At 43.6% G+C, this 72089-nt stretch overlaps 1 protein-coding gene and 4 pseudogenes across 3 annotated transcripts; 2 read left to right on the top strand and 3 right to left on the bottom strand.

Moving 5' to 3' along the window:
* LOC144503966 (gamma-crystallin S-1 pseudogene) overlaps window positions 1–2276 on the bottom strand; it is an 11164-nt pseudogene extending 8888 nt beyond the window's left edge.
* A 2365-nt stretch (window positions 2277–4641) lies between these two features.
* LOC144503965 (gamma-crystallin S-1 pseudogene) lies at window positions 4642–7189 on the bottom strand (annotated as a pseudogene).
* A 13260-nt stretch (window positions 7190–20449) lies between these two features.
* On the top strand, window positions 20450–23007 carry LOC144503964 (gamma-crystallin S-1 pseudogene; annotated as a pseudogene).
* Window positions 23008–33002: 9995 nt separating this feature from the next.
* Window positions 33003–35874, top strand: LOC144503412 (gamma-crystallin S-1 pseudogene; annotated as a pseudogene).
* Window positions 35875–52952: 17078 nt separating this feature from the next.
* On the bottom strand, window positions 52953–56044 carry LOC144504076 (gamma-crystallin S-1-like). Of its 3 annotated transcripts, none has more exons than XM_078229240.1 (3): window positions 56024–56044; window positions 55698–55940; window positions 52953–53228 (listed from the first exon to the last, which is right to left on the bottom strand). In XM_078229240.1, exons 1-3 carry the CDS (start codon window positions 56042–56044, stop codon window positions 52953–52955), a joined length of 540 nt encoding a protein of 179 aa, XP_078085366.1. The 3 variants fall into 3 exon arrangements, with proteins under 3 accessions (XP_078085366.1, XP_078085368.1, XP_078085367.1); XM_078229242.1 differs by having other exon boundaries at window positions 52953–53221; window positions 55694–55940; window positions 56036–56044; XM_078229241.1 differs by having other exon boundaries at window positions 56036–56044.
* Between the last annotated feature and the right edge of the window lie 16045 nt (window positions 56045–72089).

Here is a 72089-nt window from a genome sequence, read left to right as displayed (position 1 = left end):
GCTTCAAGTGCAGCCCTGCCTCTGAAAATCTCTAACACTTGATTCAAGTTGCTGAGGTGTCCCCCTCAGTTTTCCCTGTGATCAGAATGTTTTCCAAGTAAACTGCTACATGATGGATCCTCTACAACAGATTGTCCATCGTCCTCTGGAAAATCACTGGACAGGAGGACATCTGCAATTCCATTTTACTAGAAGAATTGAGTGTTGCAAACTTTCCACATATTCACACCAGTCCCCATTCTATTCACAAACTCTCTGATAGTCCCGAACATAGTTATGGTGTTGCTAACTTGTCTTTCATCATTAAACTCACAAAACAACTGATCAGAGCCCTTGCCTGCTGCTCACATTGCAAACCAGCGACTCTGTGCAAATCATTGCAGTATCATGCTGAAGCTCAAATTTTCTATTCCATTTGTTTTGCTGTTTTCTCTTTGTCACCAGATGTGGTAACCTGGCCACAAAAAAATCATTTGAACTCAATCTTCTTTACTTTTTAAAATATTGAAATACACTACAGCATTGACTCAGAATGAGTGGTATATATTTACAAGGGTTGTAGGTCGCTTTAAGAACATGACGTGATTTGATGGTGATGTCACTGAGGTGTTTTGCACAGGCTGCTGTTTTGCTTTCAGTTTGAACTCTGTATGAGCAAGACCTCTGAGAATAAATCTGTTGTTGTTAGTTTGAATCGACATGTGCAAACCATATTCTTTTCTTTATTATAAAAGAAACCACCCCTAATACAGGTAAGATGTTACAGAAAGAAAATTGGTGACGTGTCGGGATTTTGTTTCATCGAGAACATTGAGAGTAGATCCTAAGTCGAAGAAAATAAATTCTGCGTCCTCACACTGCGAATATTAGAATGATGGGAAAAGGCAACAACAGGATTAAAGATGAAAGTGTCCGAAGGAAGATCAAGTCAGAAAAACACTCTCTGTGTGGTTTTAAAAGAGGGAGTTTTTCTAATCAGGGAAAGGTGAGATTCCAGGCAGTATCTGGCATGTTTGGAAAGAATGGATGTTTACCGCTGGGGTCATTTGAAAAAAAATCAAGCCAAAAGTTTCCATGGGAAAAAGGGGGAGTACTGGGAAGACAATCAAATAAACATACTGAGCAGCCTCGAGTCACTAGTACCGGCAAGAGAAATTGTGGGTCTATTAGGGTCCATGTTTCCTTTCAGTGAAGAAAATGAATCATAGACTTTAAAGTAGAATGTTTTCAGCACTTTGGACAGTGAATAAAATTGAAAACAGACTGCTCATAGCAGCTTTTCTCAGTACAACAGGAAATTAAACCTTCATAAGAACTAGGAGCAGGAGTAGGCCATCTGGCCCCTCGACCCTGCTCCGTCATTCAATAAGATCATGGCTGATCTTTTCGTGGACTCAGCTCCCCTTACCCGCTCGCTCACCATAACCCTTAATTCCTTTACTGTTCAAAAATCTATTTATCTTTGCCTTAAATACATTCAATGAGGTAGCCTCAACTGCTTCACTGGGCAGGGAATTCTACAGATTCACAACCCTTTTGGTGAAGAATTTCTTCCTCAACTCAGTCCTAAATCTGCTCCCCCTTATTTTGAGGTTATGCCCCCTTTTTCTAGTTTCACCCACCATTAGAAACTACAGCTGCACCATAACCTCCCTTTTTTAAACTCCATCCCTCTAGCAATGAAGAACAAAATTCCATTTGCCTTCTTAATTACCTGCTGCATTTGTAAACCAACATTTTGTGATTCATGCACAAGGACACCCAGGTCCCTCTGCACAGCAGCATGCTGCAATTTTTACCATTTAAATTATTGCTCATTTTGCTATTATTCCTACCAAAATGGATGACTTCACATTAACTAACATTGTACTCCATCTGCCAGATCCTTGCCCACTCACTTAAACTATTGATATTCCTTTGCAGACTTTCAGTGTCCTTTGCATGCTTTGCTCTGCCCCTCACCTTAGTGTCATCTGTGAACTTTGACACACTACACTTGGTTCCCAACTTCAAATCATCTATGTGAATTGTAAACAATTGCAGTCCCAACACTGATCCCTGAGGCACACCACTAGCCACCAATCACCAACCAGAAAAACACCCATTTATCCCCACTCTTTGCTTTCTGTTAGTAACTGATCCTCTATCCATGCTAACACATTACCCATAACACCGTGCACATTTATCTGATGCAGCAGTCTTTTGTATGGCACCTTGTTGAATGCCTTCTCGAAATTAAGATACACCACACCTACCAGTTTCCCATTGTCCACCATGCTTGTAATGTACTCAAAGAATTCCACCAAATTAGTTAAACATGACCTACCTTTCATGAACCCATGCTGCGTCTTACCAATGAGACAATTTACATCCAGATGTCTCGCTATTTCTTCCTTGATGATAGATTCAAACATTTTCCCTACTACAGAAGCTAAGCTACCCAGCCTATAGTTACCCGCCCTTTGTCTATCTCCTTTTTTAAACAATGACGTCACATTTGCTGTTTTCCAATCTGCAGGAACCACCCCAGAGTCCAGCGAATTTTGGTAAATTACCACTAGTGCATTCGTTATTTCCCCCGCCATCTCTTTTAGTACCCTGGGATGCATTCCATCAGGGCCAGGAGACTTGGCTATCTTTAGCCCCATTAGTTTGCCCAACACGACCTCTTTCGTGATAATGGTAGTTTCTAGGTCCTCACCTGCCATAGCCATCTTGTCATCAATTTTTGTCATGTTATTAGTGTCTGCCACACTGTGAAGACCGACACAAAATACCTGTTCAATGCCTCGGCCATTTCTTCATTTCCCGTTATTGAATCCTCCTTTTCATCGTCGAAAGGACCAATGTTTACCTTAGCCACTCTTTTTCATTTTATATATTTGTAGAAACTTTTGCTATCTGCTTTTATATTCTGAGTTAATTCACTCTCATAATTTATCTAACTTTTCTTTTTAGCTTTTTTTGTGACTTTTTGTTGACCTTTAAAGATTTCCCAATCCTCTAGTTTCTCACTAATCTTTGCCACTTTACAGGCTTTTTCTTTCAATTTGATACTCTCCTTTATTTCCTTAGATATCCATGACTGATTATCCCTTTTTCTACAGTCCTTCCCGCCCACTGGTGTATACTTTTGATGAGCACTGTGAAAAATCACTTTGAAAGTCCCCCACTGTCCCTCAATTGTCCCACAGTAACGTTTTTGCTCCCAGTCTACCTTAGCCAACACCTCCCTTATCCCATTATAGTCTCCTTTGTTTAAGCACAAGACACTGGGATTGGATTTTACCTTCTCACCCTCCATCTGTATTTTAAATTCAACCATACTGTGATCGCTCCTTCCGAGAGGATCCCTAACTGTGAGATCATTAGTTTTTCCTGTCTCATTACACAGGACCAGTTTTAGGATAGCTAGCTCCCTCGTAAGTGCCATTACATATTGTTTGAGGAAACTATTGCGGATACATTCTATGATCTCCTCCTCAAGGCTGCCTTGACAGACATAGTTTGACCAATTGGCATGTAGATTAAAGTCCCCATGACAATTGCCGTACCATTTTTACCTGCATGAAAGACCCCAGGAAGTCAGGGTTAAGGAGGGGAGTGCCCCATGGAAAGTGCCAGCCTGGCCTCTGACACTGCCCAAGAGGCAAAGAGGCAATGCCCAAGGGGTGCCTCGGCACTGCCCATCGGGCATTGGGTAGTGCCAAAGGGGCAGAGCCAGAGGGGGCAGAGCCTATGTGGGGCCAATTGGTGGGGGTGGGGATCCTGCTGCCAGGATCAGTGATAGAGGGGGGGAAGGGGGTGATTGGGGCTAACCATACAGGTGGGGGCGGCAGATGGGGCTACCAGGGGGTTTGGGCTGCTGGGAACTGGGGGGGCCGTTGGGCCTGCTGGGGGCTGGGGAGGGCGTCAAGGAGAGTGAGGCTGGTGGCGTGTGGGGAGGCATTGTGGCTTGCCAAGGGAGGTCCGGGAGGACAGTGATTGGGGGTTGGGGGGATTGGAGGGGCAGCGATGCGGGATCATAGGGTTGGCCAACGATCGAGCAGCCATCGATCAGGAGGCTGGCAGCATGAGACTACTGCATATGTGCCGATATCCGCTCTGACAGATCGGCGCATGCGCAGTGGTCTGCTCAGCAGGAATAGGCTCCGTCCCCTGATTGTCAGAGTGAATCATGCTGGGGCACGTGGCAGTGCTCAGAGTGTGAGAGATTCATTTTGAAAATCCCCCTAAAATAATCGGCAGGATTTTCACACAAATTCAGCACTTAGAAATCTTTTGGGAGAATCTCAGCCTTAGATTTTCATTATCATCAGATTGCTTCATCTAATGGTTATTGTTATTGGCTGAATTTGTGTGAAAGTTTCAACTTCAGCTCCCTGGAATGGAAAATGAGACAGGGTGCATGATGGGAAGAAGTCTCCATATTTGCCCTAAATGTGCCTTTTCTCATCCTGGACATTACGCTGAAACTATTGTTTCAGGGCTTCTTACCCCACCCCTTTCAATAGCTTAACACTGCACACAATTACTCTGACAATCCCAACACAAATCAATTGAGAAAAAAAGCAGTGAGGTTATGTATATTTATTCTGCTGACACATGGTCAAAAAACAAAACCGTATTTGTATGAATGTTCTAATAATACAACATGCGTCTGAAAGATCCGATAGTTGAGTTGTCGCCGCCCCAGTCACTGTATCTCCTGTATTCACCGGGTCTCATGAAGTACTGTCGGCCTCTGTAGTTGGGATGTTCATAGAAGATCCAGTAACCGTCCATCACATGGGAGGAGTGAATGTCACGGGAACGGAAGCGAACGTAGACAGAGGGACAGTCATGCATGAATTCCATCATCTGTCCCCCAAAGTCAGGCCTCTCGTAAATCCTCATCCTGTAGTTTCCACCTCGGTACTGGAATGGAAGGGAATAGCTGAAGTATCATCTCATTAACAATCAGAGTGGAGTTGAGACAATTGCATAACATGAGCAGGAGAGTTGGATTATATTTACACCTGATTAAGAGGGATAAATGATTGAGTATTTTATGCGGCTAAAAAGGATGAGTATAAGGAATATAAAGATAATTTTGCAGATAATGGGGTGATGGAATGGGCACCATTCATTCAGCAATGCCTGTGATTGTCTGGAATACGTTAGCTTAATCTTCTGTTTTAATGGGGAATGGGAATAGTTGATGAGGGCAATGTAACCAAGGGAATGAAAAGACTGGAAGTGTTTCAGTGCAGCAATGCGCATTTCTGTTGGGTTCATGTTATTATCCTGATCTCACTCTGATGTATCTTTGATGTAATATGAAGTGGGACTGGGACTCTCTAAGCACTGTGATATCACTCACTGTGATATTTCAATACAAAACTGGCCTTGTATTCGAACAAAACAAGTTGGAACAATAACGTATTCCACAAGGGAACAATTGCAATGTACATTAATCACCCTGATCCAACAGATTGTCAGTCCAATACGATGTTCGAAGCTCCCAATTTAATAAGCTCCTTTTCAGGTTGAATGTGTATTTTATTTCAATTATTCTAGTTGGGGACATGCAGAATATTTGAATAAATTCTCTGAGTGAGTCAATGTGGTGCTAGAATTATTTACACTAACAGAAAACATTCCATTGATATATTTAAGGGGAAGCAAGGTAAGTGTGAGGAGAGAAAAGGAATACAAGGATTTGCTCACAGTGTCGACATAGGGCTGGAAGATAGTCGTGTGGAGCATAAAGGCGACCACATCGACTTAACTGATTGGAATTATATTGCAGAATGGCCTGTTTATGTGCCAGTAATTCCTTGTAACTAAATTATCCAATCTTTGCCAAATTCTAATAGTCATTAACTGATGGTGTTTATGAGGGAGAAACTGATCTGCTCTCATTTTAGTTCCCAGTCTTGGAGGCAGCCACGTGCCAACTTAAAGCCCAAATTCAGCAGCAGCAATTATGAACAGTTCACAGAATCCCGACAGTGCAGAAGAGGCCATTTGGCCCATCGAGCCTGCAGGAACCCTCTGACGGAGCATTTTACCAGTGCAGTTTCCCTCACCCTATCCCTTTCACCCCACACATTTTCCATGGCTAATTCACCTAACCTACAAATCCTGGGATACTAATGGGCAATTCAGCATATCCAATCCACCTAACCTGCACATCATTGGAGTGTGGGAGGAAACTGGAGCACCTGGAGGAAACCCACGCAGACATGGGGAGAATGTGCAAATTCCACACAGACATTCACCCAAGGCCAGAATTGAACTCGGGTCCTTGGCACTGTGAGGCAGCAGTGCTAACCACTGTACCACCATGTTGATACACAAATACCCTCCAGAGATGGTTTACACGTTTGAGGGGCACAGCAATGGATTCGAGTGGACGCTGGGGATGGGGGATATGAAATGTTTGGAGAGGCTGTGATCACAATGATTGTGAAGACAGACAATCACCCCGACTCTCCAGAGGACAACAGGAAGTCTTTTTCGAAAAATAGTCTCTGTTTAGGACACTGCAGCCACGTAAGAATCCATCTCAATCAAACTTCTCCCAGGGCACCTAAAGCTGGGTCTTCGGCATCTCATTTACATTTTAAATAATCTAACCCTGTTTTAGGTGGCCAACAGCAATGTCTGAAAAATTACTTGACCAATTTCGAGAAGCAATGTGTTCCAATTTCTACCAAAACAAATCAAGAACTTGGCTGTGTATGTTTACTGTTTGACTGGATTTGTGACAAACAGGATATCTCCCAAACTTAGGTGCTTTGTGCAATGAACATTTCCTTTACCTCAATCTGAGCAGAATGTGTAAATAACCAACTTACATATGGGTAGGAGCGACATGAGCCGATGCTGTCATTGAATCCCATCCAGCGCTGGTAGTCAGGATAATCTCCCCTGTTCAGAACATACTGGTATCCCATGTAATTGGGTCTCTCGTACACAACCCACCAGTCACTCATGACACGCATGGAGTTACAGCGACTGAAGTAAGGGGACAGGTCAGCACAGTCACTGCTGCACTCATAGTGCCGACCCTGGAAGTTCCTGTCCTCGTAAAAGATAATCTGTGGAAAGAGACAAGAGAAATGAGTAAGCTTGAGAATCTGGCGAGAGTGATCAAGAACTCTCACATCCTGTACAAAATCAGACTGCTTCTTACCTTTGCCATGTTGAGCTCACAGTTAGATGAGTAACTGATTTAACACAGCAACATGCTCTACAGTGTGGTATATATATGCTGTACAAAATGACCACTCGACACTATTCTCTTGTTATTCAAATGATTTGGTGCTGAACATCAGCAAAAAGAGAACAAAACACATCACTTGACATGTTGCTTGACATGTCACTGATTCTCTTCACTTTGCTTTCACTTCATTTTCATTGAGGTGTGAAAACAAAGAGGGAGAGTCCATCGTGCTTTCCACATTCTAACTGTTTTCAAACAGTAATGGTTACAAAACCCATTTCCAAAAAGTTATTTCCAAAATCTACACAGCGAGCTCGGTTTCTAAATGAAACAAAATCTGCTTCAGTTGCTTTGCTCATTGACGTAACTATGTGACAGTACAACTGGAAATGAATTTGATTCTCTGTTTGACGCAAATTAAACTAAGTTGCACGTCAATGTGACGATGCGTGTGAATGAAGATGGGTGATTTTTGTAGGTGATGTGCAGGGACACCGTCTAATATCTGTCTCTTTTCAGACTCTGTCAGGATGCACTTACACAAACTCTTTATAAACACCAATGGAATTTCTGTACAGAGACCTGCAGCCCCCCCAGCTGTCTGAGATCAGCCCACCCAGCTGCTCCAGTCCCCTACATGACTTCTACATGTCCTCTGCCTGAGAGAGGAATCCATCCCCTGGGGTGATTAGCCACTCTCCATCCCAATTGCTCTCTCAAGGCAGGTGATCCTCTTCTGCTGTGTTGCCCTAAAAGGGAAAATCGCCATAAATCACCAGAGACTCCCTCTCTGATTTTCTTTCTTATTTTACATTGCTTTCATTGTTAAAGTATCACGTAATAAACTCTTCGCAAACTTTATAACCATTGAATGAAAGTGACCTTGGCAGCATAGACACACGGTTGGCCGAGTGTCAGGAAGCAGAGTGTTGGTGAAATGTTGGTTTCCACACTTGAGGATGATACATGGTGGGATTCTCTCGGGGTGAGTTTTGGGACCAGTGATTTTCTTGATCTGTGTTAATGACCAAGACTCAGTTTGCAGGGCAGAAATACAAAATTTGAGGATTGCAATACACTTTGGAAATAGAGTAATTTGGTCATACATTACAGAGGTTACGCAGCATGCTGTAAGCCAACATGAACCTTTAGAGCTGCTCTGATGAGTACTGCAGGGTTCATGAAGAGCACACCAGGCAACTGAACAATTGATTCAGAACAGCAACACCACAGTCTGCATTATCGCATACCGGCTCACAGTGTGACTTTCACAGTGTACATGTTGCACAGGTGTCCATGGGTTGCACAGTGGAAACATCAGCCACGCCATCATGGGATAGAATTTGATGCCCAGTAACCAGCCTTTGACTTGCTGTGGTCATTCCAATGGAGTTTTCACAGCAGAGTGACAGAAAATACAGACATTGTGACAGTTGTTAGTACAGCAGACATTGAACTGTATGATTTCATGGAATAATAGAATGATTGCACCACCGAAAGAGGCAATTCTGCCCATCTTTTCTATGCCTACCCTCAGCAAGAGCAGCTCACCGAGACACACTCAACTGTCTCTTTCACTACAAATAATGATCCAATTCCCTTTGAAAACCTCCACTCCAATACTGCTTCCAGTACATTTTCAATGTGTGCGGACACATGAGGACGGCCTCAACCGGGATATTGGGTTCATGTCACACTATCTGTAATCCCCACAGCTTGCCTGGACCTGCAGAGTCTCACTGGCTGTCCTGTCTGGAGACAATACACATCTCTTTAACCTGTCTTAATGCTCTCTCCACTCACATTGTTTGTACCTTAAAACTTGATTAGTTGTAAGTATTCGCATTCCAACCATTATTCTGTAAATTGAGTGTGTGTCTTTATATGCCCTGTTTGTGAACAGAATTCCCACTCACCTGAAGAAGGGGCTTAAGGCTTTGAAAGTTTGTGGCTTTTGCTACCAAATAAACCTGTTGGACTTTAACCTGGTGCTGTTAAACTTCTTACTGTGTCGAGCCCCATGACACCATTCAGAAAATCTCCTCTCCAAGGAGAATATCCCCAACTTCTCCAATCTACACATCTTACAGTGAATTATAGCATGCATCTTCCTATTTAAATGTATATACTGATGTCTTTAGCAGGTATGAGCATGCGTGAGTAATATCATTGGTAGCTTCAACTTTTGTGTGTTTTTGTCTTCAAAGAACAAAGAACAATACAGCACAGGAACAGGCCCTTCGGCCCTCCAAGCCCGCGCCGCTCCCTGGTCCAAACTGGACCATTCTTTTGTATCTCTCCATTCCCACTCCGTTCATGTGGCTATCTAGATAAGTCTTAAACGTTCCCAGTGTGTCCGCCTCCACCACCTTGCCCGGCAGCGCATTCCAGGCCCCCACCACCCTCTGCGTAAAATACGTCCTTCTGATATCCGTGTTAAACCTCCCCCAGGGACCTGTGTAACCAGCTGTAATGCCCTACCTATGTTAAGGGTTGTAGGTTAAAAAAAAAATAATGTGGTTTGCACACGCAGATTCAAACTAACAGCAACGGGTTTATTCCAAGCAGACTGGCCTGTACAGAATACAAAGTGAAAGTAAAACAGCCATCTGTGCAAACACCCTAATGACATCACCATCAAATCATGTTATCAGCTCTTAAAGCAACCGGCAACCTTTTAAATATATAACATCCCTCCCCTTTTACTTCTGTCGTCATGACAATAAATTATTATGATGCTTTACATAGGATCAATAATACTCTGTACACAGGACTATGCACCATTAATCATTATATACAGTCAACAAGAAAGTCAATCAGGAGGATGTCTATTCCTCTTTGGTTAGATACAACATTCTGGAATTTTGCTGTCCTTGACTCGAGAAATATGATTTGGAACTTCAGTAGACACTTCTTGTCTTGGAAGTAATTGTGCATCATCCTCAGTCGGTATAGTAGAAATGACACAATCATCAGCCAACTCAGATTTAACTAAGTTTTCCATAATAGTATTCAGAACACTATGGAACAAAAGAAGCTGGTAATTCTGGAGGTGATTCTGAGAAATCATTTTGAGATGACGACAATTGGTCAGCATGGTTTTGTCAACTTTGTTCATCTTTGGTTTGAATTGTTTTTGAAATTGGGCCTGTTTTTGCTCAAACTATGGCTGGTGCCCATTTCTCACGTGTGGTATAATTACACACTAACACAAGATCGCCTTGTGGAAATAAAGCTGTTAAAATGTCATAGTCAATGGAGAGTTAAGTAAACAAACAACAGAGTTGCCTCTCTATGTGATCCATGGAAATTTTCCAGCTCCACTTAGGAGATCATGGTTGGAGAAGATAAAGCTTACCTGGAGTGCAGTCAAATGACTGGTAACTATCAAAACAGACAGACAGAACCTTCTGGATAAATACAAAAGCATATTCAAATAGACCCTTGGCTCAATGAAGGGGATTCAAGTAAAACTCAAGATAAATCCTAATAGTCAACCAAAATGTCTCAAAGCAAGAGCTGTGCTATCTGCAATTCATCCCAGGGTCCCACTGGTGTGTAAAAGCCAGTTGCAATGAGTGACTGGGCTACCTCATGGTACCTGTCATGAAACCAAATGGTTCAGTTTGTATTTGTGATCATCTTAAAACAAGCATAAATCCAGAGTTGTGTGTTGATCAATATCCACTTCCTTTAATTGAAGATTTGTTGCTAGGTTATCAGATGGGCAGAAATTCAGCAAGATTATCTTTCACAAGCATATTACAGATGCTGAATCACAACCATTGCTGACCATCATTACTCATTAACATTCATTTTTGTTGCAACAGATTACATAAGAACATAAGAACATAAGAAATAGGAGCAGGAGTAGGCCATCTAGCCCCTCGAGCCTGCCCCGCCATTCAATAAGATCATGGCTGATCTGACGTGGATCAGTACCACTTACCCGCCTGATCCCCATAACCCTTAATTCCCTTACCGATCAGGAATCCATCCATCTGCGCTTTAAACATATTCAGCGAGGTAGCCTCCACCACCTCAGTGGGCAGAGAATTCCAGAGATTCACCACCCTCTGGGTGAAGAAGTTCCTCCTCAACTCTGTCTTAAACCGACCCCCCTTTATTTTGAGGCTGTGTCCTCTAGTTTTAACTTCCTTACTAAGTGGAAAGAATCTCTCCGCCTGCACCCTATCCAGCCCCCGCATTATCTTATAAGTCTCCATAAGATCCCCCCTCATCCTTCTAAACTCCAATGAGTACAAACCCAATCTCCTCAGCCTCTCCTCATAATCCAAACCCCTCATCTCCGGTATCAACCTGGTGAACCTTCTCTGCATTCCCTCCAATGCCAATATATCCTTCCTCATATAAGGGGACCAATACTACACACAGTATTCCAGCTGCGGCCTCACCAATGCCCTGTACAGGTGCATCAAGACATCCCTGCTTTTATATTCTATCCCCCTCGCAATATAGGCCAACATCCCATTTGCCTTCTTGATCACCTGTTGTACCTGCAGACTGGGCTTTTGCGTCTCATGCACAAGGACCCCCAGGTCCCTTTGCACGGTAGCATGTTTTAATTTGTTTCCATTGAGATAGTAATCCCATTTGTTATTATTTCCTCCAAAGTGTATAACCTCGCATTTCTCAACGTTATACTCCATTTGCCATATCCTTGCCCACTCACTCAGCCTGTCCAAATCTCTCTGCAGATCTTCTCCGTCCTCCACACGATTCACTTTTCCACTTATCTTTGTGTCGTCTGCAAACTTCATTACCCTACACTCCGTCCCCTCCTCCAGATAATCTATATAAATGGTAAATAGTTGCGGCCTGAGTACCGATCCCTGCGGCACGCCACTAGTTACCTTCCTCCAACCGGAAAAACACCCATTTATTCCGACTCTTTGCTTCCTGTCGGATAGCCAGTCCCCAATCCACTTTAACACACTACCCCCAACTCCGTGTGCCCTAATCTTCTTCAGCAGCCTTTTATGGGGCACCTTATCAAACGCCTTTTGGAAATCCAAAAACACCGCATCCACCGGTTCTCCTCCATCAACCGCCCTAGTCACATCTTCATAAAAATCCAACATGTTCGTCAAGCACGACTTTCCCCTCATGAATCCATGCTGCGTCTGATTGATCTCCTCTTTAATAATGGATTCCAGCATTTTCCCTACTACAGACGTTAAGCTGACCGGCCTATAGTTACCCGCCTTTTGTCTCCTTCCTTTTTTAAACAGCGGCGTAACATTAGCCGTTTTCCATTCAACCGGCACTACCCCAGAATGCAACGAGTTTGGATAAATAATCACTAACCCATCCACTATTACCTCTGACATTTCTTTCAATACCCTGGGATGCATTCCATCCGGAACCGGGGACTTGTCCACCTTCAGTCCCATTAGTCTACACAGCACTGCCTCTCTGGTAACATTAATTGTATTAAGTATTTCTCCTGCTGCCAACCCTCTATCGTTAGTATTTGGCAAACTATTTGTGTCCTCCACCGTGAAGACCGACACAAAAAACTTATTTAAAGACTCAGCCATATCCTCATTTCCCACTATTAACTCCTCCTCTTGTCCTCCAAGGGTCCAACATTCACTCTAGCCACTCTGTTCCTTTTTATATATTTATAAAAACTTTTACTATCATTTTTTATATTAATTGCTCGCCTAGCTTCATAGTCTATCCTTCCTTTCTTTATCGCTTTCTTAGTCTCTCTTTGTCGTTTCTTAAATTTTTCCCAATCACTTGTTTCTCCACTATTTTTGGCCACTCTGTACGCAGCTGTTTTTATTTTAATACTCTCCTTTATTTCCTTCGTTATCCACGGCTGGTTCTCCCTTTTCTTACAATCCTTGTTTTTTGCTGGAATATATGTTTGCTGAGAACTGAAAAGGATCTCCTTAAAAATCCTCCACTGTTCCTCAGCTATCCTACCTGCCAGCCTGCTCTCCTTTTGTACCTTTTGTAATAACATCCACATCAGTCCAATTGCATAGATCGAAGGATCAGATTTTTTAAGTAGCCTCTCTGGTGCACAAAGTTACCTGGATGATATTCTAATTACAGTGTCCAATGAACAAGAGCATTTGAATAATTTAGAAGCAATATCAAAACATCTTCAAACACATGGCCTGTGTATCAAGAAAGAATGACTGTGTATCAAGAAGTATGATATTTTTCCAGATGTCAGTCCAGTATTGCATCACATTAATGAGATGCACACTACTTTAGAAGAACTACATCCAATCAATATGATGCAACTTGGAACTTCCTAGGATTTGCGAAATACCGTGGTAAATTTGTTCCTAACTTAGCTACATTATTGAAGCCATTGCGTAACTGAATTTGTGCGAATCAGTCATGGCATTGGACAACAGAATGTGAGAAATCATACAAGGATGTCGAAGATGCTTTGCAGAAGTCTGAAATATTGGATCATTTTAAACTGAAGTCACCATTACTGTCTGTGAGTGATTCTTCACCATACAGAATGGGGAAAATAGTTTCATATATGTCTTCAGGAGAAGAATGACAAATAACTTTTGCTTTGTGTACTCTGACTATCATAAAAGAAGAATCATAGAATCCCTACAATGCAGAAGGAGGCCATTCAACCCATTGATTCTGCACTGGCTCTCCAATAGATCATCCTATCCAGGCGCTATCCCCCTAACAACTATGTATTTTCCCCACTAATCGCTCTAATTTACAAATCTTGGGACACTAAGGGAAAATTTAGCATGGCCAATCCATCTAACCTCCACATCTTTGAAGTGTGGGAGGAAACCGGAGCACCTAGAGGAAACATTCGCAGACATGGGGAGAATGTGCAAACTCCATACAGAGAGTTACCCAAGGCCAGAATTGAACCCAGGTCCCTGGCACTGTGAGGCAGCAGTGCCAACCACTATGCACCATGCGCCCCCACAATCACTAATGCTGTATCTATGCTCAGCTAGAAACAGAAGCATTGAATCTAATTTTTGGCGTATAAAGATTTCATCATTATTTTTATGATCATCATTTCACATTATTGGCTGATCATTGATACTTAACTATTACGTTTGGGCCACATAAAAGCATGCCGTCATTAGCTGCCAGTCAATTTCAAAGATGGTCACTGATCATATCTGCAAACTCCACGATAAAAAATATCATCAATCAAAGTGCCATTCTAATGTTAGTACATTATCACACTTATCTTTGCTTATTGAGCAGAAGCCACCAAATAGTTTTGCTAATATTCTAAATTTTCCATTGGTCAGTGACAGATTCTCAAGCTCAAACATGTCGCAGACAGGATCCCATGATGGTGAATGTGATTGATATGTTATTGAAAGGAATGATACATGGAATGTGTCATAGAACAAAAAAGAACATAGAACAGTACAGCACAGTACAGGCCCTTCGGCCCTCGATGTTGTGCCGAGCTTTGTCCAAAACCAAGATCAAACTATCCCACTCCCTATCATTCTGGTGTGCTCCATGTGCCTATCCAATAACTGCTTGAAATTTCCTGAAGTGTCCGACTCCACTATCACAGCAGGCAGTCCATTCCACACCCCAACCATTCTCTGAGTAAAGAACCTACCTCGGACATCCCTCCTATATCTCCCACCATGAACTTGATAGTTATGCCCCCCAGTAACAGCTACATCCACCCGAGGAAATAGTCTCTGAATGTCCATCCTGTCTATCCCCCTCATCATCTTATAAACCTCTATTAAGTCGCCTCTCAGCCTCCTCCGCTCTAAAGAGAAAAGCCCTAGCTCCCTCAACCTTTCCTCATAAGACCTACCCTCCAAACCAGGCAGCATCCTGGTAAATCTCCTCTGCACTCTCTCCAATGCTTCCACATCCTTCTTATAGTGAGGTGACCAGAACTGCACACAATATTCCAAATGTGGTCTCACCAAGGTCCTGTACAGTTGCAGCATAACCCTACGGCTCTTAAACTCCAACCCCCTGTTAATAAACGTTGACACACTATAGGCCTTCTTCACGGCTCTATCCACTTGAGTGCCAACCTTCAGAGATCTGTGGATATGAACCCCAAGATCTCTCTGTTCCTCCACATTCCTCAGAACCCTACCATTGACCCTGTAATCCGCATTCAAATTTGTCCTACCAAAATAATGTCAGAGAGAATGAATAAACTGAGTCTTCAGAGACCATGTAGAACTTCAACAAAAATGGCTTTATTCAACATGAGGGAGAGCAGAACATGTGGCTGCAATTCCAGCTTGCTTCTGAGTTACTCTCTGGAGCATTGGTTCTTACAGACTCTTATACCCCTTTCTTTACAGTTCAAAGCATTACATTTATATAGGTTGAAATATTGTTACTTTGAATTCATTACAGTTTTGGTTTCATTACATAATATGGTTCCATTGTCTTGTGTGCTTTAGCTTCAATCATTTTTCTGGACATCTGCTGTTTCACTTTTACAATATCAAAGCGTTGTGTTTGTCCAACTGATTTTGATGGGGTGTTAATTGTCCCATCTCCCAGATACATGATTAGTTTTCCAGAGGCACAATGATTCCTCGAGACGTTTTGGAGCCTTGATAAGTGATATCAATTCTCGCGGCACAGTGGTTAGCACAGCTGACTCACAGCGCCAGGGACCTGGGTTCGATTACCGACTCGGGTCACTGTCTCTGTGGAGTTTTTACGTTCTCCCCGTGTCTGCATGGGTTTCATCCAGGTGCTCCGGTTTCCTCCCACAGTCCAAAGATGTGCGGGTTAGGTGGATTGGCCATGATAAATTGCCCCTTAGTGTCAAGAGGACTCGCTAGGGTAAATGTATGGGGTTAAGGGGATAGGGTCTGTGTTCGGGATTCTGTTTGGTGCAGACCCGATGGGCCAAATGGCCTCATTCTGCTGTGTAGGATTCTATAGTTGGTGTAACCTAGGATCTATCCCACCTGGGGTTTGACTGTTTTTGTGCTGTCTGTGATGTAGTTATTTGTATTTTGTCCTGTCTGCCTGCAGTGAGTGTGGATACAGTAAGAGTTTTAACAACACCAGGTTAAAGTCCAACAGGTGTATTTGGTAGCAAATGCATTTGCTACCAAATAAACCTGTTGGACTTTAACCCTGGTGTTGTTAAAACTCTTACTGTGTTTACCCCAGTCCAACGCCGGCATCTCCACATTGTGAGTGTGGATACCAGACTGCTGTCTGTTTAACCCTTTGTATTCATTCCTCTCCTGCTGCAGCCCACACTCCCTGGGTGTGACCTACTACAGAATGCATCGTCTGCATCCTGATTTGAAACCTTGGCTAGAAATCTCCGAGATCGCCCGCAGATGCAATTCTCAGGTCCTGCCGCAGTGAATGGGAGCCAAATTCTCCATTCTCAATGCAGTGGTAGTGGGACATGTGAGACTGGAAAATTCAGGCCCATAGTTGACAAGAAAACTTGTGTTGACCATCCAATGTGGGTGTCTACTGTGGGAAATCTGAGTAATCATTTCTCCTCGTCTGCATGGAATAGTTCTTGAACATGAAGGACATCCTGGTATAGTTTGGATAAAGGAATTAGTATGTAATTATTTTTGGTGGTTGGGTCTGGATTCTCAGATTGAAGGAAAAGTGGGACAATGTAAATCCTGTGCATGAATAAGATATCGACCATTGTTGTCTCCCTTGCAAATGCCATGACAGTGGTTGCATGTAAATTTTGCTTGTCCGATTGAGGGTTACATGCTCTTAGTCATAATTGATACACATTCAAAGTGGCCAGAAATTTTTTGCCAAGAGGTCTACTACAACTGAACAAACCATTGGAAGACTTGAAGAAATATTTGCAAGATTTGGTGAACTGGAATAGATTGCTAGCGATAATGGTTAGCAGTTTACTTCACAAGAGTTTGCGGATTATCGTAAATTAATGGTATTCAGTATGTAAAATCTCCATCTAATTATCCATAAACCAATGGATTATCTGAAAGATTCAACGAATCCTGAAACATTTGTTAAAAACTTCAAAGGATTATTATCACGTTGTGTGAAAGCTTTTCGGTATCTTATAGAAACAGTACTCATACAACTACCCAAAGTTCCCCTGCATTACAACTCTTAGCGAGAAACTTGAGAGCTCAGATTGATTTGTTATTACCTCCAGAAACTTCAGAGATAGAAGAGCATCAACAAATATCTTATGTTGTTTGACGATAGTTGAGGGCAAAGTAATGCTCATTTCCACAAGGCGACCTTGTGTTAGTGTGTAATTATACCACACGTGAGAAATGGGCACCAGTCATAGTTTGAGCAAAAACAGGCCCAATTTCAAACACAATTCAAACCAAAGATGAACCAAGTTGACAAAACCATGCTGACCAATTGTCGTCATCTCAAAATGATTTCTCAGAAACACCTCCAGAATTACCAGCTTCTTTTGTTCCATAGTGTTCTGAATACTATTATGGAAAACTTAGTTAAATCTGAGTTGGCTGATGATTGTGTCATTTCTACTATACCGACTGAGGATGATGCACAATTACTTCCAAGACAAGAAGTGTCTACTGAAGTTCCAAATCATATTTCTCGAGTCAAGGACAGAAAAATTCCAGAATGTTGTATCTAACCAAAGAGGAATAGACATCCTCCTGATTGACTTTCTTGTTGACTGTATGTAATGATTAATGGTGCATAGTTCTGTGTACAGAGTATTATTGATCCTATGTATAGCATCATAGTAATTTATTGTCATGACGACAGAAGTAAAAGGGGAGGGATGTTATATATTTAAAAGGTTGCCGGTTGCTTTAAGAGCTGATAACATGATTTGATGGTGATGTCATTAGGGTGTTTGCACAGATGGCTGTTTTACTTTCACTTTGTATTCTGTACAGACCAGTCTGCTTGGAATAAACCCGTTGCTGTTAGTTTGAATCTGCGTGTGCAAACCACGTTATTTAATTTTTTTTTAACCTACAACCCTTAACATAGGTAGGACATTACAGCTGGTTACACAGGTCCCTCATAGGAAGACAAAAACACACAAAAGTTGAAGCTACCAATGATATTACTCACGCATGCTCATACCTGCTAAAGACATCAGTATATACATTTAAATAGGAAGATGCATGCTATAATTCACTGTAAGATGTGTAGATTGGAGAAGTTGGGGATATTCTCCTTGGAGAGGAGATTTTCTGAATGGTGTCATGGGGGCTCTACACAGTAAGAAGTTTAACAGCACCAGGTTAAAGTCCAATAGGTTTATTTGATAGCAAAAGCCACAAGCTTTCGAAACCTTAAGCCTTCAGGTGAGTGGGAATTCTGTTCACAAACAGGGCATATAAAGACACAAACTCAATTTACAGAATAATGGTTGGAATGCGAATACTTACAACTAATCAAGTTTTAAGGTACAAACAATGTGAGTGGAGAGAGCATTAAGACAGGTTAAAGAGATGTGTATTGTCTCCAGACAGGACAGCCAGTGAGACTCTGCAGGTCCAGGCAAGCTGTGGGGATTACAGATAGTGTGACATGAACCCAATATCCCGGTTGAGGCCGTCCTCATGTGTCCGCACACATTGAAAATGTACTGGAAGCAGTATTGCAGTGGAGGTTTTCAAAGGGAATTGGATCATTATTTGTAGTGAAAGAGACAGTTGAGTGTGTCTCGGTGAGCTGCTCTTGCTGAGGGTAGGCATAGAAAAGATGGGCAGAATTGCCTCTTTCGGTGGTGCAATCATTCTATTATTCCATGAAATCATACAGTTCAATGTCTGCTGTACTAACAACGGTCACAATGTCTGTATTTTCTGTCACTCTGCTGTGAAAACTCCATTAGAATGACCACAGCAAATCAAAGGCTGGTTACTGGGCATCAAATTCTATCCCATGATGACGTGGCTGATGTTTCCACTGTGCAACCCATGGACACCTGTGCAACATGTACACTGTGAAAGTCACACTGTGAGCCGGTATGCGATAATGCAGACTGTGGTGTTGCTGTTCTGAATCAATTGTTCAGTTGCCTGGTGTGCTCTTCATGAACCCTGCAGTACTCATCAGAGCAGCTCTCAAGGTTCATGTTGGTTTACAGCATGCTGCGTAACCTCTGTAATGTATGACCAAATTACTCTATTTCCAAAGTGTATTGCAATCCTCAAATTTTGAATTTCTGCCCTGCAAACTGAGTCTTGGTCATTAACACAGATCAAGAAAATTACTGGTCCCAAAACTCATCCCGAGAGAATCCCACCATGTATCTTCCTCAAGTGTGGAAACCAACACTTCACCAACACTCTGCTTCCTGACACTCGGCCAACCGTGTGTCTATGCTGCCAAGGTCACTTTCATTCAATGGTTATAAAATTTGCGAACAGTTTATTACGTGATACTTTAACAATGAAAGCAATGTAAAATAAGAAAGAAAATCAGAGAGGGAGTCTCTGGTGATTTATGGCGATTTTCCCTTTTAGGGCAACACAGCAGAAGAGGATCATCTGCCTTGAGAGAGCAATTGGGATGGAGAGTGGCTAATCACCCCAGGGGATGGATTCCTCTCTCAGGCAGAGGACATGTAGAAGTCATGTAGGGGACTGGAGCAGCTGGGTGGGCTGATCTCGGACAGCTGGGGGGGCTGCAGGTCTCTGTACAGAAATTCCATTGGTGTTTATAAAGAGTTTGTGTAAGTGCATCCTGACAGAGTCTGAAAAGAGACAGATATTAGACGGTGTCCCTGCACATCACCTACAAAAATCACCCATCTTCACTCACACGCATCGTCACATTGACGTGCAACTTAGTTTAATTTGAGTCAAACAGAGAATCAAATCTATTTCCAGTTGTACTGTCACTGGAAGTAGTTACGTCAATGAGCAAAGCAACTGAAGCCGATTTTGATTCATTTAGAAACCGAGCGAGCTGGGTAGATTTTGGAAATAACTTTTTGAAAATGGATTTTGTAACCATTGCTGTTTGAAAACAGTTAGAATGTGGAAAGCACAATGGATTCTCCCTCTTTGTTTTCACACCTCAATGAAAATGAAGTGAAAGCAAAGTGAAGAGAATCAGTGACATGTCAAGCAACATGTCAAGCGATGTGTTTTGTTCTCTTTTTGCTGATGTTCAGCACCAAATCATTTGAATAACAAGAGAATAGAGTCGAGTGGTCATTTTGTGCAGCATATATATACCACACTGTAGAGCATGTTGCTGTGTTAAATCAGTTACTCGTCTAACTGTGAGCTCAACATGGCAAAGGTGAGAAACAGTGTGATTTTGTACAGGATGTGAGAGTTCTTGATCACTCTCGCTAGATTCTCAAGCTTACTCATTTCTCTTGTCTCTTTCCACAGATTATCTTTTACGAGGACAGGAACTTCCAGGGTCGGAACTATGAGTGCAGCAGTGACTGTGCTGACCTGTCCCCTTACTTCAGTCGCTGTAACTCCATGCGTGTCATGAGTGACTGGTGGGTGGTGTATGAGAGACCCAATTACATGGGATACCAGTATGTTCTGAACAGGGGAGATTATCCTGACTACCAGCGCTGGATGGGATTCAATGACAGCATCGGCTCATGTCGCTCCTACCCATATGTAAGTTCGCTGTTTACATATTCTGCTCAGATTGAGGTAAAGGAAATGTTCATTGCACAAAGCACCTAAGTTTGGGGAGATATCCTGTTTGTCACAAATCCAGTCAAACAGTAAACATGCACAGCCAAGTTCTTGAGGGTATAGATCTGTTTTGGTAGAAATTGGAACACATTGCTTCTCGAAATTGGTCAAGTAATTTTTTAGGCATTGCTGTTGGCCACCTAAAACAGGGTTAGATTATTTAAAATGTAAATGAGATGCCGAAGACCCAGCTTTAGGTGCCCTGGGAGAAGTTTGATTGAGATGGATTCTTACGTGGCTGCAGTGTCCTAAACAGAGACTGTTTTTCGAAAAAGACTTCCTGTTGTCCTCTGGAGAGTCGGGGTGATTGTCTGTCTTCACAATCATTGTGATCACAGCCTCTCCAAACACTTCATGTCCCCCATCCCCAGTGTCCACTCGAATCCATTGCTGTTCCCCTCAAACGTGTAAACCGTCTCTGGAGGGTATTTGTGTATCAACATGGTGGCACAGTGGTTAACACTGCTGCCTCACAGTGCCAAGGACCCGAGTTCAATTCTGGCCTTGGGTGAATGCCTGTGTGGAATTTGCACATTCTCCCCATATCTGCGTGGGTTTCCTCCAGGTGCTCCAGTTTCCTCCCACACTCCAATGATGTGCAGGTTAGGTGGATTGGATATGCTGAATTGCCCATTAGTATCCCAGGATTTGTAGGTTAGGTGAATTAGCCATGGAAAATGTGTGGGGTGAAAGGGATAGGGTGAGGGAAACTGCACTGGTAAAATGCTCCGTCAGAGGGTTCCTGCAGGCTCGATGGGCCAAATGGCCTCTTCTGCACTGTCGGGATTCTGTGAACTGTTCATAATTGCTGCTGCTGAATTTGGGCTTTAAGTTGGCACGTGGCTGCCTCCAAGACTGGGAACTAAAATGAGAGCAGATCAGTTTCTCCCTCATAAACACCATCAGTTAATGACTGTTAGAATTTGGCAAAGATTGGATAATTTAGTTACAAGGAATTACTGGCACATAAACAAGCCATTCTGCAATATAATTCCAATCAGTTAAGTCGATGTGGTCGCCTTTATGCTCCACACGACTATCTTCCAGCCCTATGTCGACACTGTGAGCAAATCCTTGTATTCCTTTTCTCTCCTCACACTTACCTTGCTTCCCCTTAAATGTATCAATGGAATGTTTTCTGTTAGTGTAAATAATTCTAGCACCACATTGACTCACTCAGAGAATTTATTCAAATATTCTGCATGTCCCCAACTAGAATAATTGAAATAAAATACACATTCAACCTGAAAAGGAGCTTATTAAATTGGGAGCTTCGAACATCGTATTGGACTGACAATCTGTTGGATCAGGGTGATTAATGTACATTGCAATTGTTCCCTTGTGGAATACGTTATTGTTCCAACTTGTTTTGTTCGAATACAAGGCCAGTTTTGTATTGAAATATCACAGTGAGTGATATCACAGCGCTTAGAGAGTCCCAGTCCCACTTCATATTACATCAAAGATACATCAGAGTGAGATCAGGATAATAACATGAACCCAACAGAAATGCGCATTGCTGCACTCAAACACTTCCAGTCTTTTCATTCCCTTGGTTACATTGCCCTCATCAACTATTCCCACTCCCCATAAAAACAGAAGATTAAGCTAACGTATTCCAGACAATCATAGGCATTGCTGAGTGAATGGGGCCCATTCCATCACCCCATTATCTGCAAAATTATCTTTATATTCCTTCTACTCATCCTTTTTAGCCGCATAAAATACTCAAACATTTCTCCCTGTTAATCAGGTGTAAATATAATCCAACTCTCCTGCTCATGTTATACAATTGTCTCAACTCCACTCTGATTGTTAATGAGATGATACTTCAGCTATTCCCTTCCATTCCAGTACCGAGGTGGAAACTACAGGATGAGGATTTACGAGAGGCCTGACTTTGGGGGACAGATGATGGAATTCATGCATGACTGTCCCTCTGTCTACGTTCGCTTCCGTTCCCGTGACATTCACTCCTCCCATGTGATGGACGGTTACTGGATCTTCTATGAACATCCCAACTACAGAGGCCGACAGTACTTCATGAGACCCGGTGAATACAAGAGATACAGTGACTGGGGCGGCGACAACCCAACTATCGGATCTTTCAGACGCATGTTGTATTATTAGAACATTCATACAAATACGGTTTTGTTTTTTGACCATGTGTCAGCAGAATAAATATACATAACCTCACTGCTTTTTTTCTCAATTGATTTGTGTTGGGATTGTCAGAGTAATTGTGTGCAGTGTTAAGTTATTGAAAGGGGTGGGGTAAGAAACCCTGAAACAATAGTTTCAGCGTAATGTCCAGGATGAGAAAAGGCACATTTAGGGCAAATATGGAGACTTCTTCCCATCATGCACCCTGTCTCATTTTCCATTCCAGGGAGCTGAAGTTGAAACTTTCACACAAATTCAGTCCATGACAATAACCATTAGATGAAGCAATCTGATGATAATGAAAATCTAAGGCTGAGATTCTCCCAAAAGATTTCTAAGTGCTGAATTTGTGTGAAAATCCTGCCGATTATTTTAGGGGGATTTTCAAAATGAATCTCTCACACTCTGAGCACTGCCACGTGCCCCAGCATGATTCACACTGACAATCAGGGGACGAAGCCTATTCCTGCTGAGCAGACCACTGCGCATGCGCATGCACAGGGACTCTGAATGGGGAGGAATTTGTAAAATGCGTACAGGAGGGTTCTTTGGAACAATATGTAGATAGCCCGACTAGAGAGGGGGCTATACTGGACCTCGTACTGGGGAATGAGCCCGGCCAGGTCTTCAAAGTTTCGGTCGGGGAACATGTGGCAAATAGTGACCACAATTCTGTTAGCTTTAGGATAGTGATGGAAAAGGATGAGTGGTGTCCCAAGGGTAAGGTGTTGGATTGGGGGAAGGCTAACTTTAGTGGGATTAGGCAGAAATTGGCAGCTCTTGATTGGGAGAGGCTGTTTGAGGGTAAATCCACATCTGGCATGTGGGAGTCTTTTAAGGAACAGTTGTTAGGGCTACAGGACAGGCACGTGCCTGTTAAAAAGAAGGATAGGAAGGGTAGGATTCGAGAACCGTGGATAACCAGGGAAATTGAGGGACTGGTCAAAAAGAAAAGAGAGGCATATGGTAGGTCCAGGCAGCTAAAAACGGAGGGAGCTCTGGAGGAGTACAAAGAAAGTAGGAAAGAACTCAAACGGGGAATTAGAAGGGCAAAAAGGGGTCACAAAATGTTCTTGGCAGACAGGATTAAGGGGAATCCCAAGGCATTTTATTCATACGTTAGGAACAAAAGGGTTGTCAGGGAAAAAATCGGACCTCTCAGGGACAAAAGTGGGAATTATGCTTGGAGCCCAATGAAGTAGGGGAGATCCTAAATGAATACTTTGCGTCGGTATTCACAAAGGAGAGGGATGTGTTGACTGGGAGTGTCTCGGAGGGGAGTGTTGAACCGTTGGAGAAAATCTCCATTACAAAGGAGGAAGTGTTAGGTTTGTTAGAGAATTTAAAGACTGACAAATCCCCAGGGCCTGATGGAATCTATCCAAGGCTGCTCAGGGAGACGAGAGATGAAATCGCTGGGCCTCTGACGCAAATCTTTGTCTCGTCACTGGACGCAGGTGAGGTCCCAGAGGATTGGAGGATAGCTAATGTGGTCCCGTTATTTAAGAAGGGTAGGAAGGATAACCCGGGTAATTATAGGCTGGTGAGCTTGACGTCCGTGGTGGGGAAGTTGTTGGAGAAGATTCTTAGAGATAGGATGTATGCACATTTAGAAAGGAATAAACTCATTAACGATAGTCAGCATGGTTTTGTGAGAGGGAGGTCATGCCTCACTAACCTGGTGGAGTTTTTTGAAGAAGTGACCAAAATGGTTGACGAGGGAAGGGCCGTGGATGTCGTCTATATGGACTTTAGTAAAGCGTTTGACAAAGTCCCTCATGGTAGGCTGGTGAAAAAGGTTGGATCTCATGGGATAAAGGGGGAGGTGGCTAGATGGGTGGAGAACTGGCTTGGTCACAGAAGACAGAGGGTGGTAGTGGAAGGGTCTTTTTCCGGCTGGAGGCCTGTGACTAGTGGTGTTCCGCAGGGCTCTGTATTGGGACCTCTGCTGTTTGTGATTTATAGAAATGATCTGGAAGAAGGTGTAACTGGGGTGATCAGTAAGTTTGCGGACGACACAAAATTGGCAGGACTTGCAGATAGTGAGGAGCATTGTCAGAAGCTACAGAAGGATATAGATAGGCTGGAAATTTGGGCAAGGAAATGGCAGATGGAGTTCAATCCTGATAAATGCAAAGTGATGCATTTTGGGCGAAATAATGTAGGGAGGAGCTATATGATAAATGGCAGAACCATAAAGGGTGTAGATACGCAGAGGGACCTGGGTGTGCAAGTCCACAGATCCTTGAAAGTGATGTCACAGGTGGAGAAGGTGGTGAAGAAGGCATATGGCATGCTTGCCTTTATAGGACGGGGCATAGAGTATAAAAGTTGGGGTCTGATGTTGCAGATGTATAGAACGTTGGTTCGGCCGCATTTGGAATACTGCGTCCAGTTCTGGTCGCCACACCACGAGAAGGACGTGGAGGCTTTGGAGAGAGTACAGAGGAGGTTTACCAGGATGTTGCCTGGTATGGAGAGGCTTAGTTATGAGGAGAGATTGGGTAAACTGGGGTTGTTGTCCCTGGAAAGACGGAGGATGAGGGGAGACTTAATAGAGGTGTATTAAAATTATGAAAGGGATAGATAGGGTGAACGGTGGGAAGCTTTTCCCCAGGTCGGTGGTGACGTTCACGAGGGGTCATAGGTTCAAGGTGAAGGGGGGGAGGTTTAACACAGATCTCAGACGGACATATTTTACACAGAGGGTGGTGGGGGCCTGGAATGCGCTGCCAGGCAAGGTGGTGGAGGCGGACACACTGGGAACGTTTAAGACTTATCTAGACAGCCCTATGAACAGAGTGGGAATGGGGGGATACAAAAGAATGGTCTAGTTTGGACCAGGGAGCGGCACGGGCTTGGAGGGCCGAAGGGCCTGTTCCTGTGCTGTATTGTTCTTTGTTCTTGTTGTTCTTTGATCTGTCAGAGCGGATATCAGCGCATATGCAGTAGTCTCATGCTGCCAGCCTCCTGATCGATGGCTGCTCGATCGCTGGCCAGCCCCATCACCCCGCATCGCTGCCCCTCCAATCCCCCCCACCCCCAATCACTGTCCTCCCGGACCTGCCTTGGCAAGCCACAATGTCTCCCCACACACCACCAGCCTCACTCTCCTTGACGCCCCCCCCCCTCCCAGCCCCCAGCAGGCCCAATGCCCCCCCCCAGTTCCCAGCAGCCCAAAGCCCCTGGCAGCCCCAGCTGCCACCCCCACCTGTATGGTTAGCCCCAATCACCCCCTTCCCCCCCTCTGTCACTGATCCTGGCAGCAGGATCCCCACCCCCACCAATTGGCCCCACATAGGCTCTGCCCCTCTGGCCCTGCCACTTTGGCACTACCCAATGCCCGATGGGCAGTGCCGAGGCACCCCTTGGGCATTGCCTCTTTGCCTCTTGGGCAGTGTCAGAGGCCAGGCTGGCACTTCCAATGGGGCACTCCCCCCCTTAACCCTGACTTCCTGGGGTCTTTCATGGCCCCTTTTCCCTCCAGTAGGCTTGGGCCGCCAGTTCCCTGTTAATGGAGAGCTGTTGTAAACCCTGCTGAGGTCAGGGAGAGCGGGGCTTATGGTGGGTGTGGAGACATCGTGGCTAGAGCAGCACAGCAGGGTGAATTGCCAAGTCTCTGTGCCAACCAAATATTTCTACTTCCCTGTATTTTGCCCCAGACACCGGCAAATGTTTCCACTTCCAAATAAAAACCTGTATTTATATAGTGCCCTCTACAGCCAGCAGATATCCCACAGTGCTTCACATCCAGGGAAGATTTTTGAAGCGAGGTCTCTGTTGTAATGTCGGACACACAACGGCAAATTTGTCTGCAGAAGCTCCCAAAAACAGCAATGTTATTGAAAATGACAAGTTGGAAAGAAATAGGAACCTACGATCAGGAGTAGTCCATTCAGCCCTTCGACCTGTTCCACCATTCAGGAAAATCATGGCTGATCTGGTTGTGTTTTCTACCTCACTTTACTGTCTGCCCATCGTAACCTCTTATTCTTAAACAGTTTTTTGGTGACATTGAGTGAGGGATAAAATTTTGGCCAGGGCACTGGGATTAATTCTCTTGTTCTTGTTCAAAACCCTGCTGTGGGATCTTTTACGGCCATTTCAAAATGCAAACAGGACCTCGGTCTATCATCTCAATTGAAAGGCAGCATCTTTACCAATGCAGCACTCCCTCAGGACTGCACTGCAGTGTCAGCCTGCATTGTTGGGCTGAAGTGCAGGAGCAGGACTCAAGACTGTTGCATCTGAGCCAGGACACTATTATCAAATTCTTTTTTGAAAGTTATGATTCAATCTGCTTCCAACACCTTTCCAGGTGTTCACATTTTCTGTGTAAAAATATATTCTCCTCACCTCTCCTCTGGTTCATTTGCCATTTATCTTAAATCTGTGTTGTCTGGTTTACAACCCTCCTGCCACTGGAAACAGTTTATTCTTATTTCCTCTATCAAAAGGCTTTGTGATTTTGAACATCTTTATTAAAATCTCCCTGAACTTTATGCTCCAAGGAGAGCCAATCCTAGCTTTCAAATGTCTCCGTTTCAGAGATATCGACCAGTAGCAGTTACATTTCAAGTTACCAATTACATGTTCAGTTTTTGGGCCTTCCCCATGGCTGTGTGGGAAGCAACAAGACAATAACCTCTGGATCACATCAGCGCACAGCAAGGAAACAATTTCTCACTGTCTACTGTCCAACCCCCTCATGATTTTAAACATCTCTATCAAACCACCTCTTAGCCTCATTCTCTCTGAGGAGAACAGTGCCAACCTCTATAATCTATCCTCAGAACTGAGATTTCTCATCCCTGGAACCATTCTTGTAAACCTTCTCTCCACTTTTTCCAATGCATTCATATCCTTCGTACAGCGTGGCAGCCAGAACTGCACACAATATCCAGCTGAAGCCAGTGTCTTGTATAAGGTCAGTATAACTTCCTGCTTAAGAATCTTCCTTTAAACCATTGATGTAATTGTAAATACATACACAGAAGAGATCTTGCAGTTAAAAGATTATGTCATGGTCAATGTACAGGTTAGTGGACAAACAGCGGAGTTACGCCTCCATGTGGTCTGTGGTAATTTTCCAGTTCTATTTGGGACATTATGGTTGGAGAAGATAATGCTTAACTAGAGTCCAAAAGAGAAACTGCTGGAAAACCTCAGCAGGTCTGGCAGCATCTGTAAGGAGAGAAAAGAGCTGACATTTCGAGTCCAGGTGACCCTTTGTCAAAGCTTTGTCAAAGCAGAGCTTTGACAAAGGGTCGTCTGGACTCGAAACGTCAGCTCTTTCCTCTCCTTACAGATGCTGCCAGACCTGCTGAGATTTTCCAGCATTTTCTCTTTTGGTTTCAGATTCCTGCATCTGCAGTAATTTGCTTCTATCCAAGCTTAAGTAAAGTGCTGCCAACAGGCTGGTCGCTGCTAAAACAGACCTACAACACTTTCTGGAAACATACAAGAGTGTATTTGAAGAGACACTGGGCTCAATGAAGGAAGTTCAAGTGAAACTGAAGATAAAGCCGAATAGTCAACCAAAAATTCTCAAAGCAAGAGTGGTTGAAGATGAATTAATGCAACTTGTTAACACTAGTGTGTTATCATCGGTTAAAATGAGTGACTGGGCTACCCCCATCATACCTGTCATGAAACCAGCTGGTTCAGTTTGTATTTGTGGTGATTTTAAAAAAACCATAAATCCAGTGTTGTGTGCTGATTAATATCCACTTCCTTTAATTGAAGATTTGTTTGCTGGGTTCTCAGATGGGCAGAAATTCTGCAAGATTGATCCTTCACAAGCACATTTACAGATGAATGTAGCCACTGAATCTCAACCAATATTTACCATTGTTACTCATAAAGGTCTTTTTCATTATAAAATAATTCCTTTTGGAATAACATCCACACGAGGCCTATTCCAAAGATCGATGGATCAGATTTTTAAACTGGTATCTGAATGATATTCTAATTACAGGCTCTTGTGAACAAGAGCATTTGAATAATTTAGAAACAACACTGGAATGTCTTCAAGCACATGGTCTGTGTATTAAGAAAGAAAAAATATGAGTTTTTCCAGTAGTCAGTTCAGTATTTGGGTCATGTTATTGAGAGTAAAGGCTGCATAAAGCACCTAAAAAGATGCACACTATTTTAGATGCACTATATCCGATAAGTGTGATGCAATTGAGGTCCTTTCTAGGATTTGTGTATTATTGTGGCAAATTTGTTCCTAGCCTAGCTACATTATTGAAGTCATTGCATAACCTACTGTATGTGAATCAGTCATGGCACTGGATAACAGAATGTGAGAAAGCAGTCAAGGATGTCAAAGATGCTTTGCAGAATCTGAGGTATTGATTCAAGTGTATTGATTTAATCAGAAGCTACCATTACTACTTGCTTGTCATGCTTCACCTAATGGGGTGGGGGCAGTAGTTTCACATATTATGCTTTGGGTGAAGAATGACCAACAGATTTTGCTTTGTGTACTCTGACTCATGCTGAATCAACTGTGCTCAGCTAGGAACAGAAGCATTGAGTATAATTTTTGGTGTACAAAGATTTTATTATTTCTATGGTCTTTATTTCACATTATTGGCTGATCGCCAACACTTATTTACTATTTTTGGGCCGTTTAAAGGCACACCGTAATTAGCTGTCAGCCAAAGATTGCAAAGATGGTCACTGATCTTATCTGCAAACTCCAGCGATATAAAGTGTCATGAATCAGACTGCCATCCCAAAGCTAATGCATTATCACACTTACCTTTGTCTATTGAGCCAATGCTACTAACTAGTTTTTGCTAATATTCTGAATTTTTTGCTAGTCAGTCATTTGTCTGTCGCAACTTCTCAAGCTGTGAGAATAGAGAGATGGAGAATGTGATGGATATGGTAGTGAAAGGAATGATGCATGGAACTCATCGTCTGCATCCTGATTTGAAACATTGGCCTGAATTCTCTAAGCTCCCCCGCAGATGGGATTCTCCAACCTCATCGCAGAGAATAGAAATTTGGTCGAGTGCCAAATTCTCCATTCTCGCTGGCATTGGTAGCGGGATGTGTGAGACCAAAGAGTGCAGGCCCATATAATCAAGAAATCTTGAGTTGACCATCCAGAGTGGGTGTCTATTTTGGGGAATCTGAATGCTCATTCCTCTTCACATGCATGGAAGCATTGCTGAACAACTACATGAAGAGCATCCTGGTACTATCCAGATGAAGGAATTAGTATGCAGTTATTTTTGCTGGCCAGGTCAGGATGCTCAAATTGAAGAAAAGGTAGGACAATATAAATCATGTGCACGAATAAGAAATAGACCACTATTGTCTCCTTTACAACTTAGGGAGTGGCCTGAAATGTCATGGCAATCATTGCATGTAGATGTTGCTGGTCCGTTTGGTGGTTACATGTACTTAGTGATAATTGATACACACTCAAAGTGGTCAGATGTTGTCATGAGATCTACTAAATCTGCCATGGGATCTTATACAGGTCCATTCCATCTTCCTTGTTTTTACACTCAATTAACCTATTTATAAAGCTTTATTAATCAGTTTCTCAACTGAGAACTAGCACCTTCAATAGTCTGTGCTCAGAATCTCCAGGTCCCTCTGCTCCTGCACCCTCCTTAGAATTGTAACCTTTATTTTATATCATCTCACCACGTTCTCTTTACCAATATGTATCACCTCACACTTCTCTGCATTTCATCTGTAATGACTTCTTCCTTTATACCTGCCTAAGGTCATTTTAATTTTAACACCATCCATTTCACAATTCAAAATATTTCCAAGTTTCTTCTCAGCTGCGAATTTTGAATTTCTGCGCTGTAAACTGAGTCTCAGTCATTAACACAGATCAAGAAAATCACTGCCCCAAAACCCACCCCCAGAGAACCCCACCATGTATCTTCCTCAAGTGTGGAAAACATCACTTCACCAACACTCGGCTTTCTAACACTCAGCCAACTTTGTGCCCATGCTGCCAACGTCCCTTTCATTCGATGGTAATAAAATTTGTGAACAGGTTTTTTGTGGGAAACATTATCAATGAAAGCAACATACAATAGAAAATAAAAATCAGAGATGGAGTCTGAAACGATGAAAATAATAGGCTGTGACCCTGCACATCATCTACAAAAATCACCCATCTTCATTCACACGCATCATGACATCAATATGCACCTGAGTTTAATTCAACTCAGAGAACCAAATCCATTTCCAGTTGTACTGTCACTGGAAGTAGTTACGTCAATGAGCAAAGGAACTGAAGCCGATTTTGATTCATTTAGAAACCGAGCGAGCTGGGTAGATTTTGGAAATAACTTTTTGAAAATGGATTTTGTAACCATCGCTGTTTGAAAACAGTTAGAATGTGGAAAGCACGATGGACTCTCCTTCTTTGTTTTCACACCTCAATGAAAATGAAGTGAAAGCAAAGTGAAGAGAATCAGTGACATGTCAAGCAACATGTCAAGTGATGTGTTTTGTTCTCTTTTTGCTAATGTTCAGCACCAAATCATTTGAATAACAAGAGAATAGAGTCGAGTGGTCATTTTGTACAGCATATATATACCACACTGTAGAGCATGTTGCTGTGTTAAATCAGTTACTCGTCTAACTGTGAGCTCAACATGGCAAAGGTGAGAAGCAGTCTGATTTTGTACAGGATGTGAGAGTTCTTGATCACTCTCGCCAGATTCTCAAGTTTATTCATTTCTCTTGTCTCTTTCCAGACAAGTGAGTGTAAATTATCAATTGTAACTGGTGCTGAAGTTTTAGTCTGGAAGAGATGGGCAGCTGCTTCAAATATGATGTTGGTTTCAAAGCAAACTACCAAAGTTAACATTTAGAGAACAATGAAATACAAGAACAAATGGGATATTGCTGAGCCTTTTGGTGATAGTGTGCAGAAACAAAAAGGAATTTTAACATTCTCCCATCAGGAAACTGACAGGGTGATGTGGAACCCCAGTTTTACACTGCGCCCAACATTGCCCCCATTGGTCCTATCAGTTTCTCGATGGAATAGCGAGTTTAACATTGCCCCCACAATATATCTCCATATATTGTTTTTTGAATGCTCTATATTAACTCAATAGAGTATAATTTCTTGATCAATTGGGCCAGTGGGCTGACGAATGGCAGATGGAGTTTAATTTAGACAAATGCAAGGTGATGCATTTTGGTAGATTGAACCAGGACAGGACTTACTCAGTTAATGGTAGGGCATTGGGAAGAGTTACAGAACAAAGGGATCTAGAGGTACATGTTCACAGCTCCTTGAAAGTGGAGCCACAGGTGGACAGAGTGGTGAAGAAGGCATTCGGCATGCTTGGTTTCATCAGTCAGAACATTGAATACTGGAGTTGGGACCTCTTGTTGAAGTTGTACAAGACGTTGGTACGGCCACACTTGGAATACTGTGTGCAGTTCTGGTCATCCTATTATAGAAAGGATATTATTAACTAGAAAGAGTGCAGAAAAGATTTATTAGGATGCTACCGGGACTTGATGGATTGAGTTATAAGGAGAGGCTGGATAGAGTGAGACTTTTTTCTCTGGAGCGTAAGAGGCTGAGGGGTGACCTTATAGAGGTCTATAAAATAATGAGGGGCACAGATCAGCTAGATAGTCAATATCTTTTCCCAAAAGTAGGGCAGTCTAAAACTAGAGGGCATAGGTTTAAGGTGTGAGGGGAGAGATACAAAAGTGTCCAGAGGGGCAATTTTTTCTCACACAGGGTGGTGAGTGTCTGGAACAAGCTGCCCGAGGTAGTAGTAGAGGCGGGTACAATTTTGTCTTTTAAAAAGCATTTAGATAGTTACATGGGTATGATGGGTACAGAGGGATATGGGCCAAATGCAGGCAATTAGGATTAGCTTAGGGGTTTAAAAAAAATAAGGGCGGCATGGCCAAGTTGGGCTGTAGGGCCTGTTTCCATGCTGAAAACCTCTATGACTCTTTTTATTCCACAGATTATCTTTTACGAGGACAGGAACTTCCAGGGTCGGCACTATGAGTAAAGCAGTGACTGTGCTGACCTGTCCCCTTACTTCAGTCGCTGTAACTCCATGCGTGTCATGGGTGACTGGTGGGTGATGTATGAAAGACCCAATTACATGGGATACCAGTATGTTCTGAGCAGGGGAGATTATCCTGACTACCAGCGCTGGATGGGATTCAATGACAGCATCGGCTCATGTCGCACCTACCCACATGTAAATTGGTTATTTACATATTCTGCTCAGATTGAGGATGAGGAAATGTTCATTGTGCAAAGTAGCTAAGTTTGGGGAGTTACCCTGTTTGTCACAAATCCACTATAACAGTAAAGATACAAACCAATTTCTTGAGAGTATAAATCTGCATTGGTATAAATTGGAATTTATTGCTCCTTGGAATTGGGTCAAGTAATTTTTCAGGCAATGCTGTTGGCCACCTAAAACAGGGTTAGATTATTTAAAATGTAAATGAGATGTCTGAGACCCAGTTTTAGGTGCCCCGGGAGAAGTTTTTATTGTGAAGAATTCTTAAGTGGCTGCAGTGTCCTAAACAGGACCGCTCAGAAATAGTTCACATCAACAGACTTCGAGTTGTCCTTTGGAGAGTCAGGGTCATCGTTTGACTCCACAGTCATTGTGATCACAGCCTCTTCAAACAATTAATATCTCCCATCCCAGTGTCCACTCTAATCCATTGCTGTGCCCCTCAAATGTGTAAGCCGCCTCTAGAGGGTATTTGTACATCAGCATGGTGGCACATGATTAGCACTGCTGCCTCAGGGCTCCAGGGACCCAGGTTCAGTTCCAGCCTCAGGTGTCTGTGTGGAGATTGCACATTCTCCCTGTGTCTGGGTGGGTTTCCTCCGGGCGCTCCGGTTTCCTTCCATACTCCAAAGATGTGTAGCGTAGGTGATTGGACAAGCTAAATTACCCATTTGTACCCCAGGATGTGTAGATTCAGTGGATTACCCATGGTAAATGTGTGAGTTTAAGGGGATAGGATGAGGGGGATGGCGTTGGTAAGAAGCTCCGTCAAGGGGTTGCTGCAGACTCGATGGGCCAAATGGCCACTTCTGCACTGTAGGGATTCTATAAAATTTTCATGAGTGCTGATGCTGAATTTGGCCTTCGGTTGGCACGTGGCTGCCTCCAAGACTGGGAAATAAATGAGAGCAGATCAGTTTCTCCCTCATAAACACCATCAGCTAAAGGCTATTAGAATTTGGCAATGATTGCTATAATTTAGTTACCAGGAATTAATAGCACATGAACAGGCCAATCCACAATACAACTCCAATCAGTTAAGTCGATGTGGTCACATTTATGCTCCACACGACTATCTTCCAGCCCTATGTCGGCACTGTGAGCAGATCCTTGTATTCCTTTTCTCTCCTCACTTACCTCACTTCCCCTAAAGTGTATCAATAGAATATTTTCTATTAGTGTTAATAATTCTAGCACCACATTGGGGGCACGGTAGCACAGTGGTTAGCACTGCTGCTTCACAGCTCCAGGGACCTGGGTTTGATTCCCGGCTTGGGTCACTGTCTGTGTGGAGTTTGCACATTCTCCCCGTGTCTGCGTGGGTTTTCTCCGGCTGCTCCGGTTTCCTCCCACAGTCCAAAGATGTGCAGGTTAGGTTGATTGGCCATGTTAAAAAATTGCCCCTTAGCGTCCTGTGATGTGTAGGTTAGAGGGATTAGTGGGTAAATATGTAGGGATATGGGGGTAGGTGCAGACTCGATGGGCCAAATGGCCTCTTTCTGCACTGTAGGGTTTTTATGATTCACATTGATTCACTAAGAGGATTAATTCAAATATTCTGCATGTCCCCAACTGGCATACTTTATATTAAATGCACATTCGATCTGAATAGGTGCTTATTAAATTTGTTGTTTAGAACATCGTATTAGACTAAGAATCTGTTGGATCGGAATCATTAATGTAAATTGCAATTGTTACCTTGTGGAATACTCTATTGTTCTACCTAGGTTTGTTACAATGTAAAGCCAGTTTTGTGTTGAAATATCACAGTGTGTGTCGCATAGAGACTCCCAGTCCCACATCATATTACATCAAAGATACATCAGTGAGATCAGGATAATAACATGAACCCACCAAAGGTGCACATTGCTGCACTCAAACACTTCTAATCATTTCATTCCCTTGGTTACATTGTCCTCATCAACTCTTCACCTTCCCCAGAAGAACAGAAGACTAATCTAACATATTCCAGACAATCACAGACATTGCTGAGTGAATGGCTCCCATTCCATCAGCCCATTATCTGTGAAGTTATCTTCGTCTTCCTTATACTTATCCTTTTTAACTGTATAAAATACACAAATGTTTCTCACTGTTAATCAGGTGTAAATATAATCCAAGCCTCCTATTCATGTTATTCAATTGTCTCAACTCCACTCTTATTGTTAATGAGATGATCCTTCGGCTATCTGCTAATATTTTAACCCACCACCTCCATTTCTATAACCTCTTTCAGATGTGTAATTAATACTACATTACAAGTATGTTTGTATTTCTATTCCAGTACCGAGGTGGAAACTATAGAATGAGGATTTACGAAAGGCCCGACTTTGGGGGACAGATGATGGAATTCATGGATGACTGTCCCTCTGTCTACGATCGCTTCCGTTACCGTGACATTCACTCCTCCCATGTGATGGACGGCTACTGGACCTTCTATGAATATCCCAACTACAGAGGCCGACAGTACTTCATGAGACCCGGTGAATACAGGAGATACAGTGACTGGGGCGGCTACAACTCAACTATTGGATCTTTCAGACGCATGATGTATTATTAGAACATTCATACAAATACGGTTTTGTTTTTCTAACGTATGTGTCAGCAGAATAAATATAATCAACCTCACTGCTTTTTCTCGCAACTGATCTGTGTTTGGATTGTCAGAGTAATTGTGAGCAGTGTTAAGTTATCGAATGGGATGGGTAAAGAATCCCTGAGACAATAGTTTCAGAGAAATGTCCAGGATGAGAAAAGGCACATTTTGGACAAGGATGGAGACTTCTTCCCATCATGCACCCTGTCTCATTTTCCATTCCAGGGAGCTGAAGTTGAAAATTTCACACAAATTCAGTCCATGACAATGACCATTAGATGAAGCAATTTGATGATAATCAAAATCTAAGGCTGAGATTCTCCCAAAAACATTCTAAGTGCCGAATTCAGGTGAAAATTCCACCAATTATTTGAGCGGGATTTTCAAAATGAATCTTCCACACTCTGAGCACTGCCAAGTGCCCTCGCGCGATTCACTCAAAAAATCAGGGGGCAGGGCTTATTTCTGCTTAGCGAGCCAATGCCATCATGCACCCTGCCATTTTCCATTCCACGGAATTGAATTTGAAAGTTTCGGACAAATTCATTCCATGACAATGACCATTCGATGAAGCAATTTGATAATGAAAATCTAAGGGTGGGATTTTTCGATCTTGCTCACCCCAAAACCAGAAAATCCCACCTGAGGGGAACAGACCTTTCCATGGGCCGCCCCTCATCTGATTCCCGTGGCGGGCAGAATGGTAAAATTTGCCCCTCAGTCTCTGTGCCAACTAAATATTTCTACTTCCCTGTCATTGCCCCAGAAACCGGCAATTTTCTCCACTTCCAGATGAAGAAAACCTGCATTAATGTAGTGCCCTCCACAGCCAAAATGCTTCATAGCCAATGAAATATTTTTGAAGCGACGTCTCTGTTGTAATATAGGAAATACAGCAGCAAAATTATCCACAACAACTCCCACAAACAGCAATGTGATTGAAAAGAACTGGACAGAAAGCAATAAGAACATAGGATCAGGAATAGCCCATTCAGCCCTTTGAGTTTGTTCCAAATAAGATCATGGCTGTTGTGTTAACTATATGGTTTTGTTCCTTACTTCACTTTACCATCTGCCCCTCATAACCTGTTATTCGGAAACAGTTTTTTTGGTGACATTGAGTGAGGGATAAATTTTGGCCAGGGCACTGGGATTAATTCTCCTGTTCTTGTTCAAAATCATGCTGAGGGATCTTCTATTTCCATCTCAAAAGGCAAACAGGATCATGGTGCAACATCTCATGTGAAAGGTGGCATCTTTACCAATGCAGCACTCACTCAGGACTGCACTGAAGTGTCAGGCTGCATTGTTGGGCTGATGTGCCTCTGACTCCGGGGCAAGGCTGTTCCATCTGAGCTGGGACACTATTATCTAATTCCCTTTTGAAAGTTATGATTCAATCTGCTTCCAACATCCTTTCAGGTTGTGTATTCCTGACAATTTTCTGTGTAAAAATATATTCTCCTCACCTCCCCTCTGGTTCGTTTGCCATTTATCTTAAATCTGTGTTGTCTGGTTTACAACCCTCCTGCCACTGGAAACAGTTTATTCTTATTTCCTCTATCAAAAGGCTTTGTGATTTTGAACATCTTTATTAAAATCTCCCTGAACTTTATGCTCCAAGGAGAGCCAATCCTAGCTTTCGAATGTCTCCGTTTCAGAGATATCGACCAGTAGCAGTTACATTTCAAGTTACCAATTACATGTTCAGTTTTTGGGCCTTCCCCATGGCTGTGTGGGAAGCAACAAGACAATAACCTCTGGATCACATCAGCGCACAGCAAGGAAACAATTTCTCACTGTCTACTGTCCAACCCCCTCATGATTTTAAACATCTCTATCAAACCACCTCTTAGCCTCATTCTCTCTGAGGAGAACAGTGCCAACCTCTATAATCTATCCTCAGAACTGAGGTTTCTCATCCCTGGAACCATTCTTGTAAACATTCTCTCCACTTTTTCCAATCCTTCCTACAGTGTGTCACCCAGAACTGTACACAATATTCAGCTGAAGCCAGTGTCTTGTAGAAGGTCAGTATAATTTCCTGCTTTTGTATTATATTCCTCGATCAATAAATCCCAGAATACTATAGACTTTATTCACTGCTCTCTCCACCTGTCCTGCCACATTCAATGATCTAATCACCAACACACGCAGGTCCCTCTGCTCCTGCACTTACTTATTTTATATTCTTCCTTCTCACGTTTCTCCACATTGACCTTCATCTGCCACCTATCTGCCCACTCCTCCAGCTTGTCAAAGTTCTTTTGAATTTCTGCACTGTTCTTTTCACTATTTATAATACTTCCAAGTTTCATGTCATCCACAAACTTTGAAATTGTTCCCTGCACACCAAGATCGAGATCATCAATGTACATCAGGACAAGCAAATGTCCCAATACTGACCCCTGGGGAACTCCACTGCAAACACCTTCCCCAGCCAGAAAAATACCCATTGATCATTGCTCATTGCTTCCATTATTCAGCCAGTTTCATATCCACATTGCTACTTTCATTCCATGAACTAGTTTTGTGCCGCTGTATCGAATAACTTCTGAAAGCCCATGTGCACCACATTAACAGCATTACCCTCATCGACCCTTTCTGTTAACCCCTGAAAAAATATCAGCAAGTTGTTTAAACACAATTTAGAACCATAGAACCATAGAAAATTACAGCTCAGAAACAGGCCTTTTGGCCATTCTTGTCTGTGCCGAACCATTTTTTGCCTAGTCCCACTGACCTGCACTTGGACCATATCCCTCCACACCCCTCTCATCCATGAACCCGTCCAAGTTTTTCTTAAATGTTAAAAGTGACCCCGCATTTACCACTTTATCCGGCAGCTCATTCCACACTCCCACCACTCTCTGCGTGAAGAAGCCCCCCCTAATATTCCCTTTAAACTTTTCTCCTTTCACCCTTAACCCATGCCCTCTGTTTTTTTTCTCCCCTAGCCTCAGCGGAAAAAGCCTGCTTGCATTCACTCTATCTATACCCATCAAAATCTTATACACCTCTATCAAATCTCCCCTCAATCTTCTATGCTCCAGGGAATAAAGTCCCAACCTATTCAATCTCTCTCTGTAACTCAGCTTCTCAAGTCCCGGCAACATCCTTGTGAACCTTCTCTGCACTCTTTCAACCTTATTTACATCCTTCCTGTAACTAGGTGACCAAAACTGTACACAATACACAATTTCTTCTTTAGAAATTCATGTTGGCTCTTCCTAATAAACACATATTGTTCTATGTGACTGAAATATCTTCTCTGAGGCTGGTGTCCTTTCAGCAGATTCCCATTATTTACAAACTCTATTTCATGCCTAGAGTGCTTCTGTTACACAGTCAGAATCCAGTGTGCCAGAGGACCTGACCCTCCCATTTTTATGTACAGGTGAGGCTCCCTCATTGGGCAGCCAATTATGATCTCAGTCAAGGACATCTTTTGGTGTCCAACCAAATAAACAAAATCAAATTAACTTAGGCCAGGGCATTGAGTTTAAAAATTGGCAAGTCATGTTGCAGCTTTATAGAACCTTGGTTAGGCCACATTTGGAATATAATGTTCAATTCTGGTCGCCACACTACCAGAAGGATGTGGAGGCTTTGGAGAGGGTACAGAAACGATTTACCAGGATGTTGCCTGGTATGGAGGGCATTAGCTATGAGGCAAGGTTACAGAAACTTGGTTTGTTCTCATTGGAACGACGGAGGTTGAGGGGTGGCCTGATAGGATTCTACAGAATTATGAGAGGCACGGACAAAGTGGATAGTCAGAAGCTTTTTCCCAGGATGGAAGAGTCAATTATTAGGGGGCACAGGTTTCAGGTGCGAGGGGCAAGGTTTAAAGGAGATGTACGAGGCAGGTTTTTTACACAGAGGGTGGTGGGTGCCTGGAACTCGCTGCTGAGGGAAGTTGTGGAACCAGATACGATAGTGAATTTTAAGGGGCATCTTGACAAACACATGAATAAGATGGGAATAGAGGGATATGGTCCCCGGAAGGATAGGGGGTTTTAGTTCAGTCGGGCAGCATGGTCGGTGCAGGCTTGGAGGACTAAAGGGCCTGTTCCTGTGCTGCAATTTTCTTTGTTCTTTGTTCTTAGGGACAACTCAAAAGGGACAGCTCCCAAAAGGAGTGGAACAGCCCGGAACAAAAAACAAAGTGGAAAGGAAACTTAAAACATCAAATTAAAATGTGATTTAAGGGATCAATAATACACTCTAATCCCTGCGGTGCCCAGCAGGCATGGAAGGCATTAATGGTGTCCTCGGACACCGCATGCTCCCTCTCCAGTGACACCTGGCCGTGAATATAGCTGCGGTAGAGGAGCAGACAGTCAGGTCTGGCCCCCTCGGTCGCCAGCTGCCTGGACCTGAAGATGGACCTCAATCAAGAATTTCCTACTCCAAGAGGCCAACCTCATGTGCCTTGTTGAAGTCATTCCAGTGACTACTAATTATTTCATGAATAATTGTTTCTAGACCTTTGCCGATCCCTGGTGTTAAACTGACTGGTCTGTAATTGCTGGGGCTAGCTTTACAATCTACAGAAGACTGGAAGGTTATGGCCAACACCCCTACAATTTCCATTCTCACTTCCTTCAGTATCTTTGAATGTATCCCGTCTGGTCCCTGTGCCTTGTCAACTTTCAGTCCTGGCAGAGGTGGCACGGTAGCACTGTGGTTAGCACTGCTGCCTCACAATACCAGGGACCCGGGTTCAAATCCAGCCTTGGGTGATTCATCCTTGGTCTAGGTCTTGGAGATTTAATGCATCTCTGCTTAAGGATCATAACTTTATCTCGGGCTTTAAGACTGAATTTGATCCTCTCTATTCAGTCAGTTCTCTTTCTGAAGTTTCACCTCAATCCTGTGGGAAACCTGCAAGGCTTTTGCAAAGGGGTTTGGTCATTTCACATTTAGCCAAGAAAAAATGTGAGATACTGGAGCGGCAGTGCCAGCTTGAAGTAAAATTGGCTGAAGCAGAGAGGGAGTTTGCTAAGAATCCTAGCCACTCAATGTTGAAAGAAATTAATACAATCTGAAAGGCACTGGACTCTGTGCTGACTCAACATGCTGAGAGAAGTCTAAAGTTTTCCAAGCAGAAACTATAGGATTTATTTCTCCTCACTCAGAAGAAGGTGCCTGTCAAATGTGAGAATCCAACAATCATTGACACTCAGAATGGCAGATGGTCTGTGAGTTGAAAGGAAGATTTAATTTGACTTTGTCTCTCTCTCAGTCAGGGTAACCCAGATTTCCTACCAGGTCTTATGGACCATGGGTTTGATAATTGGACGTTTCGGTTGGGAGACATCTTTAGTGGTGCCCCCTTGTTATCTCTTGAGCATCTGTGTCAACAATATGATATAGTGAGATACTCTTTTTTCAGATATTTGCAACTCAGAGACTTTATCCTTGGCACCGGGTTCAGCGATATTAGCTCTACTGCCTCCAGTGACACACAGTTTGATGAGTAGCTCTTGGATGTCCAACCTCTTGAATGTCTGAGACAGGTCAGCAGGACCAGATGTCGGTGAGCCCCTGAGAACTCCGTAGTGAGGTCGGCGGGGAGGTTATTTTTTTCTCTGATTGGGGCGCCCAATCTCAGTGCAGCCGAGCTTTGCTACCTTGTTTAGGCCCCACCCCTCAACATGATGGCGTGAAATACACCCCACTGTTTTTTTTTGACAGAGTCTCAGAATCAAAGAATCATAGAATCTACAGTTCAGAAGGAGGCTGTTTGGCCCTTCGAGCCTTAACCGACAACATTCCGACCAAGGTCCTATCACCGTCACCCCATATATTTACTCTAAGGGGTGACACTATCACTAAGAGGCAATTGAGCATGGCCAACCAACCTAATCCACACATCTTTGGAATATGAGAGGAAACCGGAGCACCCGGAGGAAACCCACGGAGAAACGGGGAGAACATGCAAACTCCACACAGACAGTAACCTAAGCTGGGAATCGAATCTGGGTCCTTGGCTCTGTGAGGCAGCAGTGCTAACCACTGTGCCACCGTGCCACCAAGATCTGGAGAGAAATGCGGACAGTTTCTCTGGAGAGAAACACACCAGTTTTCAGTCAGATCCTGACACTTTGCCAAATTCTGGTAAGATTGCCCCCATTGTGTCTGATCCTTTGTCAAATTTAAATTCTACTGGTTGGGCCTACTTAAAGAGCTTGAGAAGATATTTGATACAGCCTTAGAGTTTGATCCTTTGTACTAGTTTCTGGGGCTCCCAGACAAGAAAACAATTGATGCCAATGAGAAAATGCTGTACAATATCCAAACACGTGCAGCACGGAAGAATATCCTTTGCTCTTGCACTCGGGATCAGTCCCCTTCCCTTCAGAATTGGCATGAAATTACTATGGAATGTATCCCAATGGAATTCCAAACGTGTGCCAGAATGAATGGGGTCCCTACCTCAAATATGTATGATTCCATGATGCCTGACTTAGTCCTACAAGGTTTTCCATAGGCTATGTAGCACTGCCTCTAATATAATGTTCGTAATGGTGTGACCCATTTTGCCATGTTTCCATGTCTTTATCCTCTTTTCCCCCATCCTGTTACTTGTTCTTTTTGCGGAAGTACTAGATATATTGAAGACGTTGTGTTGGATTCCTCCTGTCTTTTGTGATATATAAATATGGAGAAATGAACAAGCTGTACTGTTTCAGTTTTGAGGGTTTGTTGTGGTATTTGCAAAAATAGAAAAGCTCTCATATAAAGACATGAAAGAAATGCTTCCTTGGATGTGAAGCCCTTTGGACTAACCAAAGGCTGCAGAAGGCACTATATAAATGCAAGTCTTTCTTCATTTGGAAGTGGAGATATTTGCCAGTTTCTCGGGCAATGAAAGAGAAGTAGAAATATCTGGTTGGCACAGAGACTTATCATGAAACTGCTTCATCTAATGGTCATTGTCTTGGACTGAATTTGTGTGAAATTTTCAACCTCAGCTCCCTGGAATGGAAAATGAGACAGGGTGCATGATGGGAAGAAGTCTCCATATTTGCCCTAAATGTGCCTTTTCTCATCCTGGACATTTCTCTGAAACTATTGTCTCAGGGATTCTTTACCCATCCCATTCAATAACTTGACACTGCACACAATTACTCTGACAATCCAAACACAAATCAATTGAGAGAAAAAGCAGTGAGGTTATGTATATTTACTCTGCTGATGTGAATGTTAGAAAAACAAAACCATATTTGTCATGAATATTCTAATAATACTTAATGCGTCTGAAAGACCCAATAGTTGAGTTGTCGCCGCCCCAGTCACTGTATCTCCTGTATTCACCGGGTCTCATGAAGTACTGTCGGCCTCTGCAGTTGGGATGTTCATAGAAGGTCCAGTAACCGTCCATCACATGGGAGGAGTGAATGTCACGGTAATGGAAACGATCGTAGACAGAGGGACAGTCATCCATGAATTCCATCATCTGTCCCCCAAAGTCAGGCCTCTCGTAAATCCTCATTCTGTCAGAACCTTCTCTGTACTGTAAGATAAGGATATTATTAGTGCTCCCATTTGTAATTATTTGTGTTTTGGATGTTTGAAGGATTGGATAGGTTAGATTGAGAGAAATTATTTCCTCTGGTTGGAGGTTCTAAAACAAAGTTTTTAAAGTTTATTTATTAGTGTCACAAGTAGGCTCACATTAACACTGCAATGAAGTTACTGTGAAAATCCCCCAGTCGCCACACTCCAGCGCCTGTTCGGGTACATTGAGGGAGAATTTAGCATGAATTGGATTCTCCTCCCTACTGGCTTTCCCGCCTGCCAAAAATGGGGACAGAAAATTATCCCTCAGTGTTTCCTGGTTGAGAATTAGGAACATAGGAACATAGGAATTAGGAGCAGAAGTAGGCAAAATCGAGCCTGCTCCACCATTCAATCAGAGCATTGCTGATCTCTCCCTGGTCTCAAATCCATCTCCTCACCTGTTTCCAAAATCCCTTTATCCCTTTATTATTAGAAATATATCTATCTCCTTCTTGAAACCATTCAACGATTCAGACTCCATTGCAGTATGGGGCAGCAAGTTCCACAAATTCACCACCCTCTACCAAAGGCAGTTCCTCCTCATCTCAGTTTTAAACCCAATATTCCATGTTGAAATTCCTAAGTCAGTCAGATGGCATCTTGTACCCTCTCATCTGTACCTATATCTTGAATTGTAAAAACTAACAAATGACCCTCAGCATGTAACAACCTGAAAGATTGCCTTGAGCTAAAGTGATGGACAAGTGGGGAGGTGATCACCCTGACATCTTGGGTACCTAGCTTGTAGACATTGGTTAGAAGAGTCCAAGAAAGTGATTGACATCGGGTAAACACCAGTCATTAGAAATAGTCGCCGGAATTCTACTGCCCCTCCTGCCACAGAAATCGGAGCGGGTGAAGGGTGGATAATAGGAAAATCCGTTGACCTCAGGCGGGATTTTCCGGTCTCGGGTCGAGCAAGGCTGTAAAATCCTGCCCAGTGTATATTAACAGGTGCTCGAAGACAGGGGACAAGCTTCATCAGGCCACTGCCTTCTTCTGATGCAGGCAGATGGGGAAGAGCTTCCTAGTATTTCAGCAACTGAGCAGAATGCAACAGCGATCAGCTCATTCTGTGTCATCTGACCATCTGTCCTCTGGGAGCTGTAAGCTGCTCTCGGTTGTCAAGGATCACATACTTTTCCTATCCCTTTGAGTTTATCATAGAAATCATAGAAACCCATCGGCCCATCAAGTCCACACCGACAACAAACCCACCCAAGCTTATTCCCATATCCCCACATACTAAACCCGCTAATCCCTCTAACCTACACATCCCAGGGCACTAAGGGACAATCCCATAACTTGCAAATCTTTGGAATGTAGGAAGAAACCGGAGCACCCGGGGGAAACCCGCACAGACACGAGGAGAATGTGCAAACTCCACACAGCCAGTGACCCAAGCCGGGAATTGAACCCAGGTCCCTGGCGCTGTGAGGCAGCAGCGCTAACCACTGTGCCACCCATGCATCATATTTAAACTGTTGCTTCTTAATAAACACCTTTAAAACATTTCTGAATTTTCAACCACCTATTTTGGGTAATCTGGAGCCCCGAACCTTAAAACCTAAAGCTTTTTTCCGACAAAGTTAACTTCCTGTGGCGTAGCATTGCTCTTTCCTCCGTGTTTGTAAAAGCAAATCATCTTGCTTGCTTGTAAAGGTGGCATCTGAATGTAGTTTTATACATGTCAAGGCTGGCATTTTTCAGTCTCGTTCACACCATCACCATTGACAGCGAGAACGGAAAATTTGGCACTCGGCCAAATCTCCATTCACTGCAGCCGGGCCAGAGAATCCCAGCTCTGGATGAAGTCGGAGAATTCCATCCCAAGTGGTGAATGTACAATGCTTTTAATGCCCACCCTCTGTAGTACTCTCTTATGTATCTTTCTAGCACTTTATCTCTGACTGTGCTTCGAAGTGCTAGTGAAAAACCAGTGCAGCAGACAAAGCCCCTGGCTATGGCGAGTGAACTGGGCTTGATGCTGCATGGGGTTGGTATGCTGCTTGTTATGCTGTTTGCAATTCTTGGGTAGTGCCCCAGCAGACATCAAGTATGAGAACGTTCAGTATTGTGTAAGAACACACATTTAATGAGATGCAAGATTTTAAGTATGTTAACTAGGCAAATCTCTCCAACTGGTTCATTTCCCACATAATTTGTAGACATATGGACTCCACAAAGTGATTCAGACAACCTGCATTGACTGCTAATCATGTTAAATATTTATGCAACCTGACAGCGCTTCCATTATTAAATATTGCACACCTTTGGAGCACACATTACAATCACTGACAACTGCCATTTATTTTATAGCTCCCACCTGAATTGCATCTATCAAAATGCATCACCTCGCATTTGTCTGGAGCATCTCTTTGCTGTTCTATTCCTCAGATGTGGAGATGCCGGCGTTGGACTGGGGTAAACACAGTAAGAAGTTTAACAACACCAGGTTAAAGTCCAACAGGTTTATTTGGTAGCAAAAGCCACTAGCTTTCGGAGCTTTAAGCCCCTTCCTCAGGTGAGCGTACAATTCCCACTCACCTGAGGAAGGGGCTTAAAGCTCCGAAAGCTTGTGGCTTTTGCTACCAAATAAACCTGTTGGACTTTAACCTGGTGTTGTTAAACTTCTTACTATTCCTCAGAGTCGGACCATTTTGTGTTTCCTTGTGCTGTTTATTGTTAGTGAACTTAGAGCTGCAAGAAGCTTCACATGTAAAAGGATGTCAATGCAGTTATGTTCATAGAATCACAATGCAGAAGGAGGCCATTCGGCCCATCGAGCCTGCACCGACAACAATCCCACCCATGCCCTATCCCCATAACCCCACGTATTTACCCTGTTAATCCCCCTGAAATAAGGGGCCAATTTAGCATGGCCAATCAACCTAACCGACACACTTTGGCGTGTAGGAGGAAACCGGAGCACCCGGGGGAAACCCAGACAGACACGGTGAGAACGTGCAGACTCCACACAGACAGTGACCCAAGACTGGAATTGAACCTGGATCCCTGACGCTGTGAGGCAGCAGTGCTAACCACTTTGCCACCATGCCGCATGCTATGTGGTTGACATCAAGGATGGTTGCAGCTTCCCCGCTTGTCTGTTGTGTGCATATCACCTTCTTCAAATGAATATATGGCACATATTATAAGAGAATCAATTCAAATTGGCGGTTGATTCAGGAATTATAAATGCTTGAATCTTTTCAAGGTGGCGACACTTCGATACAGATTAAGTCAGACAAATGTGAAATGGTGCATTTTGGGAGAACGGAAGAAATAGAAGCAGGAATCAATCGCTGGCCCATTGAGCTTCAATATGATTGTGACTGATCTTAGATTTCAACTCCACTTTCCCACTCATTCCCCATATCCTTTGATTCTCTGAGAGACCAAAGATCGGTCTGTTCCAGCCTTGAATGTATCCAGTGATAGAGTATCCACAACAATAAACAGCACAAGGAAACACAATAACCAAAATGGCCTGACTCTGAGGAATAGAACAGCAGAGAGATGATCCAGACAAATGCGAGGTGATGCATTTTGGTAGATGCAATTCAGGTGGGAGCTATAAAATAAATGGCAGAACCATCAGGAGCATAGGCACACAGAGAGATCTGGGAGTATAAGTCCAGAGATCCTTAAAAGTAGCAGCACAGGTGGAAAAAGTGGTGAAGAAACCATATGGCATGCTTGCCTTCATCGGACGTGGCAAGTTAGCAAATTATGTTACAGTCATATAAAACATTGGTGAGGCTACATTTGGAATACTGTGTCCAATTCTGGTCACCACACTACCAGAAGGCCGTGGTGGCTTTGGAGGGAGTACAGAAAAGGTTTATCAGGATGTTGCCTGGTATGGAGGGCATTAGCTATGAGGAGAGATTGAATAAACTGGGATTGTTCTCCCGGGTAAGAAGTGACCTGATAGAAGTTTATAAAATTATGAGGGGCATTGATAAGGTGAACAGTTGGAAGCTTTTTCCCAGGGCAGAAATGACAATTACATGGTGGCACAAGTTCAAGGTAAGGCTGGAAAGTTTCAATGGAGACGTGCGGGGGAAGTTTTTTACACAAAGGGTAGTGGGGGCCTGGAATGCACTGCCAAGTTAGGTGGTTGAGACAGACAGGTTAGTGACATTTGAGACTTAGCTGGACAGACATATGAACGAACAGGGAATAGAGGAATATATGCAGTTGGTCTAGATAGGAGAACGTGATCGGTGCAGGCTTGGTGGGACGAAGGGCCTGTTCCTGTACTGTTTGTTCTTTGTCTTTGTTCAGATCGTGTGGTTGTAAAATCACTGGACCAACTTGCAGCTGACAAGGCATGTTTCCAGTGCAGTTAAGAATATGTATGAAATAATTAGCTTTGTAATTAGGGGCGTTGAATACAAAAACAAGAAGACAAACTAAACTTTTACAGCATCGCTGGTTTAGCCTCAACAGGAGTATTGATAGGAGTATTGAATCTTTTCAAGGTGTGTACAATTCTGGGCCCTGCACTTTAAGTTTTAAGTTTATTAAGTTTATTTATTAGTGTCACAAGTAGGCTTACATTAACAATGCAATAAAGTTACTGTGAAAATCCCTTAGTTGCCACACTCCAGTGCCTGCTCGGATACACTGAGGGAGAATTTAGCATGGCCGATGCGCATCTAACCAGCACATCTTTTGGACTATGGAGGAAACCGAAGAGAACATGCAGACTCCGCACAGACAGTGACCCTATCCGGGATTCAAACCCGGGTCCATGGCGCTGTGAGGCAGCAGTGCCATAGGAAGAAACTGTTCATTCGGTAAGTGGGCCATTAACTAAAGTACATGTACTGAAAAGTATGAACAAACCGATTGGAAGGGATTGAGGGGAAATGATTTTCACCCAGAGGGTTGTAAAGATCTGGAACACAATACCTGAATGGATGGAAGCTGATTCCTGAGGAAATTTCACAAGGTAAATGGGACATGTACTTGGAAAGGAGCTATTTTTTAAGTAATGAGAAAAAATGCTGGAGTGTGAGAGTAAATTGAACCGCTCTTTCAAAGAGCTGGCAGAGATGCACACTGTGGTGAACCATCATTGGTTCCCACTGGATAGTACTGAGCCAGGGTCTGGCCAGGACTACAAGGATGTACATATGTTACTGTTGGGTTGTGCTACTTGTTGCTGTTGGGGTTAGGGTGGGGTTGTTACACCTTTGTACTGTAGTGTTGTGGTACATCCCAGTCGGGCTCCGCCTCCTGGGAGAGGTATAAAAGTCCCTGCTCTGGCTGGGACCCCTTCAGTCTGGGATCGTGTATATAATTATTGTCTGCTTCATTACAGTAAATAAAAGCCTTTATTTCCCGAGCATCTAGCCTCGTGTTTGATAACGCGCATCACACACAATGGGCCAAATGGCCTTTTTCTGTTCCGTAATATTCTATGGGGAAATTTTCTGAGTCTATGGAGGCAGGTTCAGGGACGAGAGGGCTGGGAAAGTCACAGAAATTGACATCAGATTGAAATACTGGCATGATGCCACCTTGTAAGTCATTCCCTGGGCAGCTTTGAAGGCAAAGAGAAAACCTTGGATCCATCAGTTAAGAAACTAGACAGCCTTTAATGTTGTTAGGTGGACAATTGTGGGGTGCTTTCACACCTTTCCTTACTCAGCTACGGAATCTGATTCCCAATCTTTCAGCAACTCACCAGAGTTACCAAACGCACAGTGAAGAGAGCTTCTTCAGTGAAACTAAGAAGCTCGGAAGTATTATATGTGTTGAGGCAAAGCCCCTTTAGGAGAATGGGTTATGTGACCTCAGGAGTTGGGTGATTGTTGGGAAGTGCCCTGTGTGGTCAGTCAATGTTTGGAGTGTGGAGCGAGTCGACTGAATAAAGAGCTGTGTTCCCTGATACCTGGCTGTGTAGTATTGAGGAGAAACCTCAGTACGATGGATTTAACAGTAAGGTGTTGGTCAGTTACAATGAAAAGCTTCATTCAGGGTCAAGCTGTTGGCGGAGTGTATTTGTAAGGATGATGATGGGCAGGTCAGTGTGCGGGGCTTAGGCAGCTGAACTCTGTCATAGGTGTGGTTTAGAAATCCTCCTTTTGTCAGAATGGGCCCATCATCTCACCTTCCCTCTCTGATCAATGGGGGAACATAGGAGCAGGTGTAAGCCATTCGGTCCATCAAGCTTACTTCACAATTTACTTAGATCATGGCTGACCATTTACCTCAATGCCACTTTCTTCCACTATCCCCAAATTGCTTGATTCCATTCATATCTGGAAATTTCTCCATTTCTATCTTGAACATGCTCAATGATTGAGCTTCCACAGCCAAATGAGGTAGAGAATTCCAAAGATTTGCCATCCCCTGAATGAATAAATCCCTCCTCATCTCAGTTTTTTCCTATTCATTCAGATACAGGAATGGGCATGGCCATAAAAATTGTAGAAGTACTTGCTGCCTTGAAATGAACCAGGTGTCACTTGGAGACAGCATTGGAAAATCAATCACTTTTTCTTCATTATGAGGCTGTTAGTGATCCAGGACAAGACAGCATCCTGCATTCCACTTTTCATTGTTTTTTTAATGTTGCAATGGGATCAAACCATTGACTTTGCTTTAGGAAAGATGCCAAGGCCTTGCAAGTGTACAAAGAAGGTTTAATTGACTAGTGTGGGGTTTCAGTTGCATGAAAAGAAGGAGGGGATGGTCTCGTGGTATTATCGCCACACCATTCATCCAGAAATGCAGCTAATGATCTGGGCATCCAAGTTCAAATCCCATCATGAATTTGAATTCAATAAAAAGTGTTACTGATGACCATGAAACCATTGTCGATTGTCGGAAAACCTCATCTAGTTCACTAATGTCCTTTGTGGAAGGAAATCTGCCATCCTTACCTGGTCTGGTCTACATGTGACTCCAGAGCCACAGCAATGTGGTTGACTCTCAACTGCCTTCTGAACAAGGGCAACTAGGGATGGGCAATAAATACTGGCCAGCCAGCGATGCCCATGTCCCACGAATGAATAAAAAAAGACTAAAGTAGCTGTGTTTTATTCTCCTCGGAGCACAGAAAACTAAGGAGATAATTAATAAAAGTGTTCAGAATATGGCCTTCTTCTGCACTGTAGGGATTCTACGATCTCTTTTATCATCTAAAATCAAAGCCCCAATAGACTTACTTTACAACCCCCTGAGTAAGGACGACCATTCAATAAGCCCTTCTATGACAAACACCTTCAGTGGTAGATCAGCTGATGGTTGTGTAGGCATGGGTCTTGTCTTCAATGATACAGGCCCTTGAAACCAGATAATGCCCTGCCAAAACAGTATCGGGCCTACTTTGCAACTCTCAAGTCCTGTGGTGACAAGGGTAGGATTGTGATACCTGGGAGCTTCCATTCATGACCTGACACAAAGGCAGCAGTTATCCACTCCATTCTTAATTGATGTGGAAGGGGGTTTGGTGTTTGTATCTGTGTCTGAGCATCCATCTACAGGATTACCTCTGCTCACCACACTGGGAGAAGAGGCTCGAAAAGGTGGCCAAAAATTCGGCCCCATCGATCCTAGGACAGAGAATCTTACCCAGACTTTCTCCCCTGCCCTGACCCCATAACTCCACACATTTCCCATGTCTAATCATATCTTGGAACACTACGGGACACCAAGGGGCAAATTAGCATGGCCAATCAATCTAACCTGCACATCTTTGGAATGTGAGAGGAAACCGGAGCACCCAGAGGAAACCCACGCAGACATGGGAAGAATGTGCAAACTCCACACAGACAGTGACCAAAGGCTGAAATTGAACCTGGATCCCTGGCACTGTGAGACAGCAGTGCTAAACCACTGTGCCACCGTGCCAATGATTTCCTTGGAGCTGTGATAGCACAGTTTGAATAAATACCCCTGATATTTTTGTGCTAAATGTGTTGGGTATTCATTGCAGCTTTCTTCAATTACCTCTGAGTGTAGTAATATAAAGGATAAAGATCTCAATAATTTTTACCCTTACAGTGTGATTAAATGCTAATCATGATGTGGAGATGCCGGCGTTGGACTGGGGTAAACACAGTAAGAAGTTTAACAACACCAGGTTAAAGTCCAACAGGTTTATTTGGTAGCAAAAGCCACCTTTTGCTTTTGCTACCAAATAAACCTGTTGGACTTTAACCTGGTGTTGTTAAACTTCTTACTGTATTAAATGCTAAGCCAGGGCAGTATAACTAACCACTATTATTTTTTTAACTATAAATATTTTTGGCTTCGATGTTTTCGACTCGAAGTTCATACGCTGAACATCTGACACTTTTAGATAATTGACAGTCCCGATTTATAGTGACTTAGAATTGCATTTTCACAAAATTGGTTGATCCAGTTATCAGTGTCATGGACACAGTTTGGGTGGAATTTTTAACATCCATCCCATGAAATGAAAAATGAAGCAAGGTTGTATAATGGGTAGGGAAACTGATATCAGCCATTTTATACACTGCCAAAATTCCAGCGTTATTTTTTTCCTATCCAGTTATTTGTTTTAATAACACTGATTTGCTTTAATCAAAGTCGGAATGCTATTATGAAAGAAGGCCCGCCAGCCCATTAGTACACCAAATCCAGTGTCTTCCCTTTTATAAAAATATTTGTATATGGGATGCAGGCATCACTAGCTAAGCCAGCATTTATTGCCCATCCCTAATTGCCCTTGAGAAGGTGGTGGTGAGCTACCGTCTTGAATCGCTGCAGTCCATGTGGTATTCGATCATCATAATGCTGTAAGGGAGGTCCGACAACACATGGACTGCATCAGTTCAAGAAATGATGTGGAGATGCCAGCGTTGGACTGGGGTAAGCACAGTAAGAAGTCTCACAACACCAGGTTAAAGTCCAACAGGTTTATTTGGTAGCACAAGCCACAAGCTTTCGGAGCGCTGCTCCTTCATCAGGTGAGTGGGAGTTCTGTTCACAAACAGGGCATATAAAGACACAAACTTATATAAAGACACAAACTTATAAAGAGTTTATGTCTTTATATGCCCTGTTTGTGAACAGAACTCCCACTCACCTGATGAAGGAGCAGCACTCCGAAAGCTTGTGGCTTGTGCTACCAAATAAACCTGGTGGACTTTAATCTGATGTTTTGAGACTTCTTACTTGGTTCAAGAAAGCCATGGCCATATTTAGCTTTTCCACTCCCTGCCCCAACCCAGTCTTCTTGGCAACTTATTCCCATCTGTCAATCACCCGATATGAACAGAAATACTTTCTGATATCTGCCTAACAGTGCTTTTTATCATCCTGAACATGTCTCAGATATTCTTTCTCTATCCCATTCAAATCCTAATAATATAGACAATTTTTCTGACAATCCAAAAATAAATCAATTGAGAGAAACAGCAGTACATTTGTGCACATTTATTCTGCTGACACATAGTCAGAAAAACAAAACTACATTTCTCAAGAACAATCTAGAAATCTCTCATGCGCCTGAAGGATCCAATAGTTGAGTTGTAGCCGCCCCAGTCACTGTATCTCCTGTATTCACCGGGTCTCATGAAGTACTGTCGGCCTCTGTAGTTGGGATGTTCATAGAAGGTCCAGTAACCGTCCATCACATGGCAGGAGTGAATGTCACGGTAACGGAAACGATCGTAGACAGAGGGACAGTCATCCATGAATTCCATCATCTGTCCCCCAAAGTCAGGCCTCTCGTAAATCCTCATTCTGTAGTTTCCACCTCGGTACTGGAATAGAAATAAAACCAAACTTGTAATGGAAGTATCGATTATACATTTGAAGTTTGTAAAAAAAGAAGGAGCTAGTAGTTAGAAAGGAACATCTGAGGAATCACCTCATGAGAGTAAAGCTGAGGTAATTTAATAGCAGGAACAGGGCCTGTGCTTTATATCCTCACCTGATTACCAGCGTACAACTTCTATGCAATGTTTCACAGTAAAAATGGAAACATTGGTCACAACAGAAGTACAAACAGGAGGTTTCGAAATAAACAGGGACTGCAGTGGTTCAAGAAGATGGCTCACCACCACCTTCTCAAGAGCAATTAGGGATAGGCAACAAATATTGACCTAGCCAGCAATGCCCAAATCTCATCAAAGAATATTTGTTTAAAAACCATTTAAACCTTAAATTAATATTATCTCATTTCTCCATGTGGGTGATATGGGAATGAGAGTGACTATTTTGGTGCCCTGAGCACTGCTGCCTCACAACGTCAGGGAGCCAGGTTCGATTCCCAGCTTGGGTCACTGTCTGTGCAGAATCTGCATGTTCTTCTCATGTCAGTGTGGGTTTCCTCCGAGGGCTCTAGTTTCCTTCCACAGTCTGAAAGACATGCTGGTTAGGTGCATTGGCCATGCTAAATTCTCCCTCAGTGTACCCGAACAGGCACCGGAGTGTGGCGACTAGGGGATTTTCACAGTAATTTCATTGCAGTATTAATGTAAGCCTACTTGTGACACTAAAAGATAAGTTTAAACTGAGCTGCTTGTGGAATCAGTAAATCAGGAATTATAACATCTTTCTTGCATCTCATTGTGTAAGTGGACTGAAGATAAGAACAACTTCACAGATAATGGGGTGATGGAATTTGAGACATTCACTCAAATATATCTGTGATGGCCTAGAATGTATTGGCTTGATTGCCTGTGTTTATATGGAATGGGAAGAGTTTGTGAGGAAAATATAACCAGAATGATGAGAGGGAATAGAGTAAGGAGAAAGGAATAGAAGTATATGGCAATAGAGTTAGATGCAGATAGATGATAGTGTTATACACTGATTGGACTGAATAGACTTCTTGGGTTAATCGGTCTCCTTTTGTGCTATAAATTGTTCATCCAATCATAAGCAAATGCTAATAGTATTTACAAAATAGAAATTCATTGGTGCACGGTGGCACAGTTGTTAGCAGTGCTACCTCACAGTGCCAGGTACCCGGGTTTAATTCCAGCCTTGGCTGACTGTCTGTGTGGAGTTTGCACATTCTCCCCGTATCTGCGTGGGTTTCCTCCAGGTGTTCCGGTTTCCTCCCACAGCTGAAAGATGTGTGTGTTAGTTTGAATGGCAATGCTTAGTGTCACAGGTAAATACATGGGTTTACGGTGGGATTATTGTCAGAGCAGGCTCAATGGGCCAAATGGCCTCCTTCTGCATTGTGGGGATTCCATGATTCTATTCTATCTGGTCCCATTTTTAATCCCAGACTCACAGGCAGATAGGTACCAACTGAGAGAATCTCAAGCAGCCTGAACGTAGGCCTCACTAAGATTCATTTGCTGCACTAATATTCTCCATCAGAGGTTTGCACATTTGAGGGGCACAGGATGTGATCACAATAACTGCTCCTCCTACTACAGCAGGAAGGATTTTAATGAGGATAATTTTTTTAAGTGTTACTGTTCCTCAGGGCACTGCAACCATGTGGGAATCCATCATAATCCAATTTCTCTGATGGGTCTTAAATCAGACATTTAACCCACTCAATAGAATCATAAAATACTAAAACGATTACAGCACCAAAGGAGGTCACTTCGCCAATTGTGCCCATGTCAGCTCGCTGTGAGAGCAACTCAGCTAGCCCCACTCCTCTGTCTCTTCCCTGTACCCCCCATAGATCTTTTCTCTTCAGATAATTATCCAAAATCCTTTTGAAATTCACAATCGAATCTGATTCCACCACTTCATTTCATCTGCAGCATCTCCCCCCTCCCCCCCAGCCTCGCTATGTCCTCTTGAATTCTATCAACTTCCTGGCATTCTCAATATTTGCAAATTTTGTGCCATCAATAAGCTTTCAAATAGCACATGGCAAACCCAAATCTAAGCATTTAAAAAAAACACTGGTGCTATTAACACTTCCTGGGGAGCCCCACCATATATTTCTCCAGTCCAAAAACAACCATTCACCACCACGCAATGTTTCCTGGTACTTAGTCATTTATTTATGTGACATAATCCTGTTTTAGATGACCACTAAGAATGCCTGAAAAATTACCTCCCACCATCTTTAGGCGCAATGAATTTCATTTTCTACTGATATACATTTCTAAACTTATGAAATCAGCTATGTAGCTTTACTGTTGTTACAAATATTTGCTCTGAAAAACAGGATAGCATTTCCAAATTTAAGTTCTTTCCTTAATAAGCATTTCTTCGTCCTCAATCTGAGCAGAATATGTAAACAGCCAACTTACGTATGGGTAGGAGCGACACGAGCCGATGCTGTCATTGAATCCCATCCAGCGCTGGTAGTCAGGATAATCTCCCCTGCTCAGAACATACTGGTATCCCATGTAATTGGGTCTCTCATACATCACCCACCAGTCACTGTCCACACGGACAGAGTTACAGCGACTGAAGAAAGGGGACAGGTCAGCACAGTCACTGCTGCACTCATAGTGCCGACCCTGGAAGTTCCTGTCCTCGTAAAAGATAATCTGTGGAAAGAGACAAGAGAAATGAATAAGCTTGAGAATCTAGCGAGAGTGATCAAGAACTCTCACATCCTGTACAAAATCACACTGCTTTTCACCTTTCCCATTTTGAGCTCACAGTTGGATGAGTAACTGATTTAACACAGCAACATGCTCTACAGTGTGGTATATATATGCTGCACAAAATGACCACTCGACTCTATTCTCTTGTTATTCAAATGATTTGGCACTGAACATCAGCAAAAAGAGAACAAAACACATCACTTGACATGTTGCTTGACATGTCAATGATTCTCTTCACTTTGCTTTCACTTCATTTTAATTGTTCTTGAAAACAAAGAGAGAGAATCTATCGTGCTTTCAATCCCCTAACTGTTCTGGAACAGCTATTGATACAAAAATCATTTTCAAGAATTTTCTTTCAAAGTATACCCAGCGAGCTCCATTGCTAGCAGGCGAAATGAAAGCAGCATGCATTAATTTGCTGACTACCTTTAGTACTTCCAATTACAGTCAAGCTGTAACATGAAAATATGGTGCTTAAGTTTAAAATGTAGTTATTCGTGTCCCCGAGTCACCACACTCCTGCACCTGTTCGGGTACAAGGAGGGAGAATTTAGCATGGCCAATATACCTAACCAGCACATCTTTTGGACTGTGGGAGGAAACCAGAACACCTGGAAAAAACCCACGCAGATACAGGGAGAACGTGTCTAGCAATATGATATGATCTATGTGAAGGAAAATGAAAGAATGTAGTGGACAATATGAAAGAACACCCACTACTATTTTTGTATTTCAAGATTCCATCTCTAATTTTATTATTTATTTTTCATTGCTTTTATATTTGAAGGGGGCATTCCTCATGTTATTACCCTATCTGACTGTGGTGAAGTAAATGGGAATTCAGATGATAGGCTACAAGATTTTTCTCACTCAATTATCCATTGGGGGAACAAGCAAAGTTGGCCAGTGGCTGTCTATTTAGTTGTCTACCACTTCCCACTTCCCTTTTATGATTTTGTGGCAGAACCCAAACTCTCATTGGAAAAAGTGATGGATCCTGGCTTTGAAATTTGATCCCACATCTGTGTTCTGATATAATCTGTGTTGGGGCTTAAAACTTCCGTATGTTCCACAAAGGTCCCAATGGATTGGAATATAGCTAATGCAATACCTCTATTCAGGGAAAGAAGGAGACAGAAAGCAAGAAATACAGAGCAGTAAGCCGAACGTCTGTCATAGGGAAATTGCGACACTCCATTATTAAGGAGATTATATTTTAAAAATCATAATGTGATCGGGCAGAGTTAATACGGGTTTGGGAAAGGGAATCATATTCTACTAATTCAATAGAGTTTTTTGATGAATTAACAAACAAGCTGGTTGAAGGGGAACCTGTAGGTGTGGTGTACTTGGATTTCCAGAAGGCATTTGATAAGACGCCAAATCAAAGATTACTCCACAGGATAGGATTACATGGCGTAAGGGGTAACATATTAGCATGGATAAAGGATTGGTTAGCTAACAGTAAGCTGAAAATAGGGATACATGGATTTTTTTTGGAGTAACAAACTCTAACAAGTGGAGTGCCAGTGGGATTAGTGATGGGGCCTCAACTCAATTTACAATAAACTTCAATGATTTGGATAAAGGGAACAAACGTATGATAGCTAAATGTACTGATGACACAAAAATAGATAGGGAAGTAAATGTGCAAGTGGAGGTAAATAGACAAAGAGATATAGAAAGGTTAAGTGAGTGGGCAAAAAATTGTCAATAGAATGTGGAAAAATGTGAACCTGTCCATCTTGGCAGGAAGAGTAGAAAAGCAGTATACTATTTAAATGGAGATTGCAGAACTCGATGGTACAGGGGTATCTGGGTGTCCTGGTACATGAATCACAAATTGTTTGTATGCAGGTATAGCCAGAGATTAGGAAGGGAAATGAAATGTTGGCATGTATTATAGGTGACACGGTAGCACAGCGGTTGGCACTGCTGCCTCACAGTGCCAGGTACCCGGATTTAATTCCTCGGGTGACTGTGTGGAGTTTGCATGTTCTCCTCGTGTCTGTGTGGGTTCCCTCCGGTGCACTGATTTCTCCCACTCTCCAAAGATGTGCGGGTTGATTGGACATGGCAAATTGTCCCTTGTTGTCAGGGGGAAACTAGAATTAGGAAGCACAGTTTGAGAATAAGAGGTCTACCAGTTAAGATGGAGATAAAGAGAATGTTTTCTCTCAGACGGTTATTAGCCTGTGGAATTTTCTTCCCCACGGAGTAAGGGAGCCTAGATCATTGAATGCATTCAAGGCAGAGTCAGACGGATAAATCAGAGAGTTTAGCATGATGGGAAGCAGATAGAAAAGTAGAGTTGAGACCAGGTGAGTCATGATCTTATTGAATGGTAGAGCAGATTGGAAGGGCTGAATGGCCTACTCGTGATCCTAGGTTCAATGTCCTTATGTTCCTGTTCTGAAGGGGCCTGATAGGGTAGATACTGGGGGTTGTTTCTGTTGACTGGTGAGTCTAAAACACAGGGACATGATCTCAGGATAAGGGTCTGAGAACAAAGAACAATACAGCACAGAAAAAAACCCTTCGGCCCACCAAGCCTGAGCCGATACGCGATTTCTATCCCTCTGTTCACCTCCCATTTATGTGTCTGTCAAGATACACCTTGAACGTTGCTGAGGCCTGCTTTCACCACCTCCACTCGCAGTGTGTTCCAGGCACCCAGCACCTTCTGTGTGAAAAACTTCTTCCGCACATCTCTCCTAAACTTACCACCTCTCACCTTGAACCTATAGCCGACCATTCCACCCTGGGAGAAGACCTCTGACTATCCACCCTATCTATGTCTCTCGTAATTTTGTAGACTTCTATCAGGTCGCCCTTCAGCCTCCACCTTTCTAGTGAAAACAATCTGAATTTATCCAACCTCTCCTCATACCTAAAACCCTCCATACCAGGCAACATCCTGGTATTCCTTCTTTGCAACCTCTCCAAAGCATCCACATCCTTCTGGTAGTATGGTGACTAGACCTGCATGCAATATTCCAAATGCAGCCTAACTAAAGTTTTATACACCTGAGATGAGGTGAAGTCTCTTCACTCAAAGGTTTGTGAATTCTTGGAATTCTCTATCTCAGAGGGTTGTGGATGCTCCATCACTGAATATATTTAAGGCTGAGATAGACCGATTTTTGGTCGCAAGGAATCTGGGGATATGATGAGAAGGCGGGAAAGTGGAGTTGAAGCCCAAGATCGACCAGGATAGTATTGAATGTCAAAGCAGACTCAATGGGTTGTATGGTATTGCTTCCTCGCATTCTGTATGGTCTGATGTTCTTGTGGAAGGATGAAATTGGTAAAATTGGCACCATGCCAGCAAGCTAGCTCCAAGCCAGCTGATTTTAATGGCAGGGTGTTGGTGAGAAATCACCTCAGAAGAAGCAGGTTGTCAATGTTAATATAAACATAACTAATTAAGATCTTGTTTCACAGGAGTTTTTAATTTATAACTATGTGTGGGTTTTCCAAGATTCCCAGAATGCACCAATGAAGGCAAGACAAGTGTGCAGCATCAACTGAGGCAGTTAAAGAGATGTTGAGGATAAATTCCATCAGTACTTACACCTCCCATTTGCTTCCTTGCTTAATTGTGTGAAAGGTTTTTGATCATAGTGTATATTATGTGAGTTTCCTTCACGGGTGATTTCTACTACACAAATGGTCAATTTTCACTACTTGAGAGGCGTGTGGACCTGCTCGCTACTTGCCAGTTGTTCTACATCTGAATAAGTGCTTCTGCTGTTTTTGCTTGGACCTTAGCTGAGACCCAAAATGCTCAATGGCAGCGGCAGCGGCAGCCGAGAGAGTACCCGCAACAGGGATCCAGCTGTAGGAACCTCACCAGCAGCTCCGTCACATTCTCCCTGTGTTTGTGTGGGTTTCCTCCAAGTGCTCCGGTTTCCTCCCACAATCCATAATAAATCGGCCATAATAAATTCCCCCTCTGTGTACCCGAACAGGCGCCGGAGTGTGGCAACGAGGGAGTTTTCACAGTAACTTTGTTGTAGTATTAATGTAAGCCTTACTTGTAAGACTAATAAATACACTTTAAACAAGGACATGGGCAGCTTTCTCTATACAGAAGGCACAGGAGCTGGAGCTTTCCAAGTAGAGAGGTATAGCCCATCGAAGACAATGTCTGCAATACAGGGTGTACAAGCTGGACATATCGGAACATGTTTGATGTTTCACACCACAGTCCGAGAAGAAGAATATCTAGCCACCAAGATTTGGTGGTTATATTTTACCAATGACTGCTGAAACGACCACTGTCCTCAGTGGCAGTATTTTACAGCCTCATTCGGGCAAGACCAGAAATTCCCACCCAAGGTCAATGGAGATTTCCATCGTTGGACCCTCACCCGTGCTGATTCAGTGGCGGACGAGGTGGTAGAGTTCCATCTTTTTAATTTATCTCTGCTTCCTTCCTGTAGGAGTTTGTGTAGGACTTCACAGTTGGGCACCACCACTCAATGCCCTACATGACCCCGTCTCCACCCCCAAACCCCCACCCCAAATGCAGCACACTCATGAATTACTCTCTCGGCTTGCTGATAGTTCCGACTGGGAAGCCTCAAAGAATTGATCCAAAATTCAAACAGCCAATTCACAGCAGGTTTAAAAAGCTGAAAACCCAGCATCACATGAGTATACTTAATTTTTGTGCCAAGTCTAGAGAAGGGTGTATGTCTGTGGGATGGTGTTTGACTTGGAACAACATAGATAGCTAGTTGTCAAGATTTATACTGTGTCATGTTTGCTTCGTGTAATTAGTAAAAGTTATGCTAATTTCTCGGGCGACATGGTGGCACAGTTGGGCAGCATTGTGGCGCAGTGGTTAGCACTGCTGCCTTACAGCGCCAGGGACCCAGGTTCAATTCCAGCCTCGGGTCACTGTCTGTGTGAAGTTTGCACCTTCTCCCTGTGTCTGCGTGGGTTTCCTCCGGGTGCTCCGGTTTCCTCCCACAGTCCAAAGATGTGCGGGTTAGGTTGGTTGGCCATGCTAAATTGCCCCTTAGTGTCAGGGGGATTAGCAGGGTAAATAAGGGTTACGGGAATAGGGACTGGGTGGGATTGTGGTCGGTACAGACTCGATGGGCCAAATGGCTTCCTTCTGCACTGTAGGGATTCTATAGATTCTATGGATTATTTTTGTTATATTTTAACTGTGTTCTTAAATTTGATTTGATTTTGATTTGATTTGATTTATCATTGTCACATGTATTAACATACAGTGAAAAGTATTGTTTCTTGCGCGCTATGCAGACAAAACATACCGTTCATAGAGAAGGAAAGGAGAGAGTGCAGAATGTGGTGTTACAGTCACAGCTAGGGTGTAGAGAAAGATCAAATTAATTCAAGGTAAGTCCATTCAAAAGTCTGACAGCAGCAGGGAAGAAGTTGTCGTGAGTCGGTTGGTACGTGACCTCAGACTTTTGTATCTTTTTCCCGAAGGAAGAAGGTGGAAGAGAGAATGTCCGGAGTGTGTGGGGTCCTTAATTATGCTGGCTGCTTTGCCAAGGCAGCAGGAAGTGTGGACAGAGTCAATGGATGGGAGGCTGATATGTATCATGGATTGGGCTACATTCACAACCTTTTGTAGTTCCTTGTGGTCTTAGGCAGAGCAGGAGCCATACCAGGCTGTGATACAACCAGAAAGAATGCTTTCTATGGTGCATTTGTAAAAGTTGGTGAGAGTCGTAGCTGACATGCCAAATTTCCTTTGTCTTCTGAGAAAGTAGAGGCGTTGGTGGGCTTTCTTAACTATAGTGTCGGCATGGGGGGACCAGGACAGGTTGTTGGTGATCTGGACACCAGAAAACGTGAAGCTCTCGACCCTTTCTATTTCGTCCCCGTTGATGTAGACAGGGGCATGTTCCCCTTTACGCTTCCTGAAGTCGATGACAATCTCCTTCATTTTGTTGACATTGAGGTAGAGATTATTGTTGCCACACAAGTTCACCAGATTCTCTATCTCATTCCTGTACTCTGTCTCGTCATTGTTTGAGATCCGACCCACTACGGTAGTGTCGTCAGCAAACTCGAAAATCGAATTGGAGGGGAATTTGGCCACACAGTCATAGGTGTTAAAGGAGTTCAGTTGGGGGCTGAGAACACAGCCTTGTGGGGCACCGGTGTTGAGGATGATCGTGGAGGAGGTGTTGTTGCCAATCCTTACTGATTGTGGTCTGTGAGTTAGAAAGTTCAGGATCCAGTCGCAGGGGGAGGTGCCGAGGCCCAGGCCATGGAGTTTGGAGATGAGTTTCATGGGAATAATGGTGTTGAAGGCTGAGCTGTAGTCAATAAATAGGAGTCTGACATAGGTGTCCTTGTTATCTAGGTGCTCCAGGGTTGAGTACAGAGCCAGGGAAATGGCGTCTGCTGTGGACCTGTTGCGGCAGTAGGCAAACTGTAGTGGATCCAGGTGGTCCGGGAGGCTGGAATTGATTCGTGCCATGACTAGCCTTTCGAAGCACTTCATAATGATGGATGTCAGAGCCACCGGCCAATAGTCATTAAGACACACTGCTTGGTTTTTCTTAGGTACTGGGATGATGGTCATCGTTTTGAAGCAGATAGGGACCTCAGATTGTTGTAGAGAGGGGTTGAAGATGTCTGTGAATACCCTCGCCAGCTGATCCACCCAGGATCTGAGTGCTTGTCCGGGTACCCCATCCGGGCCAGTTGCTTTCCATGGGTTGACCTTCGAGAAAGCTGCTCTGACATCTGCAATGGTGACCCCAGAGACAGGTTCATCCAGAGCTTCCAGGGTGGAGGGCACTCTCTCGCTGACCTCTTGCTCAAAGCGGGCGTAGAATGCATTGAGCTCATCAGGGAGGGGTGCGTTGGAGCCGGCGATTTTACATGCCCTTCATTTTGTAACCTGCTATGTCTTGCAGATCTTGCCATAGTCAGCGAGGGTCGGTGTGGCTGGCCTGGCACTCTAGCTTGATCCGGTATTGTCTTTTGGCATCTTTGACGGATGTCCTTAGATCCTATCTGTCTTTCTTGTATAGCACAGTAAGAAGTCTCACAACACCAGGTTAAAGTCCAACAGGTTTATTTGGCAGCACAAGCTTTCGGAGCGCTGCTCCTTCATCGGGTGAGTGAGGACTTGTGTTCACAAACAGGGCATATACAGACACAAACTCAATTTACAAGATAATGGTTGGAATGCGAGTCTTTACAGGTAATCAAGTCTTAAAGGTACAGACAATGTGAGTGGAGAGAGGGCCAAGCACAAGTTAAAGAGCTGTGTATTGTCTCCAGCCAGGACAGTTAGTGAGATTTTGCAAGCCCAGGCAAGTCGTGGGGGTTACAGATAGTGTGACATGAACCCAAGATCCCGGTTGAGGCCATCCTCATGTGTGCGGAACTTGGCTATCAGTCTCTGCTCAGTGACTCTGTGTTGTCGTGTGTCATGAAGGCTGCCTTGGAGAACGCTTACCCGAAGATCAGAGGCTGAATGCCCGTGACTGCTGAAGTGCTCCCCAACAGGAAGAGAACACTCCTGCTTGGTGATTGTCGAGCGATATTCATTCATCCGTTGTCGTAGAGTCTGCATGGTCTCCCCAATGTACCATACCTCGTGACATGACAATGGTACACTGGGGAGACCATGCAGACGCCACGACAACGGATGAATGAACACCGCTTGACAATCACCAGGATTGTTCCCTTCCTGTCAGGGAACACTTCAGCAGTCACGGGCATTCAGCCTCTGATCTTCGGGTAAGCGTTCTCCAAGGTGGCCGTCATGACACATGACAACGCAGAATCGCTGAGCAGAAACTGATAGCCAAGTTCCGCAGACATGAGGACGGCCTAAACCGGGATCTTGGGTTCATGTCACACTATCTGTAACCCCCATGACTTGCCTGGGCTTGCAAAATCTCACTAACTGTCCTGGCTGGAGACAATTCACACATCTCTTTAACTTGTGCTTGGCCCTCTCTCCACTCACATTGTCTGTACCTTTAAGACTTGATTACCTGTAAAGACTCGCATTCCAACCATTATCTTGTAAATTGAGTTTGTGTCTGTATATGCCCTGTTTGTGAACACAAGTCCTCACTCACCTGATGAAGGGGCAGCGCTCCGAAAGCTTGTGCTGTCAGATAAACCTGTTGGACTTTAACCTGATGTTGCGAGACTTCTTACTGTGTTTACCCCAGTCCAATGCCGGCATCTCCACATCATTTCTTGTATAGGTCAGTGTCACCTGACTTGAACGCCTCAGACCTGGACTTCAGCAAGCAGCGGATATCCCTGTTCATCCATGGTTTCCGGTTGGGGAACACACGGATTTACTTCTTTGGCACACAGTCTTCTACGCACTTACTAATGAAGTCAGTTACTGTAGTGACGTACTCGTTCAGGCTGGTCGCAGAGTTTTTAAATACTGACCAGTCCACTGACTCCAAGCAGCCCCGTAGGAGATCATCCGATTCCTCAGATCAACATTGCACGACTCTCTTTAATGGATTCTCCTGCTTCAGTTTTTGCTTGTAAGCCGGGAGCAGGAGCACAGCCTTGTGGTCTGATTTGCCAAAGTGTGGGCGGGCGATAGAGCGGTAGGCATGTTTGATATTTGTGTAGCAGTTGTCGAGGATGTTTGGGCCTCTGGTGGAACAGGAGACATGTTGGTGGTAACTTGGTAGTACGCTCTTGAGCTTGGCCTGATTGAAGTCCCCAGCCACAATGAACAAGGCGTCGGGATGTTTCATCTCAAGGCTATTCGTAGTGGTGTATATTTCGTCCAGTGCGATCTTCATGTCCGCCTGGTGTGGGATGTAAACTGCCATCAGGGTAACGAAGGTGAACTCCTGCAGAAGGTAGTAGGGGCGGCATTTTAGCGTCAGGTATTCTAGGTCTAGTGAGCAGAAAGTTGCCAGTGTTGCTATATCTAGGCACCACAAGGTGTTGATTAGGAAGCAGACCCCACCTCCCCTAGCCTTGCCTGAGGCTGCTGTACGGTCCATTCGATGGATTGAGAAGCGCTCTGGTTGTAGGTCACTGTCCGGTGAAGCAGGAGTGAGCCACGTCCCCGTGAAACAGTTTACACAGCAGTCCCTCAGTTCTCTTTGGAAAGTGAGACCGGCTCTAAGTTCGTCTCTCTTGTTCTCCAGAGACTGGTCATTTGCAAGCAGTAAGCTGGGGAGGGGGGCCTTGGGATCGCGTTGTTTCACTCTCATCTGCAGGCCTGCACGTTTTCCACGCTTCCTGGAGTGTCTGCTTCTTTTCGAGCCTGGGAGATGGTGAGAGTGGTTTGTGGTGTTAAGGGTATAGTTGTGTCCAATGAACTTTGTTTAGTAAATGAACTTTGTTTAGTAAAAGCTTCCTAGTGAGCCACTTGAATCATACCTGGAGTGAAACATCTTGTGCTCACCCATGCCAAAATCAAATGTAAAACTTATGATCTAGGATAATTTCATAAAACATCTTGGAGTTTCTGGCCAGGGTCGTAACAATAGACAGATTTTTAATCAGTCAGGGAATCAAGGATTATGGGGATAAGGCAGGAAAGTAGAGTAGACGATTATCACAGATCAGTCATGATTTCATTGAATGGCAGAGCAGACGTGATGTACCGAATGGCCTACTTCTGCTCCTATGTCTTATGGTCTTACTCACTGGCTGTTTAGAAACAAAGGTTATCTCTGTAAATCATGGCTGCTGACAACAATGAGGAGGCCAAAAAATGCAGTCAAAGAACACCAGATCAATATGATATGTTAACACGATGTGTCGTAGAGCAAGCAATTAGCATGTTGAAGGGCCTTGCCAGATACGGAGGTGCCTTCCATATCACACCAGCAAAAGTCTCGAAAAAGATCACAGTATTCCTGCACTGTTATTCAGACAGCAACTCCTCAATAACACATCTTCTTGGCATGTAGTTTTGCTGTACTCTGAACAACACGGCACAGGAATGAGAATTGGACTTCTATGAGGGGCAAAGCGCAGATGGCCCTGCATGTTCAGAGGAGGAGGAGAAACAGGGAGAGAATGAGGAGGAGGCAGAGGAACAGGAATGTGGTGCAGCCTTGGCACCAGCAACTCAGCATGTTACTACCCAGCATACCCTCATAAAGGAAGATTCAGTTGGGACATACCTGCACAGCCATCTGGAAACCAGATGTTAAAACCACTTTCCGAATCCCCTACCAACAATAAATGGGCCAACAATTGACAGAGCATCCGATACACACACACCCGCACACACACACACCCGCACACACACACACACACACACCCACATACACACACACACACACACACACATTGCTTAGCTTTCAGTCTGTCTTAGCATTTAGACCATAAGATAAGAGCAGAATTAGGCCATTCAGCCCATCAAGTCTGCTTCACCATTCAATCATGGCTGATATGATCCTCATCCCCATTCTCCTGCCTTCTCCCCATAACCTTTGATCCCCTTATTAATAAAGAACCTATTTATCTCTGTCTTAAAGACGCTCACTAATCTGACCTCCACAGCCCTCTGTAGCAATGAGTTCCACAGATTCGCCACCCTGTGTCTGAAGAAATTCCTCCTCATCTCAGTTTTAAAGGAGCGTCCGTCACGCTGAGGTTGTGCCCTCGAGTTCTGGTCTCTCCCACTAGCGGAAATATCCTCTTCATGTCCACTCAATCTAAGTCTCTCAGTATTCTGTAAATGTGAAAGCCTCCTGCCAGGCAACAGGCAAAAACAGACAAAGTGCAAGTACGGTGCAAACAAGTAGGATGGGATTCTCTGGCCGCGCTCGCCCCAAAATCGGAGAATCCCAACCAAGGTCAATGGGCCTTTGCGTGATCCGTCCCCGCCCACTCAATTCCCATGGTGGGTGGGACGGGAGAATTCCCCCCATAATATTCACGTGGTTCCTAAATTGTGTGGAAACTTAACAATTACCAAACATTGTGTAACTCACCAATGAACATCCCCTTGTTCAATAACAAATTTTTATCCTTCCTTTATCTGATGACGTTCAGCAGAAGGAGAAGGAGTTCCTCAGGATAGTGTCCTAGGCCCAACCATCTTCAGCTGCTTCATCAATGACCCTCCCTGCACCATAAGGTCAGAAGAGGGGATGTTCATTGATGGTTACACAATGACCAGCACCATTTACGACCCTTCAGATACTGAACCAGTCTGTGTCATATGCAGCAAGACCTGGACCACATTCAGCTCGGCCTATAAGTTGAGAGTAACACACATACCAAGTCAGGAGTGTGATGGAATATTCTGCACTTGCTTGGATGGGTGCAGCTGCAAAACACTCAAAGCAGCCGCTTGATCGGCACCCCATCCACCAGCTTAAACATTTACTCCCTCCACCACCACAGTGACAACCATGTGTCCCATCTACAAGATGCAATGCAGCAACTCAACAAGACTCTACCACCGAGAAGGACCAGGGCTAACGATGGCTGGAAACACCACAAATTCCAAGTTGTCTCCAAGCTACACACTCTCCTGACTTGGAAATATACATAGAAACATAGAAATTAACACTGCTCCTTCACCCTGGACGGGTCAAAATCCTGGAACTCCCTAACAGCACTGTGGGTATATCTACAGTTCAAGAAGGCAACTCACCAGAACCTTCTCAAGGACAATTAGGGATGGGCAAAAAGTGCTAGCCTAGCCAACGTGCCCACATCCCATGTACAAATTAAAGAAAAGATACATGGGAACACCACAATGTGCAAGTTCCCCTCCATGCCACACACCATCCACAGTCCCGTTCCTTCACTGTTGCTGAGTCAAACACCAGAATCTTTCTTCCTAACAGCACTTTGGGTGTAGCTACACCAGGTGCATTGCTGGAGTTAAAGAATGCAAATCACCAGTAATTTCTCAATGGCAGTCATCAATGAGCTAATGTTGTCTTTGCCATTGATGCTCACATGACTTGAACAAATACAAACTAGGAAAACTGCATTCAGAAAAGCAGATTGAAGCATTCCCCACCCTCCAAAACAGACTCTACACTGCTTCCTCTGCTTCCTCTGACTCCACCATCTGCTCTTCCTCACTTGTGAAATATGAGACAACATGCAACAACCCAACAACTTGTCTTCCCAGTCCCAGCAAGGTCTGTCTATCGGAGCTGGTGGATGGTGCACATGAGTTCTTTTGGCGGCGTTTACCTGGAGTGAGCAAACCTTCTCTGAAGAGTTTTCCTTCTGCTCTTTCACCATTAATTGAGGAACATTTGAAGGGCTAGGTGGGGTGGGCGGGGGGGTAAACAATTTTAATTAGAACTGACAAGGTGAGCGTGTTCTTACTCCTTACAGCAAACGTTATTTGATTTCAGCGGCTGCTGATATCAAATCAAAATGAGAGAGTGTGGTATGCCACTTCACTGTGTGATATTTAATTCTGTCACCATATCGCTGGATATATCCCCATCTTTCCACATCTAATGGTCTGGCATGCAGGGACCTGGCTTAGCTGCGCCTCCCTCTTCTGCACTGGTCAAAGTGGAAATGACTGGAGGATCACCTTCAATTCTCTGCCTTTCCCTATTGTTCTGTGCTCGTTCCTCCTGCAAGAAGAGGAAATAACAGACAAATGCATTTGAGACATGGGCTTTTAAACATTATAAAAGGGCAGCATCAATAGAGAGCCTTTGTGATGGGTATGTGTAACATTGCATTCAGAGTTGGCAGCTCAGACAGAGATGTCGAGAGGTGCCTAGACAGAAAGGGATGTGTGCAGGAGACTTAGGGGAAGGCAGAGAGGTGGCTAGTTGAGGGTTAGCTTACATCAGGATATCATTGCATATGCCATGCCAGGCACGGTGGCACAGTGATCAGCACTGCTGCCTCACAGCACCAGGGACCCGCGTTCGATTCCCAGCTTGGGTCACTGTCTGTGCAGAGTCTGCACATTCTTCCTGTGTCTGCGTGGGTTTCCTCCAGGTGCTCCAGTTTCCTCCCACAGCTCGAAAGACATGCTGGTTAGGTACATTGGTCATGCTAAATTCTCCCTCAGTGTGCCCAAACAGGCGTCGGAGTGTGGCGACTGGGGGATTTTCACAATGACTTCATTGCAGTGTTAATGTAAGCTGACATGTGGCACTAATAAATAAACTAAACTTTCCTACCCTGATTAGTTCATAGCTTCTTGGGCCATCTCAGAGCACCATTCTTGCTGCCGGCCTCCTTAGCCACTTTTACCTGCTTCTGCTCATTTTCTCTTCCTCCTGTCCAATGAAAACATTGAGCTTTGGAAGCCCAAAACGTCAAAAATGTCAGTAATTTCTGAAACTTCTGGCATAAGCCACATCACACACATTGACTGTGAGGGTTGGGCTGATGTTTTGGAAGGAGCTTTGGCAAGTTGTTACAATGCATTTTATGGTGAAAATATAAAACATGGATGGCAACCAGTGGAAGAAGCTATAGGCGTAATCAAGCAATACCAAACCCAACAAATCAGGTCAAAGCTCTTCACTCCTGTCAGATTGCACTACAGGGATTCACTAAAGATCCTTCGACAACACCTTCCAAACCCACGACCGCTTCCATCTAGAAGGACAAGGGCAGTGAATACATGGGAACACCGCCACCTGCAAGTTCCCCTCCAAGCCACTCATCATCCTGACTTGGAAATACATCGCCATTCCTTCGCGGTTGCTGAGTCAAAATCCTCAAATTCCCTCCCAAACGTCATTGTGGGTCATCCCACAGCACATGTGACTGCAGCGATTCAAGAAGGCAGCTCACCACCACCTTCTCAAGGGCAACTAGGGATGGGCAATAAATGCTGGCCAGCCAGCGACGGCCAGGTCCCACAACTGAATATTTTTTAAAAATCCTCCTCCCACTCTTTGGAATATGTCGGAGTTTCAGCGTTTGGGAACTTTGTTTTTAAAATCGAGCCAAGCTGTTCAGGAGGAGTTAGGAAATACTCCTTGTGCATCCAGTGTCAAAGTATGGAAAAATCTCTCATCAAATGAATTTTAAAATTGGAATGGATTTGAAAGGATTAATAATCACACAAGTTTAAAATAAATAAGCTACTATGAAGAAAGGTCTTCTTATATGAGTCTTCACAGATAAGCACCAAGGCCATTAGTCTGAGAAAATTCATTAAATCAGACATCTGTAACTAGAAAAGGGAAGTGATATACAGACCCCCATACACAAGCTGGAACAATAATAACTTGCAACAATGGATTAAGTCTTCACGCTGATTGGATATTATAATTAAGCAAGTGTAAGGTGATTGCGATAGGTTTTAATATCTGAATGATGTAACCTCAATCAATAACTTTGAGTGGATAGAGATAACTCCGAAAACGTGATTGGTGTATTACTTATAACTAAATTTGAAACTATAATTGCTTGTGTATTTCTGAACCTTGCACTCTGACTAATTACAGACTGCGACTATGATTCTCCAGGGTCCGTTTAATCATAGAATAGAATCCTAACGTACAGAAGGAGGCCCTTCGGCCCAGCAAGTCTCCACCGATCACAATCCCATCCAGGCCCTATTCCGATAACTCCATGCATTTACCCTAGCTAGCAATTTGGCATGGCCAGTGCACCTAACCAGCATGTCTTTCAACTGTGGGAGAAAACCAAAGCACCCGGAGGAAACCCACACAGACACAGGGAGAACGTGCAGACTCCGCACGATAGTGACCCAAGCCATGAATCAAACCCGGGTCTCTGGCGCTGTGAGGCAACAGTGCTAACCACTGCGCCACCGTGCCATCCTGTTTAAGAGAACTCCATGACTTGGACTGGCTACTTAAAGGGTAAAGTTGTGATCAATGGGAAAGCTGACATCAAAACCTGCAACAGGATAGATTTTTCTTAGCCAAGACTATTTAGGGTTATGAAACCAAGGGGAAGAAGGAGTTAGAATAGAGACCAGCCATAATCTTACTGAATGATGAAACAGGGTCAATGGCAAAGTCCTGCTGCTATTTTCCACTGGTGATACTTATGTACATCACGACCCCCAGCTACTCCCCGTTCCAATGAATCATACAATAGGGGAATGCAAATGTTGCTGAGGAACATCATGCTCTCCCTAAATAAATAAGATGATCAAACCACTTTCACACATTCAGCAGAAATCTCAAGATCAATTAATCTATCTGGATCCAAATGAATAAACATCCAAGCGATGAATAAAAAGATTGCACTTTGACATTGACATTCATTTTGACTTTGACACAGTGGCACAGTGGTTAGCACTGCTGCCTCATAGCACCAGGGACCAGAGTTCGATTCCCCGCTTGGGTCACTGTCTATGTGGAGTTTGCACATTCTCTCCGTGTCTTTGTGTGTTTCCTCCAGGTGCTCCAATTTCCTCCCAGTCTGAAAAACATGCTGGTTAAGTGCATTGGCCATGCTAAATTCTCTCTCAGTGTACCCGAACAGGTGGCGGAGTGTGGCAACTAGAGGATTTTCACAGTAACTTCATTGCAATGTTAATGTAAGCCTACATGTGACACTAACAAATAAACTCACAACGTTTACTTTCATTTCTTACTTTGCTGTGTGAAATGTGTTTTCTTCCACAAAACCATTTCCCCGGATGAAGCAGAGTAAGTTAGTATGTTCCAGAAGCTTGTAATTTAAGGATGCAAGATGTCAACTTAAAGAATATCCATTTTTTGATTTGATTTATCATTGTCACATGTATTAGCATACAGTGAAAAGTGTTGTTTCTTGCACGCTATACAGACAGAGCATACTGTTCATAGGGAAGGAAACGAGAATGTGCAGAATGTAGTGTTACAGTCATAGCTAGGGTGTAGAGAAAGATCAACTTAATGCAAGGTTGGTCCATTTAAAAGTTTGATGGCAGCAGGGAAGAAGCTGTTCTTGAGTCGGTTGGTACGTGACCTCACATTTAGTATCTTTTTCCAGAGGGAAGAAGGTGGAAGAGAATATGTCCGGGGTGCGTAGGGTCCTTAATTATGCTGCTGCTTTGCCGAGGCAGGGGCAAGTGTAGACAGAGTCAATGGATGGGAGGCTGGGTTTGCGTGATGGATTGGGCTACATTCACGACCTGTCATGGTGCAAGAAATTCTGATATTGTGCTGG

The sequence above is a fragment of the Mustelus asterias genome, chromosome 14 (genome assembly GCF_964213995.1).
Source record: "Mustelus asterias chromosome 14, sMusAst1.hap1.1, whole genome shotgun sequence".
NCBI lineage: Eukaryota > Metazoa > Chordata > Chondrichthyes > Carcharhiniformes > Triakidae > Mustelus > Mustelus asterias.
Note: the sequence above shows the minus strand (reverse complement) of the source record. Positions and strands in the feature narration are given on the sequence as shown.

Bases quoted from the DNA above. Each gene is read 5' to 3' on its own strand.
- LOC144504076 (XM_078229240.1), bottom strand. From the start codon at position 56,044: ATGGGAAAGGTGAAAAGCAGT. The intron at 55,941-56,023 runs GTGATTTTGTAC...CTCTTTCCACAG, and splicing joins TGGGAAAGGTGAAAAGCAGT to ATTATCTTTTACGAGGACAG. The intron at 53,229-55,697 runs GTAAGTTGGCTG...TTTCTATTCCAG, and splicing joins CGTGTCGCTCCTACCCATAC to TACCGAGGTGGAAACTACAG.